Source organism: Osmia bicornis, chromosome 2 (genome assembly GCF_907164935.1).
Source record: "Osmia bicornis bicornis chromosome 2, iOsmBic2.1, whole genome shotgun sequence".
NCBI classification, from domain to species: domain Eukaryota; kingdom Metazoa; phylum Arthropoda; class Insecta; order Hymenoptera; family Megachilidae; genus Osmia; species Osmia bicornis.
In genome coordinates this window covers 5,031,390-5,100,581 of record NC_060217.1, presented here as the reverse complement: position 1 = coordinate 5,100,581, position 69,192 = coordinate 5,031,390, and the positions used below count along the sequence as shown (strand labels likewise).

Genomic DNA, 69,192 nt, shown 5'->3' with positions numbered 1-69,192 from the left:
TTCTCAAAGTTCGTATTCCTAAAATCAAGTCAAAACGAATCTCATAATTAAAATATTCTTCCCCTGACAAAACCACCCTCAAATACGAAACAAAAAAAGGATAGCTTTCGATATGTCACGCAGACTGTTTCTATCTTGGAAAAAATCGCACAAGACCCGTGTAGTCCCTTTTTTCTCATCGGTTTTCCTATTCAACGTAGTCGAGAGAGACAGAGAGAGTTTTATTCACGACGCTCCAGATACTGCAGCCATTTTATATAGATTGCAATGTATTGATCGTCTCCGCCAACAGCCGACATTCTACGTAGTATCAGAATGACAGGCTGGCAGATGGAATCGCAACTTCCCCTTCCCTCTTTTTCCACCAACTGCCACCACGTTCCAACCCCCTTCGATGCTTTGGACTGCCTGCCAACCCCTCGTCTCCGCCTATACCTATGTACACTTTCCTGCTCAGCTACTTACAGACCAAACCTTATCCAGCCTTGTTGTATTCGTACGTGTACATACAAGAGGCACACACATATTGTGGCACGTGTTCCGCTACGTGGTTCGAATATACGTGTGTCACCGGATATGTAAAGAATATGTAAATAACAGGGAGTGGTTAGGTATGTACGCGAGATACATCGTACTTTTTATTTATACTTTTCTTCGACGGACATCAGGATAAATGAATTTGTCGCTGGCAGAGAGTGGACTGCTGGTGGTTGTTGAAAATCGTGACGATAGGAAATCATGAAAATTCGGAGTTTTTCTTAAGAATTGTCGGTTTCGCGTGTACAGGGTGTGTCATAATAAGTGGACATAATTTCAGTGATTATCTTTTTATTACAATAAACACAGTGATAATTAGCGGATATGATGTGAAATTTTCAGAGACGCGATAATGGCGCGATGAAACAGGTATCTCCTCTTCTCTTTATTCTCTCTCTTCGTGTTGGATGAACGTCCAATTTTTTTAATTAAAATCATACGCCACCCACACCTCGTCAAACTTTCCCCGTGAATGGGCTTTATTAAATTAGTTTCGAACTCTGAATAAACAAGCTACAAGATTGTATTGACTGTAGATTGTATCGAGCCTGATATCAATCAGCAAAGAATTCAGAAACAAAATGAGCAGCTGATTTTCTCAAATTTTAATTTTTGCAGTCGTTTGAAATCAATTAACAGAACGTGTTAGAAATCAGATTGTCACTGGATTATTTTCTCTCTGGACAAAAATCTCTTTCTGTTAAAGAACACGCGATAGATTGCACAGGAAAGGCCGCGATAACGTGTTCGCGATCGCGTCCACTTCACCCTGACAAATGATCGTCTTCTTCTGTCACACCCCCGCGGTTCGCACCCCCCTATTATCGAAGCTCTATACTTACACTCTTTTCCTTGTTAAATTATACATTCTTCTCTATCCTGAAAACGAAGGACAATCTATATCCTAAAATATTTCCACCTCGAAGTTTTTTATCTAAACTCAACCACCGTCAGAAAACCCCATTGAACACCGTTCTAGATTGCTTCACTCCATCGCAAATACTCTTTCCCCAAATCCTCTGTTCTACTCCGAGTAACGTTGAATTTCCCCTCCAAGATTATCTCGAAAAACCTCGAGAATGCCTGTCGCTCGATATTAGTTTCTCGATTCGAAACAAGGGTCGCGATGGAGAGAGAGGGTGAACATTCCACGTACAGAAAGATAAAGAAAGGAAGAAGAAAGGTCGTGGAGAAGGAAAGAAAGAAAGCGGGATCTGCTGTTACGTCGAGTTTAAGATAGGGCGGACCTTTCATCCGCAAAAATGCCCCGCGGGACCCGCGTCAACGTTCTGCGAGAAAACTAGCAGCCAGTTGGTCCTTTCGACCCCAGCTTTCTCGCAGCCACCGTGATGCCTGAACGCTTGGACAGGCCACGGAACGACGACAAGGAGCTCTCTCTTGACTAGACGTCACTCAGATTCCAACTTCCCTCCATTCTTCTGCTCGGCCATGATTTATGGTCCCGTTAATGCAACCCGCCGCAAGAATTCGTCAGACCGTAACCGCGGAAATTCGGATTAACCGATCGACTCGGTTGGTAGAAAAAGATTCTTGATATTGTGCGAACATGTCCCCGAGGTACGAGCGTGAAGTTAAAAAAATTTGAAAGCGACTCCGAGGGTGGCAAATTGGTTGGCAGAAAAAAAAAGAAAGAAAAGATAAATAGAGTTATTCGAGTTATGGAATTTATATTCGCGTAACAGGTGTCAATTCCTAGATCATCATCGATCACCTCGATGAAAGAAACAGCTTAATCGGTGCGCGGTTAGAATAATGTTGCACGATACGAGGGCGCAATCGAATCCGCGGGCAGAGGGCATTTTTCAGTAGGGAGAGAAGCAGAGGAAAGGCTAAATTCCGTGAAAGTGGGCGGCATTGCAATTTCTCGTCGGGGATCCAAGACCGCCCACCTGGCTTTCGGCTTCATCTCAATAACATTAGTTCAGTCGTTTAAGCTTCTCCGTTGCCACCGACTTGTATTTTATTCCGAGGCAACCGAGCGCAATTTGTTCACCGCGTTGAATTAGAACCGATTTATATTATCCGCTCAACCGCACAGCGTTATCGAAGCGATTTCATTCGAATAAATATTCTTGCATTTATTTAACCTCCTTGATTTCTGCAATTGAAAATAGTCCATCGAGGAAACTTACAAGTTTTCGTTATTTAATTACACTTGCATTTCAAGCGACATAATCAAGAAATTCGTGAATCGTGTACGATCTTAAGAGAAGGGAAACCACGGTTGACTCTTTTATGGCTTGGCTGAGCCAAGATTCGAAAGGCCATCGAGTTACGAATGCGAATCGATGTATGGAAAAAGGAAATCGACCGACGATCGAGATTATTATTCAAGACCCGATGCCCGGACGTTCCTTCCTCCAGAAGCATTCCACGATACGATGCGCAGGTGATGCCAGTCGAAGACAGCGCCTCTTCGAAGTCGCGCGTGTTCCTCAAACGTCGGAGAAAATGTACAAAGATCGGCGGAAATCGTGCGATTCGCATATTCGTCTAAGCGATCGTCCATCAAATTCCAGAAGGAAATTTCAAGATCGTCGACTGAAATCGTCATCGAGGTCCAAGGAAATTTTGTATAATACATTTTCTTGAAGAAGATGGTGAGGAGATGAAGAGATGGGAAGATACTTAATGAAAGGTAAATTTTGTTTGCTTTTAATGATATTGGTTAGTGGATGTGTAAATTAATTAGAAATCGAAGGAGATTAATTGCTTTCCTCTTACACGTGTATTGGAAAATGAACAAAGAAAAGTTTAATTATTTTGTTGTAATAATATAGTAAGGATATTTTAAGTTTTATTTTTAAACCGGGTTCTAAATTCTTTTCCAACTTACATCCCTACATTTTCATTTAACGAAACATCGCTGCTTACTCATCAGCTCAGTCGAAATTACGTTCCATGCTGATGACTTTCTGTGAATTAATCAATAAATATGCAGCCGGCGTGTTAACACCACGGACATGGGTTGCTCGTAAAATACATGGATGTCTGAAAATACAGACACGCATCCATTGTAGCTTCTTCGTGTATGCGTGTGGTTCGTTCCACGAATTTTTTATCGGTCATAAACTGATCATAATTTCAGGGGAGCCGCATTAATGTATAATACATCCACCGTGCAGTCGCTTCCTTCGGTCGTTCGCGGAAATATGGCGGTGGAAAATTTCATAGTAACTTCTTTTTACTGTATTTCGGGCTAGATTGTTTGTAGCTGAATGGAAAGTTAATAATAATAAGAGAAATTTTATCAAAATTCTAAAATAAAAAAAAATTCCAGCGAATGCAATGCATTCTAATTTTTCAGATTGGAAGATTTGTCTTGGAAATTTACGGAAACGTTCGTAGGAAGACAGAGACAAAGGCTACATCGTCGTCACGGTGTCTCGGAAGTGACGACACGTGGGTAAACTCGGTGAAGACGTATTGCACGTGAGTAGAGGACGACAGGCAGAATGTCGGTTGAGTGGCGTATGATACGAGGATGATGTTACGTCGGTGTGAACGACGCGTCGGCGATTTATTGAGTTAAGTTGTCCCGCGTCTTATCATCCTTCCTGTTTCCGGCTGGTTGCTTCTCCTTCATTTTTTCAACCGAGGAAAATTTTCAATAATTAACACCGTTAGTTGCATTTTCATTTCACGATACTTCATTTCAAGTAGTGATTTTTTACATCATAAAATTTACATTCAAATTAGGAACATCATTTCGAAGTTTTTCTCTTTGCTAGAACTTTTAGCTTTCATACATAATCTAGATTTGTGTTTAGGAGACACGTTTGGACCGCAAAGGGTCCGGATGTGAAGCTGTGCTACCTGCAAAGTTAACTCCTCGCTGGACCATTTATTTTCAAGCACACGTGCTCATTCAGACTGTTTAATTTTACTAAATAACGTGTTTCACCTTCCGAGTAAACAGATGAGTTTCAAAATGACGAAGTAATTAGTTAAATGACGAGTCCTATTAGAATCATCGTATTTAACCGTCTGATCTACTTTAATCGAATCTCAAATTTCTCCTGTTTAAGTTCGTCTTTCTTTTTAACAGAATACCACTCGACTACGTGACCGTTTCCATTTCTCCCATGTTTCTTTATTTTTCCCCGTCCAGGCAAGCGGTTTCAACAAAGATACAGCCGGTTTCACCGCCACCCTCTCATCACTCTCTCTCTCTATTCCCGTAGCCACGTTTTCTCTCCATTCTTCCTTTCCCTCCGCGTTGGTGTCAGGCTCTCCTCCGCGGCTTCAGGAGCGGAGAGACGATCAATACGTCGCTCGAGAACGGAGAAGGAACGAAGGGCTACGTCATTGGGAGACTTTACTGGCCGAACAAGGATAGAACAGGAGGTTCAGGGGGGTTGGTGGTAGGAGGGTGGCGACACGAGCCACAGAGGGGTGGCTGAGGGAAAACGAAGCTTTTCCAGGCGATTCCTCGAGGAGAGTCTGGCCCCGTGCAGATATGCCCGGCTATAAGCGCGAAAAGATGATCAGACGAAGGGTGGCCCCTGCCTCTTACCCTCTCCTCTAACCAGACGACAGGCATTCCACCCCGAGACTGCACGATTCTTGCCGAGCTGACACAATGTCAGGGCTGTAACCGTGGACGATAATGTCCCAACCGAGAGTATTTTTGATTCTTGACGAAGATGAAATTCCCCGTCGTCGTTATTGATTGCTTCATTCGGCATTCTCTCTAACCTTTGGAACTTCTTTGGTACGATAAATCGCGATATTTTCAAATTGACTTCATAGATTTAGTTTCACTCCTTACTACATGTAAAGAAGGTTAATGTTTGGATTAGGGTATGGATATTGAAGACGGGACAGGAAAGTAGATAAAGCTTGTTTGACAGACAAGTGGTCAGAGTAAAGGATATCGCGAACGTCATTGAAATGATGAATTCGTTCCGGGCTCGGACAAATTTCATTCCTTCTCGTATGCAAGATACTCGTGCATGGATCATTATAATATTCGTTGATAATTTAATAATGAACGATGCGATGATGAATTACTTATTGCTACAATTACCCTATCGTTTTTGAACCATTTGATTTGATACGCTAATAAGCGACGACAGGTGATAAGTGGTAAATTAACGAACTCTCAATTATTCGAATATCCGTGTAAATAAAGTTTTATTGTACTTTCATATACAGACAGTATTATCTTTCAACAGCATCCGCTGAAGCTACAATTCATTCACCACACGTCCAAAGAAGAAATGGGCTCGCACGAGGACGCGTGCGTTAAACGCAGGCGGAATAATGCGATATCAATACTCATTTCGCAGGCTCATCTCGGTGGCCCGTGCGCGGCTAGATACGATCCTGTGTGGTGGCATCTCCGTCTAGGGAGTGGGGGTAGGGTGCGCGCGGTCCAATCATCGCAGAATCCGGGGGATGCCCCTGGCTTCGGCCGGGTAGCCGTGGGAGAGACGCCCCACGACTCGACGATTCGCTCGCGCTTCTCGCCGAATGCCTTCTCTGCTCGAGGCCAAAAAGGACAGTCTGCCGGTGCGTTTCGTTTCGAAGGGCGTTGGCCCGTGTTTTCCATGCTTCCGTGTCTTCTGTCTCCTCGGTTCACTGTGATAATTCGAAGCGACTGGACGCGAGTCGCGCGCGAATCGCGCTGCTAGTGGCTCCGTGTGGTGAAGCAGTGAGGGGACCCTGTCCAGCAGCGTGAAACCACGTCTCCACACCTCGAGAAACATACACGCGCATGCATGCGTTACACGTACGCGATCATACACGAGGAAGCATGTGCATGCGGCTCCTCAACGCTCGTTACATCGTGCTTGTGAGTTTATGCATGATTTTCTGTCGCTGATCATAGTGATCCTTCATTTTCTTAAGTAACTACACGTTGATGGCGGTATTTCAGTTGTCTCTCGTTGAAATCGCTTTGGAGAACACCCTATGCACGTGCATGCACTCGTGCACAGATACATACACGCTTAGAATTGTGCTGCTTCATCTGGTTTCACTTTTCTAATCAGATTCTCAGCATGTCGATACTTTGACCCCGATTCCGCGGACGTATCGCGCGCGCGCGCGCACGCACGCCATCATCGCCAGTGGAATTTCGTGAAATCGAGTCGTTTCCGTTTAGAGCTGTGCACTTTCTTAACGGCTTATCCGGTTGCGTTTGCATGCAGTCAATTTGCCCCGCCTGTTGCTCGCACTACCAATGGACGGCGAGTGGCTAACCCAGAAGTCGAGGACGGAATTTATCAATTATCCATCTCACTTAAGTCCTACTTTCACATTCATCACTTTAGGAAAAGTCCCTACTGCTTTTCTACAGTTAGCCAACGACCACGCCAGTCTACATGTAATTTGCTTTTCAGTTTTCCTCGATTAACATCTTTTTCTTGTTTTTAGTTTACAAGGACTGTTCAACACCTTGATATCTGTGTTGCATAATATATCTTGTCATTTAATTGCTTTTTTCTGTATTCATTTAGCTCTGTGCACTCTGCTCGGTGTCGTAAGTTTGGTACTACTGAAGTTGATTGAAGAGGATAAACGACCAATGGCCCTCTATCACAGTACACGCTAATCATCGACGTTTTTGCGAACGTACGACACGATTCAATTAGCAATGGATCCATTTTCATTGGGCGAAGACTTAGAATCCATGTGCGTAAATCACAGAAATGTAATCGTATCGTACACGGTACATCGTATTAATTCACGACTTCCTTTAAACGTATTCCGGATGTGCATGCGAGGTCACGTCCGGTTTTAGTGGTGGTTTTCCGGCGTCACGTACAGTTCACCGGCCTGAACGAAATCTCTAATCCTCGCTGGCTTTATATGGTCACATGCTCGTTATTCATACGTGTCACTGCTCGCTCGATCACTTTGCAATCGCCATACAGTAATTAATTAACGATTAATACCGTTTCTATCGCCTCTATCGGTTCCATTGCTCATGCAACATTTATATTCGGAAATAATCTCTTCCATAATATCGAGTGACGTTTAATGATCGAATGAGTTGCACGATTGAAACAGCATGATTTATTTGGATAAATTGTAACCTTATCTAAATTATTGGTTCGAACGAGATTGAAAATGGCTGCTTCTGTGTTCCAGATATCGTTCTCGGGGAAACAGACTCCAACGAAGGGTTGCATTAGATAGGCACACTCGTGATCTACCCTGTAGATCCGGGCTTTTGTAGCATTGTAAATATCAGAAGCTCGTCTCTACAGGTATCTTACGGATGACATGCCACGCGACTCTAGATTGCAATGCATGTCGGTGCACTCGTTGCAATTATTATGGTGATTATTATGGTGTACCCAGGCTTTTCAAACAATCCCACAGGATATTTTTAGGTCCAAGTCATTGGTCACAGTGTATCTACAGGCAATAAATAAAATATTCGAACAACGAATCCAGCGATGGTTTTCTGATGTATCAGACTTACAAATTGTAATAGAATGGTTGTAATGTCCATAGGCTTCTAGTTGTTATTTATTAAACATTATATTTTAGATGAAAATATCAATATCTATTTATCTTGTATAGTATGATATAATAAAAACATAAATGTATGTTATATTTTATAATATAGATACCTGTAACAAAGTATGTTAGACCTGTCTCATTTATTCTACTCTCATAAATTGTAGTAAATAAAAGTCAAGGATGCAGATATAGATAGAAATTCATCTATTTTTAGCGAGTGGTATGCTAATTTTTCTATTATTCCTCATAATATACGAGTCTTTTAAGGTCGTGTAAACAAATGGCGTTTAGTTCTGTCCTTTTTTTAACCCTATCGGAGAATCTGCGAACTGTGTCGCCATCTTTCTCCATTGGTATAGAGGAAAACTGTAAATCGCTACACGAGAAATACAGATCCCGATATTATCGATCTCGTTCCACCAAAAATTTATAATGGAAAACTGTAAAAACACAATTTTCTAAATTTTATAATGGTAACAATTTATACAGATCTAAATTTTGTTACGTTTCGCAACATGCAATTAAATATTGCAAATATTTTTCGGTACTAAGGAGACACCGATAGATGGCATCGCAGTTTACAAATAGCACTGCCCTTAGAGCCTTAAAGGATAAACATCAGGATTAGAAAAACAGTGTTTAAATTGTTTTCCAGTTCTGAATCTTACTGCTCTACTCCATCTAAATAAATCAATGCCCCTATTATCGCTAGACGCATCATTAGATCATTCAATAAAATCATCAATACCTTCAGAACCATGTCATATTGGTTCACTCTAGAGTGCTAGGTTCCTCAGGAGCTACGATTCTCAACCTTTAAAGCGTTTTATTTAAAAACGCCTGCGATCATTTACGGCTCCCAAATTAGCCGACCTACTTTCCATCGTTTCACCATTATCCTTGTAACAGCAGCTTATCGCGATTCCGAGTACCCGTGTCTCATTTTCAAAGCACACCTCCTCCTGGTAGGGTGGCGGCAAACGCGTTCACGGTCGTCCTGGAAAAAAAAAAAGAATACGAAACACGTTCGAGAAAAGCGACACGATAAGCGGATCCAAGCGTATGAAAGCCAGGGCGCGTTTGATGGTGCGATAGCATGGTGGTACCCGGGGCGACGAGGTATTATATTATTGATCGTCCCTCCTCGAGCTCTGTCCCCATCAGCTGTCGTGATCCCTGGCGTTCTCCTGGTACTACCGAGTTGCACGTTAACCTTTGTACTGACGAAGGAAAAAACGTTTACAAAGTTGCACGTATATCTACCATGAAGCATAGCCTTGCAGGATTAGGTTCTTATTAGTTTTCAATTCAAATTAGCTATTTAACAAGCGTATCATTATTCTGCACTTAAAGTATGTAATTAACTTTATAATTTTGTGGAATACTAGAACTTATGAGAAAGTAGGTATCATGGATGATCCCTCTGGAGGTGAATGTAGGAAACACTGTCATGTTAGAAAGTTAGTATCAAACATCAAATTGTAACGAATCTTTTCTTCTACGTATGTCAAGTTAAAATGATAGAGTGGCATATTTACCTATAATCAAAGGTTCAGTCAAATTCTTTCGTCCCACGCATTCTCATCAAATTCTTCACGACGGTGTTCCTAGTACAAAATGGGCGGAAGGTAGGTAATATCGTCAGGCATTAATCGAGTGATAATGACCGACAGATGAAGAAATATCGTTCTCCAATGACGCGTCACTGGTTCAAGGCGAATCCTCGCCATTATGACGTGTCAGCATCCGGGCTAATCCATGATAACCATTTGTTTGAAATCCAGCAGCGCCTCGGAGCGAAAGGGGTGGAAAGAGGGAAAGAGAAGAGCCGCACAAATCTTCGTTTCGTGGACAAGTTGAAGAGTCTCTTCAAGTACCACCTCCAGCCCCTCGTTCCGCTCCTTTGCTCGTCTTCTTCCGCTTGGTCTGCCAGCCTGTGAACGTAATATCCTGCCTCACCCGTAGCCTCTGGATGCCTCGAACCTTCTAACACGAATCTCTTCGTGTCTCCTTCCCTCAAGTCAGCCTCCAAGAGTAGCAGAGTTCCGACCCGCTGTTCTCCCTTCGCTACTCTCTCTCTCTCTCTCTTCCTAGCTGCTCTTCACGGTGTCACTAATACCGCGAGGATTAATGTTACGCGGCGGAGCTTATGGCCACTATTAATTTCATCGAGAGAACAATATCTTATGTGCCGAGGTATCGGGTGCACGACCGGCTCTGTACCTGGCACACTTCCTGACGATCTAATGCGCGGTTAGCCGGAAAAGAGATCTTATCTTCGTGTCGGGAACTTTGAAACGCGGCTCCACAGCGTGCTTTCAAGAGGCGAGTTCGAATCTTTCTTCGTCTACTTCCGTGGTGCACCCCTTCGAAGAAGACTTTGTCATCGTTAATTGTATCGGAAACTTGACTTCGGTATTTCTGAAGTGGATGCTCGACGCTGGCGTTGTTTCTGCATCACAAAAGGATCGCGCTGCATTGTTTGCGTTCATTATGGTGGTTCCGGAAAGTTTCAGAGGAGCTACAGCGCTGCAGGCTCGCAAAGTTTCCTGGGAAAGGTAAGTAAGAATTTCAAGTATTCTTTGTTTCGAAAGGGGGGAAAACAATTCTGGTAAAGGAAATAACTTGTTCCTTTTGATATTTCGAGAGCATCATAGTTCCTGGTAAGTGTAATACAAAGGTTATTACGTTGAACGATAACATCCGAGAATAGTTGACGGGTTTGACTGACGAGCTCTCAGACGTCGCTGCAGGAGCACGCCATTTGCGGAGGCTCGGCTGATATTTATCTGCAAGTAATTAGAAGTTGGCTTCGAATCACGCACACCGTTTTCGCTACTCTTCCACGCCAACTTTCGCCCCGTTATGCTGTCGATAATAATTGTACGTTTCCCGTCCATTGTCCTTCTGGCACCTTTCTCTTCGGCAATCTCTGACCCTTATTTCCTCAAATTCAAAGTTCCAATTTATCTTCAGATTAATTTGAACTAATTTAACAGAGAAATACTAAAACTTTAGGTGGAGAATCTTGAGTATAAAATTAAAGTTTAGAATATTTTCATCATTCTTCCCAAAGATGTCCATCGCAGATGGGTGTTGGTCGATAGAAAACTCTAGCAGACACGAATCTCGTTAATAGAGTGCGACACGACTTCTTCCATTAACTTTCTAGTCCCGTCACGGCAATTTGCATAGTACCTGCACGTGCGAATAAATCCTCTCGTGCCTGGAACACGACGTTGTTTCGCAGTGACTTATTTATGATCATCCCGCTGCTGGGTACTGGCTAAAGGGTTAACAGCGAAACAATACCACGGTCGACGTTGTTTTGATGCGGTCAGAACCGAGAAGGATCGGTGAAAGGATCCAGAAACCCCTTCTGACGTGTGCCAATTTCCCGTAGGGAAATGTCGATAGGAAATCCTCGTCTTGTCTCTAGACCGGTGGCACTTTCTCTTTGGAAACAAATTGACGATCAACGAGACGACTTTCTTGTTCGACGAGTGACATCGTAACGTCGTAAAATTTTCTCTTTCTTTTTATCTTATGCATATTAATTTTGGTAGATTGTTTTTTTCGTTTAAGTAATATAAATGATGTACCAGCTTGGTGGTTTTATGTTATTGATAAATTATAACGGAATAAAGATTGATATCAACAACTTAGAAATCATATTACTTTATTTCAACTCAAATAAAAAATTACAATCACAAATGTGTCCCCCTATCAATCCATATCCTCCAATGGTGACCATTCTGGCCACAATCGAAACAAGGCTTCCCATATAGAAACAGCCGTTTCCGATTAGCACTATCATCGCCGTGAGGCTGCTCGAGGTTCGGGTTTTTAGTCGGAACGATAACGGTAACCGTGGCCGTTGGTTAGAACAAGCCGTGTAGGTAGCGTGGCTTGGGTGTTCATGATCCGAAGCGCGGCAGCATCCTGGTCCTCCCTTTAGTAGTCTCATACCACTAGCGTATACCCTTACTATGGTACCCCTGGCGGCGCGGTGCTAGCCGTGACACGAGAATGTGATTAATGATCGCAACGAAGAGCTATGCACCGTACACCGCTCTCTCTCTCTTCCTCCCTTTCCCGAGGGCAGCTAGTTCGCCTTCCCGCTACGAGCGTAGTCGATGGATCCTCTCTTCCATGGACGGCCACAACGTTTTCTCTTCTCTTCTACTATCGTTCTCTCTTTCGGCAACCCCTGCTGCTGTTGCTGACGTAGCCGCTGCCGACGTCGCTGCCGCTGCAACCAGGATGCTCTTCTCTGCAATCTGACCGTCTGCCAGCTTTCTTTCGCATTACGATCATTACACAGGCACGCTGATAGTTTTGAGAATCATAATTAATATAAAGAGATTTGCACTTTGTCTTTTTTTTAATTTAGAAGAATTTAAAATCGGAACGTTTAAACTTTGTTCGCGCGCCACTTACATTTATTGAAGCTTTCGACAGATGGCGCTGCGAGATGTAACGTGATACTTTCTTCATTTTTGAGGATTTTCTAATTCCGCAGCATTGTCTATCTATTCATATACTTTCCAGTTTTTTCATGAACTGTTACTTTTATTTTATTTGGACATGAAGTAGGTTAAATTTCCTTTTGGAAGCCAATAAGCTACCTTTCATAGAAGAGCAAGGTACGAGAAGATTTTTGGAGAAGATGCTGTTCAAAAGTTAATTTCCTTTCTGTCAGTTTGGGTGACGGTGGTTGGAGCTTCGTTGGGGAACTTTATAGAGTGCTTTTTATCATTCTTCGTTGATTTTCCTCCTTTTCTTTCCGTTTATAATACGGAATCGACGATAGAGTTTTGTCTGTCGCGTTAAATGAACCTGTCCGCGGCAGGAGTCGCTGGAAATTAAGAAGTCGCAGGAGCAGAGGAAGAAATCAGTCAGTGCCTGTTCCAAGCACGATGACTTTGACTCCATCCACTCTTGCTTGGCCCTTATCTAAATCACTTATCGATATCTTCGCGATCCCGCTTTCCTTCAATATCCGATCCACGTCGATCTTAATAATCGTAGGTTTTTTATTCGAATCGAAGGGGCTTCCAGGCTGTCCCATCAAAATTTCCACCACGCTTATTTTTCAACTTAACGTATCTGCGTTTCCGATATAATATTATATTACATTTTTCAATAAAGTTAAACACTTTTCTTCGAATTTTCTGGCAGAAACCTTCAAGGAGAATTAAGTTCCATCATAGGCGAACTCACATCCATTGATGTTAATTTTAAAAACCTTTGTTCCTAAAACCCAGACGAGACTATTATTGGCACTGGCGTCGTTTTGGCGTCGCTCTAACTTTACTAAAATAATTCATCGAGCGATGGTTCGACAGGATGGCCAGGGTCCAAACATCGAAGACGAACCGAAACGGACAGACTCAGCGAGTACTCCCCGCGGAAATCAAAGAGGGGTCGGTAGCGTTTCGCTGAAATTTCCGGCGTATTGTTGGCGTTCGGCGTTCGTGAATGATCCGTAGCCACCATCAACCCCTTCTGTGATGGAGGAGAGACGAGAAGAGAGCTAGTAGCTGATGGGATATGGGGATGGTGACGCGTCCCTGGCGACGCCACGACGCTGACAGAGTTACGCCACCCTCTTGGCTCCCTCCCTCCATTGACTCTATTTCCGCGTTTTCTCTGACACGCCCAGGATTAAAAGCTTCGTCTGTTTCTGCGAACTTGCGATTTCCCCTGGATTACTCGACGTCGCGTGATAGTCGCCTCGAGTGCAACCGATCACGGACCATGATGAAGAGACTACTATGTATTATGAGAAAGTACAGAGAACTAATAAAAATTAAAACATTGAGCCGTAAACAGTGGTACATATTTGTCTTCTTTCGTTAGGAATTACTTTGTAGTTGATCCTCAAAAGTGTTTCGTTAAAAATGAACATTGTTTTTTTGGATTATTCATGCACACCCGCTTTCTTGGCGATTCTTGTCGTCCATGTTGGCAACACCAGTACCGCCGGCAGCGATGGCTGGCGGGCTGTTCTTAGACCAAGGGGATGAAATACTTGATGATATTAAACATGAATAATGTAACGGCTTGGGGGCGAGGAATAGCGGCTGCGATAAGGTTTTCTAAAATACAACATACGCAAAATCACAACGTAACAGCTGTCGGACGTGTACCACGCGAATTTGAATAAAAAAATATGGAAACTGGTCACATACAGGGCACGTACGTAAAGATATTTTAGCATTTTAATGTATCCTCTACATTTTTGGTTTCTGATAATTTATGAATGATATTTAATTTACCATCCCTTTTATTTACTATTATATCTCTCCCTATGGATTTTGGTTCATTATTTCCAGTTATTTATTATTTTATCTCTCTCCGTGGGTCTCAAAAGGATCACTCTTCCTATTATTTATTAACCTATTCCACTTTATAAGCAATGGCCTACTTTTGTATCCCTGAATCACTTGTAGGTATACATTGCATTCTTTGCATCCCTTGTATTCATTTGCATCCCTTCTGTTCCTTTTAGAAGAGGCATCCCTTGTATCTGCTGCATTCCTTGGATCCATTTGAAATAAATTCCACATGAAAAAAGCGCCCTTTAGCGGGAAAAATGTGTACTAAAGAACGAATAAATTTTGCGCCATCTAGCGGTCAAAATTTGAACTAAATTTTGCAGAAATTTTTTAGTTCAAATGTTTTCCGCTAGGGGGCGCTATTTTTTCGTGCAAATTTTAGTTCAAATTTTAGCCGCCAGGGGGCGCAAAATTCATTCGTTCTTTAGTACAAATTTTCCTCGCTAGAGGGCGCTATTTTTCGTGCAGAATTTAGTTCAAATTTTGGCCGCTAGAGGGCGCAAAATTTATTCGTTCTTTAGTACAAATTTTCGCCGCTAGAGGGCGCTATTTTTCGAGCAGAATTTAGTTCAAATTTTGGCCGCTAGAGGGCGCAAAATATATCCGTTCTTTAGTACAAATTTTCCCCGCTAGAGGGCGCTATTTTTTCGAGCAGAATTTAGTTCAAATTTTGGCCGCTAGAGGGCGCAAAGTTTATTCGTTCTCAAGTACAAATTTTTTCCGTTAGGGGGCGCTTTTTCAAGCAGAATTTAATTTAGATGGATTCAGGGTATGTAACGGATGCAAAGGATACCAGAGATGCAGGGAATGCAAGGGGTGCAATGGACACAAAGGATGTAAGGGGTACAATGAATGGAAGGGATGCATGTTTAATTATTATTATTACAACTTATTTAAATGCCATGTATTATAGTTTAATATTTTTATAAGTTTTATGCGCGAAAGGACTGTATATTTGTATTAATCATTTGTCTTTTATACGATATTGAGAAGTAATTACTGTATTTTAATTATAAATAAAGTTTAATTTTCATGCATATTATGGTTTTAATTTATTAATAATCAAACAGTTATTGAATGGTATACAAATATATAACTGAGAAAAGGACTTCTGTAAATCGGGTAAGTTGCTTTTTTCAAATGATTTATTTACCAAAGCGTATGAAATGAATACAAGTTTGTCAAACAATGATTTTAATAATTTACAGGTCTTGTGCTGATTTTGACTTATTTCTAAAAGAACAGAATCAAAGGAAATGAAAATGATGTCTTGTCAGTTGTCAGTGCGATGTGTGGTAGAAGACTGGCAGAAAGGACTGATGAAACAGGGACGATTGTCATACCAAGTATGCTCTGTACATACACGTAGATCTGGGATGTCTGGGACCCAAAAATTATGACCCCTCGAAAACAAAAGCGTGTCCAGTCTTTTTGAATCTGCAGACACTTTTGGAGCGAAGTTTATTGACAGGAATAACGATGGCCGAGTAAATTGGTCGAAACAAGAGGGCACTGGAAGCGGGGAAAAAAATCAGTGCCGGATGACTCGACAGTTTCTGAGCGAGCCGGAATGACTAAGTGTGAATTCAATTAAGGGTTTGTTTTAAGCATCTATCAGGGCTTGTTTACAGGTTGGCTCATTATTTACGTAACGAGATGAAATTGACAATTCCGCGTTGGCTAATTACTGTTTTCGCCTGCGACAACTGAATTGAATCTAATTGAACTCGACAACTTTAGTTACCATCATTTACAAAAATCACAAAATATCAAATTTCTAGTTTTAATGATACCTTTGTCGGAGCGTCGAATGTCTTAAAGGAACTGACTGTTTCAGCGACTTGTCCATTTCTTCCCAAGTGTGCTGCGGGCCGAATTAATGGTACCATTTCTACAGAAAGTCTGGACGAACGAATTGGATTTCCCATGCGAGGATCACGTTTCTCACGAGCCCTTTTGACCGAGCTCGAGGACCGACCCTTCGATACAATTAAAAGAAGGGTCCGCCCTGAACTATTTGGTCCAGCCTACAGCAACATCCTGCCGCACTCCCTGGCTAGGATTGGATGGAGAAAGGTCCTTTGACATTGGTCCATGGCCAGAAACGAATTCCAGGACCATATTCTAGAGCCATTATTAACACCCTGCTGTTTTCCAGAGGCCGCTTCGTTTTTTTTTTTTTCATGGATATACAATGTAAAAGAATAGTTTCTTCTTTGAAAAAACAAAGTTAACACGTTTTGATGCTATGGAAAATTGAAGATTTAATTATTACCTTGTACCATTATTTGACAGAATATTTATGATATGGTTCGAGGTAATTGTCGGGTATCATTTTGCTATTGAATGAGAACGTGTGAAAATTTCCTAACAGGATTGAGACATTTTTTAACGCTCGCTTCGAAACTGTGGAGAATCGTAGCTCGTGTCCACGACGCGAACGCTTTGTGCACGAGAAGGGCTGTCACAATGGGACGAGAGGATGGCAGGATGGAAAAAAAGAGAGCAGCTGTGAAGAGAGGCTTGAAATGGCGATTCTATGCGCGTCACAAGTTCCTCGGCTATGATCCATCCTGTCTGTTCGTTCGATTTTTCTGTTATTGCCGATGGATTATGTTTTTGTCGAGTGCGATCAAAGGGTGGCTTTAATTCGATCGTTTAAAAATCGTCATGGCTCGTTACTGATCTATAATCGAGCCAAGTGTTGTGGATGAAGTTCGATTAAAGCGATGTTGCTTAATTCACTACACCGTACAATGCAATAATAGGTACTGAAGAAAGGGGAGAAATTAATGTTTTCAGTATTCACACAAAAACGAAACAGTTCTTAGGCGAGAAGATTAGTATTGATTCCCTCTGTTCATTCGGGAAACGGTCCAACAGAATTACAGGATTAATTACGCGCGGAGGGTGTTAATGCCCAATTCGGTGACCGTTGAAGGGGGATACTCGTTTTGGACTAAGGGTGTTACACCGTTGGTCACTTCTCGTCGTCTTCCCGAAGGCCGTTGATAAGACGTGTCATCGAACGGCATACGAAACCGTTTATCTTCCATTGGACACCGCGTAACAGCTTGAAACGATAAATTCAATCGCGTTTCGTTCTGGTTGCTTTTATTTTCACACCATGATCCCCGAAAAATCAACATTTCCTCACCGATGCAAGATAAAAGCGTAGTGGCTCCTCGTGGCGTGGCGTGAAACATGAAAGTCACGTTGTGTCGGTCGTAAACACTGGCTGGTGTAAAATGAAAATAATAAACGAGAGCAGACATGGTGTCGATTAATTGGCTTCCTGACTTCGGCGCAAGGTTCACCGAAGGGTGTCCAGTTTAACATTTGTAATTTCAATTTTAAATTCCAAATTTCCATCTGTTAGCAAGGGTGATCCTCTACCTTTCAGTCATTCCAAGGCGATAAACCCTCATGAATTATTAAACATATCAAAAATTAATTTTTTGACACGAAACTTCGGTTATACTCAGAATTGTCTTATTTAGATCAGATGAAATTAAAGACTTTTGTCTAAATAGAATTTCTAAGTTCCCCATGGATAAAATTGACCCTGCGTGCCGAAAACGAGTTTCTACGCAAGGAATCCTGATCCCTACTCACTGCCAAGGAGAAGACTCATTGCTATTCCGCGAGTAACTCATGCGGGGCATTATGGGTAGTCGCAGTCGGGGCTCTACTAAATTGAAAACAAGATCCGTCACGTTTTCAGGCAAGCAAAAAGAATTTTAATGAATTATAAGGAGCAGGTATGAAGGAGGATTGACAGGCGATCCTGGTGAAATTAAAGGAGCTGCCCACTGACCAGGCTGCCCGCCATTGTGTGGTTGCTTCTTTTTTTCTCTTTTATTCTGCCAGGACACCGCTGCGACGAAAAGGGCTGCTTTTCGATTTTTCACGATAAATTGGTTTTCCTTTGTTGCTCGATAGGAAACAATCTTTCTTTAATACAAGAACGTCGTGTTTTCGATATTCGTTCGTTATGATCCATCCATCCACTTTGCTTTATTCTTCCCTCATTTTTCATACATCCTGTTCAGCTTAGTGTCTTACGTTGGTTTTTAATTAAATCGTTTTAACGTAAGTTGCAAAATGTTCTACCTACACTGTGTCATTAAAACGGATATAACAAATTTACTTTGTTCTTAGCGAAAGGATCAGAAACTGAGATATAAAGTTCCAGAAGGTTGAGTGTGAAGGAAACCCCGTGGACCACAGACGTAACTCTATGAAAGTGGGTATATTCGCGTCGAAAGGGTCGTGCAGTAGGAGAAAAAGGAATTTAATGAATTATAAAGGCTCTAGACGAAGAATGGAGAGGAAAGGGGGTGGAATGAGGTAGAGGAAGGGGATTGGCAGTCGATCCAGCCGGAATTAAAACGGCTGCCCGTCGTCGGCACCGTGGTGCCGATCCGTCCTGGAGGTTTTCTTGCGCCCCAGCTTCGGTTCAACGTATAGAGGAGGGTCCAGGAAAGAGTTCGGAAAGGCAGAAGAAAAAGGAGCTTCGAGACTCGACGTAGGAAGAGAAGGCGAAGTAGAGAAGGAGGGCGAGGAGGTGGAGGTCGAGGCGATGGTACTAGGGGACTTGATGAGAACGGCTGGTGGGGGAGGGTTTCCGAAACAGCTCGCCGCTATCTCGACTGATCCGATCAAGATTAATGAACGTGCGGCTTGCGAGTGGAAGCCTTTGCGCCGCCCAGGCTGCTCATCTTTCTCTGTTCCTCAGCCACCGACTATGTGGCGCTATTGCTCTCGCACCAATTCTTTTTCTTAGCCCGCTCTTGGTCCGCTGATCCACGCAGGGGCAGCGTCTAGCGACAGGTACCGTCGACGAGTTCTCGTAATAGCGCGGTTCGCGGTGGCTGATGGTGCCCCTCTGACTTCTTCGCCAGCTTACCGCTGAATATGGGTTTATACCTCTCTATAAGTGGTTCCAGCTTGGCTCCGCATGTTGATAATTAGAGAGGAAGGTACTTTCTTAAATTTGACGAGACCTACCCATTTGAGAAGGGAGGAACTTGGGAAGGAGGGAGGTCTAGTATTGCTATTCATTTTGATCATCTTTACGGAATGCTAAGGAGGTGGCAAGGATGACGACTTACCACCTGGAAATTGTAGAAATCTTATCGCGAAGCGTCGCAGTTAAAACAAAGGCTTTCAGGAAGACCCTTTCTTAAGGAGGTAGTTTTAAACGGGTTCGATGTGGTTGCACAGTAGCGATCGGGGACACGCGCTGTTGATGCAGCGAGCGAGCGAGCCGGAAAGTTAACACGGGCGGTCGCGTCGATCCTCGGAATTAATTAAAACCATCGGAGCGAGGGGGACGTGTATTTTTATCTGCCCCGCCGGTTTTGGTGACACATCTATCTCGAGAAGTAGCTGGACGCGTAAAAAAGAGAGAAGGTCCGCTACCGCTGTCGGTGCTACTGCTACTCCCTTATCTACCCTGCCAATCCCAATACGTCCACTTGCAACTTTCCTTCTATTGACTACTTGCGTGTCCGTCCCAGCTCGATCCACGGACCCAGGCTACCTCTTCGTCGATCAGTAACACTTCGAACAAATAGTCTCTCGGATATCATTACGATGCTCGTTATGTTACTTATTCGCATTACGAATCTGACACGAATGATCGAGGACATGGTGATTTTTCTGATCGTACAGACCTGCGTCGTCTTCCTCTCCTTTCGTTCCCAACTGACTCTTCATCATTAACTTTCCACAACGTTCGTTATGAAATCTGTTTTAACTTATCTTTGGATTTCTAAATTCAGTTTCATAGTTGGTTTCCAATACTTTGTCTAATTACCAAAACTTACTCCTAATAAGACAATCATTATATTCCTGTTTGAAACCACCTCTAACACCATCATTTTTCTCATTTTTCCGCCGTGACATCGAGCAGAACTCTTGTTTGCCAGGCTATTAGCATCGCGAATGGATCGAACACGTTGACGACGTGTCCGCGATGTCTGCGGGCTTGAATCTAATTTCACCGGCTCCCCCGTCGACGACACGGGGCTCCTGTTATCTTTAGTTACAGCCTAATGTGTATTTGAGACGCGAAACTGCCTCTGGGGGATGTCAGTCAGTCGGAGCGTAGCGAGCGTAAAGTGACGCGATGAGCGAGCACAGGCAGGGTGAAGAGGGATGGCGCGAGAGGGAACGAGATGCTTTGTAATTACGGGGCCTGATAAATGGAGTCGTGACTCGTTAATCCCTTCCAATTACACATAATGGGGGGATCGCACGAATATCCACGCTTCTTCACATAATTTTTGCTATTCTCCAATTCCGGCCGAGTCGCGATCGGTTCACGGATGTTGGACAGGTGTTTCCTGGAGGCAGCTGCTTTTTTACGGTATAAAAGAATCGAAATTTCACGCTGAATTTCGGGGAACGTTGTAATTTGCCCTTTAAAATCACTCATTACGTACTAAAATTAACCTACTCCAATTTCCTTAATAGCATCATGTTTTGAAAACGAAAATGTTATCCAAAGTGACCATCTTAACTAGACAGAAATATTTCTCGAACGCAAAATACTTTCCGGAATACGTTTATCAGATCTACCTGAGAATTCGTGACCCTATTTTCGTGCGACGGCGTTCCACCTACACACCACGTTCCACATTCGTTGCACCAAGACAAATGATCGGTACGCGGGCCCGGTCATTTCGCTCGCATCCGCTTGGCAATCGCGCCCAATCTACAAGCTGTACACTGGACGGTGTACAGTGGGTGGTCAGTGAATTGCTCGTATGGCAAACTTCGGCGACAAACAACGTTGAAATTCGCGCCTCTTCCTTCCCTCCCCGTTTGCTTCTTTGCCCAAGATTTAACGGCTTTCTGACCACACACTTCGCGTTGCGCAACGAACCGCGATCTTACTGATAAATGATTCCGAGGGAAACTGTCAGCGTTGCACTACTTAAGGCGATTACAGTTTCAGGTTCGCGAACGGATGTACTTGCATCGTACGAGTGTCAATCGATTATTCTTATCGCGAACTGGTACCGTTGAAAAATGTTGCGACATTGTTTTCGTTAAAGAAAATTATTTCACCACTTGAAGGCGACGTAAGTTTCAGCAATAACGCGATAAGCCGTTTCATATTTAGTTCTATTAAGATTGTTTTGCTTCGGGGTGGCCAGCCGCCCAGCCTATTTACCTTAATTCATGTCTAACACAATCTATATCCGAGAGTGGCTTGTAAGGGTATTCAGCACCGGAAGACAACGTAGGCCGGTTGGTGCCGTCCATGGATAGCGGAACAGTGTATAGATCTTGCAATTAGCTGCTCTTGTGCTGTTCCTTCCTTCTTGTCCGTCGAGGACCTCGATGTTAATTGTGTCATTTCGCAATGAAATCCTACTATACCACATTCTTCCTAATAAAATCATAATTTCGAACTAATAGAATCTCTTGAATTTATGAGAATATAATTATCTGAGAAACAGCTCCTTGAGGTGATTGTCTGATTAGACGTAAGTAGAATAAGATGAACTTCATCGATTTTATACGGCGCTTCATTTTCTAAACTTCAGACTACTATTTTAGGTAGAAGATTCTTCCCCTAAATTTTCCAAAAATTGAAGCAACCCTAACCTTCACCCTTAGTCAAAGAGAACCCTCATTGCACTTTAGTATATCAATTCTAATTTAAAAACCTAGCACAGTAGCCGCTCGATAATTTTCTGCCACATAATTCCTTCTCTACGTTAAAATATCGCATACCGCGTGGATAACAAGGTTCGTTTCAGAAAATACGAACCGAAAGCACAAGAGGAACCAGGCATGTCTGACTTTCGATCCTAGCTGGTAGCAGATTATCTCGGGCTGTTGGCCGGACTGCTGGTTGCATGGGCGGAGGCAGTGTCGTGCAGACGGCCCCTCATTCGCTTTCCGGGTGCCACCCTTCTTTTCGAGGCTGCTGCGGCATATCCCCAGGCCAGGCTGCGGCAATCACGCACGTGCTCGCGCATGCGCCAATACGGCAACACTACACGCATGGGCGCGTACACACGAATAATATAGGGGGATCTGTGAGGGCCGCGTAGGCGGCGAATGAATGCCAGCTGCCGGGCAACCCTTCTCGCATTAATACTGCAATACTGCATCCGCTCTATGCTTGTAAACTATATGGCAACTATGATATTGTTACACACCGTGGATGAGGGGAGGAGTCGATGACGAATCGATATCCATGAGGTCGTTCGGGGATCAAGTTCAGTTGATACCAGGTGGGGTGGTTTCGATGGATCCCCTAATTGGGTTCAAAGTTTTTGGGATAATTGTGCTTTGAAAATTAACATACTGATTGCCATGATGGTTATCAATGACCACTAACTCGCACTTGCAAGGATTAAAATATATTTCGAGTGTAACTTCCATTTTGTAATTACTTCATAAAAGATGGAAAATTTATTTATTTTGTTTCTTTATTTTTAGCTGCATTAAGTTATTAGGAACTAATATGACGACAAATGTTCCGTGTCTGCTATGTTTATCGGTATGATTCATAGGCAACATTATCTTACTTTATTCCTTTCGCACATTTTCCAGCAATAGGTGTATTCCGTTTCGAAGGGAAATGATTTATTATGCGGACTGCATAACCGGTAAATATATGCACACAACTTTACAGAGGTAATATGGATGAGATACTGTCAACGCCGTCAACTAACAAGTTTACCTCGACTCCGCTGGTTATCGTTTGTTTCCTGCGCGAATGATGTATCGCGCGAAAAAACCGATAAAAATGCGCTAGATAATGAATCCATAATAAGTGAAATATTCATTTTTCATTTTTACCGCGATAACAAAGAGGATAAGAAATGAGTAGAAAATATACGACTCGACAAAGCCATACCGTTTGTTTGTAAGTGACTGGTTAAATTACGAGATGGAAAGTTATATTACGTTAAATGATCCGTGCTGTTTAATTAATGAAAATTGGTTAATTAAGAGAAGGAATTCTATTTTTACAAATATTATCGAGAATATTTTTAAGATAAGGGGATATTGCTTGTTCAGGAAACACGGCGTTATTGTAAATTACGAAACATTTATTTATTGATTTATTTACTTCACGATTGTATTTGATCGATCTCTACGATCAATATAAACATAAGCATCGTAATGTGCCCAAATACGTTCTTATCGTACATGTTATATACATTATCGATAAAGAATATCAAGGAATATAATGTCACACTTAATAGAATGTTCTCGTAACTCGTGCACTTTCTTACTTAAATCCACTAATTACACTAGATCGCAATTTTTCACCTTCACTTTTGTCTCCATCTATTTCGTAATTGAACGTCTCGTTTAAGGTTTCTTACATACCTCTACAATCCTATATTTAATCTGATAAAACATTGTTTTGGTATATCGTCACAGCGACTCTGTGCATTTAATCGTTTGATTGGCTACTCGTCTTTATAGTACAACTTCCGGTATCCAGGCGTACTACCCTTTACATCTAACTCGTTATTGGTCGTTCGTTTATACTTTCTCGAGAAAAATAGACAACATCTCGCAGTATTATTTACAACGTACACGTGACACCAGCGAACGCGATGCATTTCTACACTCCTTTTTCTCAATCGAAAGTCAAATTTTTGCAAAATTTTCGAGAAACTGAAAAGGACCTCCTTGCGCCATGTCTGACCAAAGTAGAAAGCTTCCACTTCGTCTGAGACAATGAATCTACAATCTTAAATCGAAAATTCCGAATTTTTAAACGAATTCTGAGAATTTTCTATTACTTTGAAAACACGATTGAATATTTATCGAAGCTACTGCAAAACGTTCGCCATTATGGTTCCCCCCATTGTCCTTTTCCCTGCGTTTCCTCGCGAAATTGTTCGCGACGGAACGCAAACATCACTGTACATTTCTTTTACAACGAATATTTTCTATTACGAAGGAACAACGAATCGAATAACTCGCTGTTGCTTACGAGAATTTCGGGAACGCCTACCGATGAACTGGTTCGCGATAGTCTTTATCGAATACTTAACGACTCTAGGACCGCACACTTACGTGATAACATACGAAATACGACGCACTTTAATCACATAGCAAATAAGACTTTCTTTACACGACTATATACATACGCGGGTATACAGCTATATATACAGTTTAACGTGTCGTGAAATATTTCTTTGTTTCACGACTCCGTTTCAGACTGGGAAACGTTTCGATTACAGGTGCTGATTACTTATCGGATCACAGCTTTCGACGAACGAAAGGTCGTGGTTACACTTGGAACACTAAAATTTCAGGGATTGTTCTACTTTCGACTGCTCTGAAGCCTGATCGCGTGTAAATAAAATATTTCAGTTATTTCGTCGTTAAAAGAATGATCGGTTATGATTGGCGAACACTATGGAAATATGTAGGTAGGCAAGATTTGGAAAAGTTTGAGGCAAGAAATTTTAGATTGCAACGTACCAGTCAGCAGTGTTTCATGGAACGACAGTTCTTCTCTCACTATCAGCGCTGTTCACAAAGTAACGAGCAGTAATTCACTCCTTTCCACACTATTCCATATGTTTTTTCATCTATAGCAATTACTGGCCATGTCTTTCAGCTTTAAACAGGCTTATTCTCACTTGATGACGCTATAGAATCATCCTCCTCATCGCGTCACCCTCCACTCTTCACCTTAAGTAGGTCCTCGTTGCTTCAACGACTCGGATGCTACCAAGAAAGTATCAGCATCACGAGAAACAGGTAACCAGTACTGTCAGACATCATTTGTTTCACCAGGTCATCGCGATGACTCGACTGTACTTGAAAGAAGAATCAGAGGATGGCGTGAAACTTCATCCTCGTCTTATCCTTTACCCACTCAGGTCACCATTACGGTGAGGACTATTACAATCAAGTTCCAGAGATGGTGTTCCTTGAAGTATGAATCGGTTGTAAAGTTTCAGCGCCAGTAACATAACCATCCAGTAGCACGTAACGGAGAAGATAGAATTGCTACTTCCGGCTAGCACGCTTTTGGACCGGCGTACCATTCATCAAGTAATGGTTCAATCCCATTGGATCTAAAGCTGACGCATCGTGCCAGAGTTCTCCCCGTTTAAGTCTCTATTTCCATACGTTTCGTATAGCCTCGAACTTCGATATCACGAAACAGCATCGACTCTGTTCGTCAGTAGGCAATAACGTTCAGGTCAGCGGAAGCGAAACTCGCGTCTCTGCAGCCCCCCGTTACGTATCCTTGATCAGCTCGTGAATTCCACGGTCGACTGATAGAGTGAGGTTGCCAGGACGGATGTTACAGTGCCGTCAGGCCGTAATCAGACTTTATCGGTGGTGGCGGAATGGGTGCGGAGACCTGTGACAGTCCAGTGGGACTGGTCGCAGGGGCGAGAGGACTGATACTTCCGGAGCCTATGTGTCCCAACGGCCCTCCCGTCGGACCGTCCATTATGCCGCTCACATGGTGATGACTCAGCTGCGCCTGAAGATGGGCCAAGGGATGCGGGTGACCTTGGAAACTCGGGTGGACCACGTTCGTATGCGGAAGAGCCGAGTTCACCACATGCACGTCGGCCATGTCCAAACCTACGCTCGAATCGAGGCTGCTCTCGATGCCGCTCGACGGCGAATTGTTGTTGTTCTTCCTCTGGCTGTTGTTGTTGCCGGTGGTCAGCTTGCTTCTGGTCCCTTGTGCCTTCGATGGTTTCGCCGCGGGTGCCGCTTGTCCATTCGCGTTCTTCCGACGCACGTTCTTCGTGTTGGGCAGCTTGTTGTCCTTCTTCCACTTCATCCGACGGTTCTGGAACCAGATCTTTATCTGCCGCTCGGACAACACCAGGGTATGGGCGATCTCGATCCGTCGCCGTCTCGTCAGGTACCTATTGTAATGGAACTCCTTCTCCAGTTCGAGGATCTGATGCCTCGTGTATGCGGTCCTCTGTCGCTTCGGCTCCATCCCCGGCTGGTAGGAGCCGTTCGCTGCAACAACCAAACAGAAATCGGTGTCGGTTAGTCGAACGGATGAAACGTGGATCGGGATCGAGTCGGTTCTACTGTGCAGCAGAACGTGATTGACCGTGTTAACGATCGCAACCGGGGACGCCATTGGCGACCGTGGCGCCGTCTCTCATGGCGTCGCATCGTGCGTTCACTCAATTGCGCCGGATCGTCGCGTTTAGAGACACAATGACATTTTCATTGCGTAAAGGAATGTGAATAACCTCGGCTCATTTGACACTGAGAGGAGTATGATATAAAGATTGTCTTGGGAGTGAACCTAACAAATTTCTGAGGACATCTGATAGGTCATTCTAAATCGAGAAGATCATTTTCACTCTGGGTTCCGATGGAAAGTTTCACTAGCCAGCCTTCTTTTGATTAATCAGACCATAATAATGAAATCTTACTGTACTATTAATAGAATCATCTTCATACTGTATTATGAAATGTATGAATGCTTCTAGCTTTTAATAAAGATCTTTTCTGTAACACCAGAATACCGTGTAATTATTTTGACCTTGCATGTTTCTATAAAGAAGATTGCGCAGGTATCTGCATTTACCTAGACGTGTATACATCAATAACATGGCATAATTTTCTGCTTAGTATGCGCGAATCGTTCTGTTCGCTCATGTTTCCATAGGCAATGCTTCTATATAGAAATCTAGGTGTCTTACAAACCCCGTGAACGAGCTTTTGAATACAGTTAGCTGGTTTCTTGTGAATCTCGTCAGCGTTGTCGACGATGTGTCTTAAGAAACATTTTCACGCACACGTTTGCTAAAAAAAGAAATGTACCCTTTTTGCTCTCATCTAACGCAAAAGACCAAAAGAAAACATCAAGCGATTGATAAAGTTCAATTTGAACTTGTCTAGAAAAAGCTTGCAATATGTTACTTGGAACATTTGGACTTTGCTACATTAATTTTAAAATTACGAGCAACCAGATGCGAAACAGTTGCTTCAGACAGTCTAAATCAACGCAGCAAATCGAAAGTATAAATATCCAGCAATTAATAATCATATTATCTGCCTATCAAGTTTATAAGCAACGACGACCATGCTCGACGAAATACAAGTTTTACCATCGTGACATGCGTCATTATTTTAAGGCTTACACCATTGTCAATGCTCTCGGAGTAATCGCGGACGGTTCTATGTGTCTCCATCAACGAGCAGCAACTGCAGAATGGCTGATCGGTGATCGTAACAGATAAAGTGGTATGACGCGTACAACCAACATCGCTCTCCTCAAGAAACGCAATAAACAACCGGCTCTACATTTCACAATCGTCAGGCCAATGTTCCAAGGCTGATCTGTTGTTCGAGTAGCCGTCGGTTGTCGAACTTGAACCGGGATTACGGGCAAGCATCTTTCACTGATCGAATGCTTGAGAAAATGAAGATGTTGAATCTAGACAGCTTACATTCTATTCACTTAGTAGATATAAATTCTACATTCTATCGAGAACAAAAGAAATTGATTTTCAAACAACAGAGTACTCTGACTAGACTATTCCTTTAGATATTATTTTAAAAACCAAGGCATCTAATTTTTAAAACTGTCATTATTTTTGCACCGATCTGATACTTTTACAAATTTCATCAAATATCTTTTCGATACTATCCCATTCGCCATTTGCATTTCGCATTTCTCCATTCATCCCTCGAAGCTTCCTGTCGTGGTTTCACTATTCAAAAGTCTAAGGAGATTCGTATCTCGGACTGGCCATCGTATCCAGCTCTGCACTACTACCACTTCATCTTACGACGAAGGTGACACACGAAGAGGAGATTCGTGCATCGATCGGGGTATCGTATCGAGCAACGTCAATCCTCGCGTGGCACTCTAGAAGCGTTCCTTGGTGGTCCAACTGACTCGATAGTGGAAACGTTGGGAGCGAGCTCACTTTAGAATCTGTGCGGACACATTCCATTCCAAAGCTGACCGACGGTCTCGGGAAGCCCCTCCTAGCAGCAACGTCCGGTGACCAAGGCTTCGACATCCAGAGGGAGAGAGATTGCAGTCTCCGACAGGCCGTCGGACATGCATACCAGAGTTTAGAGGCACTGAACGTTCAACTGACATCAAGTTAGGTGATAGACCAATGATTTTTAGAGAAAATTGAAGATACAAGACTCCTCGAAAGAGATAGTATAATATAAGAAGTAACAGAGACGAAAGAAGATGATCACTGATATGTCAGTGGACAAGAAATTAATAGCTAAATCAATGATTTTTGAGAAAATAATAACAGTTTTTAAATGACTTCACTGGAGAACCTAAAAGCTTCTTAACCCTATAGTTACTGAAATTGGTTGCACGCCCATAAGACACCCATGGCAACAAAAAGGTTTAAAAGAAAGCGAAGATTTTAGCAGAACGAACATTATGCTAGTTATAAAGTAGTTGATGTATACCTTTCTTCCCAGAAAAAAGAAACCAGAAGATACACATTATTTATAATGAAAACACTGAAAGACTCCAATTATCGAACGAATATCTATCATGTAACATTAGAAAAATGATATTTAAGAAAAAATGAAGGAAAAAACGGTTGTAACATTAGATTAAAATTGTTTGCCTCTGTGACTTGCAATTCGATATTAGAAGCTTGTTTTTCGCAAACAACGAGACACGCTTCATTGATCGTCGATATTTTTTTGTTACCTGGAAATATGAATTATGATATTCGGCTTTGCGACGATAGTATCCCAGTAGACCGGTCTGAAAAGAGAAATAGTTGCAAGCTGGAATGAACAGCAGTTTCCCCAGTCAAAACCGAATAGAAATTTGAAGCTGCAAAGGCAGCCCAATTCTGTAGGATATTACGTTGCAAAAATTTCCTTTGAAGATTCATAATCCTTCTGCGAAACGCCTGCCGACGTTGTGAAGGGAATGCTGTGTAACTTAGCCCACGCCATTCTTATTGCCGCGTTTTCAACCAATATTATCCTTGGCTTGTGTGTACGCTTAATTACTTACTCGTCGATTGACGCGTAAAATTATTGGTTATCTATATCGACTAGACATAGATCTTGTTAGCAATTTTATACATAATTAAACCGATATGGATGTAAATTACCCTATAATTATTTCAGGTATTTTATGCTGGCGTGAAAACTCATATGTAACATGTAAATTTCGAATTTACTGCGCCTGTAAGTGTTAACACTGACACCTATGTAGTATCTCGTTGTATTTTAATAAGCACCTTGGGCACGAATAAAGTTATAGATAAAATCTGTGCAAAAATCTATGATATCAAGCCTCTTTGAACATCAACTGAGTAATCCTTCAACGTTTTAGTGATAGTGATAATAATCGTGAATAGTAAAGCCTGGAGAAGACTGCAATGTAAGGTTGAAACATTGTAAGAAGAACGATGTGTAGATAAAATATCTACCGCCTTATTGATAAGTTCCGTACGCATATAAATGGCATAAGTTGTGTTAGGATATGATCCTAACCTTAATTACTTAAAGATCTAAGAAACTGATGTATCACAATAACCACCTTCTGATTAATATTGACAAATGTAGTAAAGATGAGAAAAATCTAATTGTGTAAAACAGATCCTCAAGCAATTGCTCGAACGAGGTTAGATGCTTTCATGAAAACGCATCGTTTGAAGCCTAAGGGGAACAGCTATAGTACTTCAGAAGATCACTAAGTGTGTTTAGAAGATCATTCGCACTCTTAATATGAAGATAAATTCCCGGCAATTTGTCCCTGTTCGGTACGCCTTTGGTGTTGTCTTTGAAGTTCCCTGTTTCCACACCAGACATTCGTTACAAGATGAATAATAGGCGACACTAGGCGTAACAGAATTGATGTGGTAAAGGGCAGAGCTTCTAAAATCTCACGCAGGTGATTGGAAGGTGCAACGATAAATTGCAGCTCATCAGTCTTCCTATGCACGGCAACGTGTCGCCTTGCGGACACAATATATTCGTTCCACAGATACACCTTGCAACAATGCGTTTGAACTATTGTTGCACACCCTGCGGTGTGGTGTAACGCTATTTTGGTAATCTATTTGCTGTGGGGAGTTTAGTGCTGGAGATCACGGGTGCATCTGATGATCCACAAAATAGAACTTTTGATCGCGGACAGAAGATTACAGAAAAACTTAAGGACAATACACATATGGAGTTCTATCTAATTAGAAGATCTTCCAGAACCTATAATTACTGAACGACTATGTTCCGTCGGATGGAGACTCTTAACATTATAACCTTCAGCAAGCTAATTATTCTCGAATATTGTAGTACAATCATTTTAATGGATCCAAGACACCCAATTACCAAGTTTCTCTTTCCCACCAAGCTACTCGATCAGAAAAAGGACGCTAAAAGTTTCAACTCACCGACACCGGCAACGTGAATCTTCTTCATCCACGGATAAATCACACGGTCTCCATTTTCCTCGTCTTCTTCCTCATCCTCCATCATACCAGGGGATCCGTCCATCATCTGATCGTCCTCCATGTCATCCTGATCGGATCCGTCGTCCACGTGATGCTGTTGCTGTGACTGCTGCTGACTTTGCTGCTGCTGTTGCTGTTGTTGTTGCGTGTTCTGTATATGCTGCGACTGCTGAGTGGTCGTCGGTTGCTGTTGAAGATCCGGCGAGTTGTCGCGATGCATTTGGCCCGTGTTCGTTGGACTGCACGCGTTGCTATCGTGCGGCGGCTGCTGACTCGGCTGCTGATGATGCTGAAGATTGTCCGGCGGCTGCACGTGATTCTGCATAATGCCAGGTGACAGCGGAGTCGAACCGAGGACAGTGGACGCTGTCACAGGTGGTTGCTGCTGTTGTTGCGGTTGTTGCTGACTCTGCATCGAGGATGGACACGTGAGAGGCGGTTGCTGTGCCTCCGGGGGCATAGCCAACGCACCCACCGCATGATGATGAGGATGCAAACTGGCATGGTGCACGGCGTGCACTTGGTGATGAGGATGATGAGGTCCATAGTAGCCACCGTAACCGGCATAGCCGCCATTCAACTGAACCGCGGACGACGCACCGTACGGGGTAGACGCAGCCTGGTGATGATGCTGGTGGTAGCCATACTGCAGTTGATGAGACTGAGGATGATTCAGGTGATGACCGCCCCCGCTGCCGGGAAAGAAATCCGTCCCGGTGGACGGTATGTAATTGCTTTGGCTGTATTCTTCGCTAGGAGGAAACTTAGGATCCACCATCACCGAGGTCGCGGCCAAATGGTGACTGCCCGCCGCTTGTTGATGTTGATGATGATGATATCCACCGCCGGCGGATGGATTCATCAGGAACGAACTCATTTTCGCGACGATCCTTTGCTTTTCAACACTGTTCCCAGTTACGATATAAATTAAAGTAACACGTACTCCAAACTGATAACAGTCACTGTTCCTTTATAGAGCAGTTCGTCTCTCTAACGCTGTTCCCGAATTAGTTCATAGAGTCTCATAGTTCCATGTTAATATTCATTGTCGGAGCCGTATACACTGCACTGCACTGTGGCCCGTGGCCGACATCCTTCTCTGTTCGCCGGAACAGGGTGAGTTTTTCGTCAGGAGGGGAAAGGGTACGTCGAGGGTACGCAGAAGGCGGAAAAGGGAGAAAGACAGGGGGAGAGAAAACGAGCGAAAAGAGCAAGACCACGGAGAGTAGCAGACTCCCGGTGGACAGCTGCTTATCCTCTCCTCTCCTTCCGCCACTTTTGCGATCTTCCACGAAGCTTCGCGACCTCGTTCACTCCTTCCCGCCCACCGAAGCCCAATTACCATACCACGTGACCGCGGCGCCGACCAATCAGAGCCGTTCCGAGTCCGCGACCATGATGGATAGCACGGCACGCATGCAACACGTGAGTGGCGCCACGAGAACCACTGCGGCAGGTGCACCAACTTCTTTCTTCAGGCCTCCCGCAGATACGCTCACCAATCTATGTACCCGCTCCTTTTCGAATCCCAGTCTCTCCTAATTCTCTTCTAATAGGGCACTGCACATTTTTAGCCTGACGACAATTCTCGTAACCACCGAACAATATTACAAGTACATTCACAGCTTCGAAAAAATGTTCGATCAAATGCTCCTGCAAAATTGTCGCTGCCAAAAAACGAAATAGTTTGGTCACCAAACGCGTGTTCGATTCGGCTGTTCGCACTGCACACTGGTTCGTCGATGCGACTTGTCCCGACGAACGGAATCGCGTCGACCGGCCAAACTGTCAGAGAGCCATGAAAGTGAGCTCGTCCTGCCTCGGCAGAAACTCGTCTGGCAACTCTGTCCTGTTTCCAACTCCCTCCAGGTTCGACGAGGCCGGCTGGCTGGCTTCGAGCCGATGCGGAGAGCCGGGGAACCCCCCTCTCTGTTACTCTCTCGCCAGTCAACCCCACTCCGTGGAAGCACGAGACCAACCCCTGCCACGGAAACCGTGGATCCTGTGCCCTTATGGGGCCATACTCGAGGGTACCTAGAACCGTATAGTCACTCCTACGGATCTCCTTAACCCGCCTCCATCCTTCTGAAATCCATCTTACAGCAGCGTGGTCAATGCTCACCGAAACGACGCGAACGTTATTGAGATCGAACGTCCTCGAGGGGGTAATTGATATTGCCATACTAATTGGAGGGATGTCGCGGCATGACTTTGCGTTTATGCTAGCCAAATTGGAATATATAAGTCAAGTTACGGAACACTTCGGAGCTCACCCTCCTCTCAAATATTCAAATGACCAAAAACGTCCACTTTCTATCTCTTGATCCCATAAACGTAATGTTCGTGGAACGAGGATCGTTATAAATAAAATGAGATGAATGGGAAATGGAAGGCTGGCTAATCATAGCAAAAACTTTCCATTGAAATGAACTCATCCTACTCTGGAACGTTCGCAATGGCTAAGAACTCCTACTTTCTATCACTTGGTTCCACAGACGTTGCTTGCATTCGCGTTTAGATACACTCGTTATGTAAGATTGCTCGATGCGGTTCAAAATGAAAGTAATGGCACGCTGATTCTTCCACCGCGTCTTTATATTAGTGCTCCACAAGTGTCTCGCTGCACTCGGTCAAGTACGTCTACTCGCGATCAGCTGCGCGGAGCGTAGCATATAAAGCGCCGAGTCATTATACAAAGAGCACACTCACGGTGTTTTGCCCTGCCACGACAATGGTGAGCCAAGTCGACAAACGGCACGACCAATCCGTATTTCACTTTTGCTGCGAGTCGCAGCACGTTGTTGGTGTCTGCGAACTGTGTTTCCTGTTTCTTCGAGCCCTTAAATTAAGAACAAAGCCTCGTCCACCATGGTGGAGCGAATAATCATGCGCTATTAAGTGTTCTGCAACGTCATTGTGAAAACTTAGAACTTGGTGAGTGAAGATCGAGCTCCATCATTAATATTCGAATCGTCCAGGCAGTATCGCCAGTTGGGTGCAAGGATGACAGCAAAAGGTGACAATACATCCGACGTTGGATCGAGAAGAACAGCGGCAAGCAACTGGACAGGAAGAAGTGGCAATTCAGGGACCGTCACTCGAACTTTTTCGACCAGGTTTTTCGTTAAGCAAGACACGACCGCGGCTTATTTCTATTTTTCTTAGGACCACTTCATGCCGTTTCTCGTTGAAGCAAAGGAAACGCTCGCGTCGAGTGGAATCTGCGAGGGGGTTGAAGGGGCTTGCGGATGACGCGGACGAGAGCAAAGAGGGTAGCACGGACGTTGTCTCCTCGTTTTGCGACTCGATCTCTCCATCTCTATCACCCTGCACTGCTCGCGAACTTCTCTCTCGCTTTTTCTTTCTCTCCCTGTGGCAACGTCTTCTACCAATGTTTCTTTCTTCGTCTTTCTGCGGAGCTTTCCTCTCCTGTTTCTGCCCGAGTCTTCGCCGCCGCTCTTCTCTTCCGGACGAAACACGATCAATCACTTTTCCCGGTGAGCCAGCATGACACCCTCCTTTTACACCCACAGCCACCCCTGCAGGAGCCGGGAGACCCGTAGTTCGTCAGCGACGATTCCCTCTCGTTTCTTCCACCCACACCCCCTTCCTTTCTTCTTCTTTTTTTCTCTCCCTCTTGTCGCTACCGAACCGATGCGATCTCCCGGATCACGATTATCGCGAGATCGCCCATGAGAGCTTGCAGGGACCCGCCACGTGTTCCATCCAGCTTCTGGGGACCTCGAGTGGACCGGAGACGCTGGCAATCGAGGGTGAAACTTTTGCGATTGTTGTTTGGGATCTGTATGAGTTGTGTGGATTTACTGGAGTGAAACATGGTCGTCCTTACGGTCCAGTGTCTTTAGAGGATCGTTCAGTGTCGGGGATAATGTATTGTTCAGAGTTGGAACTTAATTATATGATACTTGTGTTATGGATATCGATACTAGAAATTCTTTTGTCTTGAAAGAAGACAAGCTTTTCGAAAATTGTACAAAAATTATTTCTTAATATTCGCGTCCGATTTTATCAGTCACGTAGTAAAAGAATCCTTTTCGTCTGAACGATTTCCGGTGAAAACCCGTTTGGTTGCAGTTGCCCGACAAAGTTCGCAGAGTCGAGGAGTCGCACGACTTGGAACACCGAGTTCCGTCGTGATAATGATAAATGAGAAGGCGGTAGTTTACGATTTAATATCAATCCCGTCCGAGCGGCTGCTTATTATCGGCCATTAGTAAAGTTTTAATAACGCAATACGCCGCTTGGCCCGGGGGTGGGACCGTCACGATTTATCATTTTCATCGCTTTATTACCGTGCCGCGCTTTACTTATGGATATTTCGTGGCGCGATCCGAACCTTTTTCGATAATTTTCATTTTCCCGCCATTTCCATTATAGCCCCGAGTCCTTTCTAACGGAGGTTAAACAACATTCAAAGGAGTTTTTAAAACGCCCGAAGCTTCGGGGACCGATCGATCTACCTAATATTCTAAATATTTACGCGATCAGTCTAGGAGATTCGACGCGGTTCGAGTTTCCGAATTTATAAGCGATCCTCGTCTATTTTCGCACGAGTTCCGCGTTGAAGCGTTGGCAGCGGATCGGTCCAGGTCTCGAGAGATTCTATTTCGCTGCTGAGTCACGATCCCGCGTTTGTCGACGTGAAAAGGGGAACCGTGTCCTCCTGGGGACATCCCAGCGCGTACCTCTGAACCCTTAGGTATCGAGGTCGACCTTCGAAAGGATCGCTGTCGCTCTTTGATCCTCCGTTCTCCTTCCGTTGAAAGGGGGGGAAAATACTCGATTCACACAGTAGAACGTGTTACAATGTTCGCTTGTGTTGAACTGTATTCGAAGAAAGGGCTGTTCTAATGTATACTGTTTCATATCGACGAAACCAGTTAAGTAATTGAATAGAAATGAATAGGATCGTAAATGGAACATTAACATGTTACGTGCCGCGTGTAATTGAAAGTTTAAGCGTATTGTGAATAAATACGTTAATAGAGAGGGTAAGCTGGGGTAGTCGATGGAAGATGAAGGTAGGGTGTCACGGCACAAACGATATCCTTTCAAAAAAAAGCAACGATGTAACATCCGTTGATCCATGAGCGTTGAAAACCAACAAACACGAAATGAAACCCCAGAAATCGAGAGGGCTCGTTGAAAGACGCGATGTAACGTTTCTAACAAGAAAACACATGTTTTTACCAGCACGTACAAAGCAGCCCGCGATGACAGCGCGAGGAACGAGCAGACACGTCCTCAAACCCTCGTTGATCCTCGGTCGAGTGAAAGTCACCAGCTGTTCGATCAACGGTAGTAGTCCTTACCCGCGAGGAAAATAAAAAAGAAGTTTGCGCGGTAATTATCGGTATACGAAGATCGTAAGAATGTTAACGCGACCCTTGACCGTTGACCAACGGCCAATTACCACCTGACAACGCGACGTGAAAGCAATTTGCGTGCACCGAGCTGACTGTTCCGGCGACTCGCTCAAAGAAGCAGAACCGGGCGAGAAAAAGCGCGTTTATAGCGGCTTGCGTCGTCACTCGGACGTGGAAGAATGGCCGAGTGAGTCGTAAAAGTGATTCATCACCTTTCGCGGAGTGGTTAGCGACGATCCTCCTTCTCGTGCTCGTGACATCCTTCCTCGTGCAACACTGGAAGCTGCTCGCGTTACCTAAGTTCCGATCTGTTACCATTTCACGGGGAGAGTAGTTGAGGTGACAGAGGATGATGCACAAGGAATCAGTACTCGATATCCTGGAAAAGAATTGAAATACAATTCCAGCAACCATCGCTAGTTAGCCAGCCTTCGAGGAGCAAAGAATTAAAGCAGTCGACCACGTTTAAACGGTTGCGAGGAAACCCTTTGCGAAGGGAGAACCGTGTAAACGTCCCTTGGACGCTGATTACCGCTCGGAGCAGAAGAAAGAAGGAGGTAACTGGGTTAAGGTCAGCCAGTATCCGTGACCTCGACAATTACCATTTCACGCCGTTTCGCCCTCGTCTTCTGGAAGACACTTTGCATGCGGCGAAAACGTCGCCACATTGTTCGAAAAGGGCCCCTCGTGTCGACCTACAAACGTTTTCTTGGTTAATTGCTTTCGAACGACCTTACGGAAGTTTAAATCTTCGCCTCTGGCTCTTCAAGGATCTCTGCGCGATCTTCGTGCTGCGAAGGAGGCGAAGACAGTGCAAGGATGGGGGATGATAATATTCTGCATCGTATTATGCTAATAGGAATTTCTAACACAGAGACACACGAGAATAGAGAAAAAGTCGCGTGCACGAGGAGGGAAAAAGTAAATTGTCCTGGTAGCAGAGGCTGTTGGAAAACTCGTTGTTGTTCCAGGTGGTAAGTGCAAAGGGATGTCCTGGAGGCACGCAGGTTCAGAACGCGGGACAGAGAGGAATAGGAAGAAAAGAGCTGGCAAGATTAATGGATTCACATTGTCGGCATTTTTTCAAGCGTTTTAGGACCACTTTTGAGACCAGGAGAGCGTCTCATTTTTCAAAAAGTCCGTACCCGGGACCCGGGGATAGAAAATCGCAATCGATTCGGCCCGCGCTAATGGTTCCGAATTAAAGCGTGCTCCTCTCGCGCGGACAACTTACACGCGTATCGTCTGACAAATCTCGTAGGCCGTGTTATGTAAGAATGGGTATCGATGGATGCCTCCTGGTAAATACCTTCGAGTTCGAGACACACATGGGAAGGTTCTTGTAATGCACATTGTTCGATTGAATAGCGTGACATTTTAACATTTCAGTGCAAAGGACGAAGGATTCTAAATAGGACTTCGTATGTTTGCTTCGAGCTTAGGATAATCTTCAGGTTTACACCTTTAACAAATAAATTGTTACTTTAAATTATGGAACATTAGGTGCTCGAGAAGATTTCCACGAAAAGGAAATACCTGAAATTTCGAATCACTCCCTGAGGAACACAACAAGCAACAAGATATTTCGCAAAAGCGAAACGGCATAAGAAAAAAGGGAAAGAAACCGGCGGGTTTACAAGCCACAAGGGACCAACAGGCGTCCATTCGCCTGTCGACGAGCACGAGTCGGCCAATTTGTGGTATTTATTGGTAATTTGAAGATTTACAGCAATCAGAGAACGGTATTGCAGGCAAGGACAAGCGTGGAGAGAAGGTGGGAAACACGAGGAAGGCGGAACGGTAAGAAGTTGGCGCCTTGGGACCTTCGGATCCTCCTTCTACCGAAGATAGAAGTTACAGCAGCTGATGAGCCGTAACCGATGAACGCACAATAACCCTCCGTAAGCAGTACCGCTATCTTTCATTCCGTCTTTCGTAGTCGCGGTAGGTGCGCGATCTTTATCTTGCACCGAGGCTCCGATCATGCAACGGAAGTACAGTAAAACCTGGATAAATGCAACCAACATTGGGACCCAGTGGTTGCATTTATCCAAGCGAGGTGTCGAATCTCGGATTACACGCGACGACCAGCCAAGCGTGAACGTAGAAAGAGACAGACAGTGGTGGAAAGAGAGAGGTCCGATGATCAAAGGAAAGAGCCGAAACGTATCGGTGTGACTAATACTAATTGAAGTATAAAACTTTTTTATTTTTGACTTTTTTTTATTGAAACTTTTACTAACGCATCGGTGAAATTTTTCTGATTACAATGGTACCAAACACGATATAGTTTCAATTATAATTACTTGCTAAAATTGATGTTAAAGGTTGGCAAAAAGCAACAGAGATCGACATCAAAACCAGTCGCGGTGTTGGCTCTGGTTTCAAAGGTTTCATTTATCCAAGCACGGTGGCGATTCTGGGCATTTAATGTTGCATTTATCCAAGCAAGGTGTCGATTCTGGGCATTTAATGTTGCATTTATCCAAGCGAGGTGTCGATTCTGGGTATTTAATGTTGCATTATCCAAGCGAGGTGTCGATTCTGCGTCTGTACACATGTTTTCTATTCAGCCGACATGCCGACTCTGTGTCCGTACACATGTTTTGTATTCAGCCGATATCATTTATGTTCAGTTGTGGTGTCAATTCTATGTTGTTTATTCGATTACTATTGTTTATAAATATAATTCAAACTATATCGTGTTTGGTGTCATTTTAATCAGAAAAATCTCACAAATGCGTTAGTAGAAGTTTAATTAAGAAAAAGTTAAAAATAAAAAAGTTTTATCGTTCAATTAGTATTAGTCACATCGATATTACGGTCGGATCATATTACACGGTTTCCTCGCCGAGCGGCTCGGTTCGGCTTAGGGGGATCCCCCCAAGTGGAGGGGATAGCGATGTTGCACTTATCCAAGCATTCTTTCGTTGCATTTATCCAGGTTTTACTGTACTGCACCCGAGCGGATGTGGAGGACATGGTATCACATCGATCAATGAATACACTTTCTTCGGCAAGATATCATTTTGAAAGTAATATTAATAAATCATTGTAAAATTTTATTGTACTGTTGAAAATAATTTTTTAATAAAATATCAACAAAAAAGAATTATCAAATTCTATCATTTGAATCGATCAAAAATGAAGGAAACACCTTTCAATGTAATCATCTTCATGCATCCTATAGAATAAATTATTCCTTGGATCATAAGAACTTTTTCTATTGATATATTTTCCAAGAAACCTGACAAACGAAGAAGAAGAAGTTTGAAACTATCTGAGGAAAGGATCGTCCGGAAGACGTTGAAATTTCTTTGACCCATTTTACCCTTTGGTTCGTGGCTGTCTGCAGAACTTACCACCCGCCGTACGTCTTCTCGCACGAATACTTTCCTCTGTAGAGAAAAAATTCGATTCGCCGGGTAATAAATCAAACGTTGCAACCCTTTGGGTCAGCACGAGCCTCGGGCCATCGAAGCCAGGTCGTGTTCCACGATCTGACTACCGTAGGTACTGTTGCCGAGTATACCGCTGGCTACCGATCATGCCACAATGAGGTCTCGTTCCGGTTGATTATAATTCTCGTTATTTACGAGCTATAAATTATTCAAATTTCGAAGCTATGCTGGAAGAAAGTCCATTTGCCTATCTCTTTGACTTCAACCCTTTCTCTTCCATCTTGTGCTTTCCTTTATCCTTCTGAGAGGGAGGTTCGTTTATCTGACTTATAGATCTGACTGCCGTGAACGAACCTTGATTGCTTTTCGTCAAAGTTACGGTGATTGCATAAATAAATTTTTCAGAAGATAATTTCCCCGATTCTCGAGAAAACTTTTCGTCGAAAACCAACTACGATCCGTCTACTTTTTCCAGAAAGCCAGGCAGGACTTTTTAAAGTTACCACGGGAAAGTTTGATGAGTCTATCGAACGCTATTATTCCAAACCCCATCCTGTCGCCCTACCTCAGCGTTCTTTAATCATTCAAAGTGAATCAATCACCTATCCAAAGGCTTCGAGTTACCCTCCGTTCCCAGAAAACTTCGTTTTCTCGATGTTGAACGACGTTATCGAACGAGAACCATTTCTGAAGGATTCTTCTTTCTTTCTTTTTTGTGACAGTTATGAAAATAGACGGTCAAATGTATAATAAAAAGGGTAGAAACAAGCAAGGGCTTTCGTTATGTATTTCGGTTTGTGTTGTCATGTCCAGCGATGGTCCGAATAATTTTTTGCAAATATAATACGAATCTCGTGGAGATGAACGGCGAGCTGACACGCTGACGAATGATTTTCTAACAGTTCCAAAAGGCTGACCCCGATTCTTACTACAAAGAGCTTTGAAAAGGGCTGAAGTAAGAAATTCGGAGCCATCGTTCTTTCGAGGACAGGAGAAAAGAAGCACTCACCACCGCGTACGTCACTGTGTATAGTTCCAAACTAGAGGTATTATGGTTGAATATTCTGGATATTAACCCCTTGGCAGACAAATTTCCATTATAGTACATTAGTTTGCCAACTAATTTCGTAGAAGAATCGAGAAAATGATATTGAAAAGTAGGAGGATATATTGAATCTTATCCAAGATTGGTTACAAGATCCATCCTGTATTTAATCAAAGTCTGAACTGTTTCTGAACTGGAACTCCGCTTAATCCTCGTTTGCAAATTCTATTCGAGGCAATATCGCATCAGGGCAAAGAAGCTCGTATAAATGCGCATTTTATTAAAAGGGTCCATGCCACGTGAATAAGGGTTTCGTCAGGACGTGTATTCCCTTCCGACCCCTTCGACAACTCAGCTTCGTGCACCCCACGTTCGCGTTGCCTTTGTCTCTCCCACTCGGTATTTCAGTCGATTCCGTTCGAAAGGGAACCAATCAGCGATCCCTCGAAACCCACTTGCACCCTGCAACCCGCAGCCACGCCTGCCAATATAGGGTAGGTACCCTCGTCAGATCGACCCTTTTTACCCGCCTTCCTTTCTTCTTCTCTCCTCTCCTGCTCCCTGGACCCGATTCATTTCGCAAAATGGATTCTTCTCCAGTTGTTTCCATCGGTCCCGTGGGCACTTTGATTTCCACCGAATCTTTGATAACTTTTCTGACCTATTTTTCCAGCTTTCGATTCAGCACCCTTTCCGTGGAAAATTGGATTTTATAAAATTGGATTTTAACGCTCCAACTGTTACAATAGAAATGGCTGTATACATATAGTGAGATACGTTGTAAAAATTAAATATAATTCAAAATGGGTAATTGGAACGTGGTAATTGGTAGTGGTATCTTTTCTTCGGAGACAAATTTTTATGAATGAAAGTTTTTATATTATTTTGTATCCTCTTAATGGATGAGAGGAAGAGGTACAATTCATCATCGGCGCAGTTATAGGTTGCTAAACATTCGAACAGGCTTGCAGAACGTACCGTTATGATTAATATCAAACCGTGTTGCATGATGGCGTTCCCTGATACCGAGTATTCACTGATATTTTATTATTAACCTCGTACACTTTGAACTATATGCTCCTATATTGAGAAACACGTTTTTGAAGTTCCGAAATACACTTTGAATGTAATTAAAATTGTGCTCCAAAAGTTAAGGTCCAAATGAGACTTCCAGAGGTTTAAGAAAAATTGAGAATGTTTTTGAAAAAATGGAGGTTTGAAATAAGGGGTGCAGTTGGAAGGTCGAAGAATCGGTTGATTTTATCGGAACGCCAGGACAAACGAACGTGACGATAGGTGAGGACCACGTGAATGTCTACCGAACGGTCGATGGAGGTACCAGATGAAACGTACGAGTTATAATAATCCGTGATAGCAACGGTGGCGATGTCGAGGAGCGGAGGAGCGGTGGTGCTGTCACAAAGGCATGCGCCACCCACCTCGACCTGGACGCTTACATCGTTAATCAACTGCACCGGGACCCTTAACTTTCCAGGCACCGATCCACAGGTATGGCTTCGCCTCCGCCGAACCCGACAGCGTTGCGCGAACGTCCCTTCAAATAGACCAACGAGACTCCGTTGTCTTGAAATCTCGTCTCTTTCGTAGACGGACATTCTGGCGCGGAGCTATCTTGGAAATGTGTTACTTCAAAGATAAAAATTAAAAAATATCATCTGCAAGATCGATAGAGATTTTTCAAGAAAAAAATGTATTAAGTTAATAATAGTGACATTAATGGGGACAATAAAGGTCACGATCACGAACCAAACAATGCATTATTCATTCACCAGACTATCATGCATTTCATCTCTTATCGTTTGCTACAACATTAATAGCTCACACAGTGCTATTCTTTTTAACATTACGTGACTCTCTGACCAGCATTTGCAGCAATAAAACACGTCAGCTACGAAATAGCTCGAACAATAATAAATTCATCATCCATCTGATCGCGAGGCATACAGCAGTATCAATAAAAAAGAAGAAGAAGCTTAGAAAATCCAGAGAAAAGCATCCCCGGAAAAATGGCGGTGTATTGGTTCCACGACAACCCTGAAGGGGACAACGCGACATGTCGTGCGAGGAGAAAGTTCTCGAATCTATTATTAGCATCTGGAAAAGCCTTCCATGAGGGCACGGAGAAAGAAATCGGCGACCCTAGTTGCCGATGCGCGGTGTCGAGGGTTGAACGAAAGGAAAGTAAAGGAAAAAGGGGGTTGAAGCGGGGTCGAGGAGGACAAGGGTTTCCTTTTCTATCGCTGGCACCCCTCTATGATATTTCCGAATAGTCGGCCGGCGTCTTCGTACGTGGCGGGACACGATGGGTGCCGCGTAGGGTGGCAGGAGATTGGGGGATCAGCGAGTGGGGTAGAAACCACCCCTCCTATTCTACCTATCCTCCTTTCTTTCTCGTTGGAAAGCTTCGAGGTTGGCGTTGCCGAACGAACCGAACGAACCACCGTTGGGAGAGACTGGGAGGAGGTGGAGGAGGGAGAGACGGGGAGAGACCGTGCCGGCGATGCTGCTAGTCAAACCAAAACTCGGCATGATTAATGATCGCGAGAGGCAGAGCGCTGCTTCAAACAACAAACTTTTCCCAAGGAACGCCGAAGAATATAAGAAAAAATATATAAGAAAGAGGGAACTCTCTTTCTTCGCATCCACCCTTCAGACCAACTAATACCCTCCTAGAGCTCTCTTTTCCTTTCCCTCTTCTATTTCTCCTCGCCTCTACCTACGATGTTCGCCGCCGCTCTGACAGCCTTTCATTTCTTTCCTTCGTTCTTTATTTCTTCCCCCCCGACTCTACGCCATCCCTCCCTTTCTTTCTCCTTTCCTTGTCCTATCGTTCGCCACCACGCTCGCGATCTACGTGTACGCTCGAAATAATGCCAAGACGCTCCTGCCAGAGTAACTTCAAATTTCTTCGTCCTATCAAGAGAACTTCGGACCTCTTTGAAATAGAAAACGAATGAAGTGAATGAAGAGAAATTCTTCGAGCCTTGAAAAGTGAAGATCGTTGAAAAACTGACGATACTCGTGTCGATTATTGAGACATGCAGAATTTTATAAGAAGCTAATTGGTAGTATTGTATCGTTCGAGTAATGCAACTGTAACTGACAAGAAGATTGAAGCGTTATGGAAAGCAAAGGCTGCTTGATTTTCTACGGGCAGAAGAAATGCGAAATAAAGAGTGGCTGGAACTCTAGTTTCGCGTTCGTTGATCATAAATCGTGGAAACGTTCTTGTAATCTTAGCGTGTAAGATATCATACGAGGAGAGCTGAAAGTTTTGAAATGTAATATGTCATTTTCAATATTAAAAGATTAGCCCATCGTGAAGTGTGATAACGCGTCTTCTCTGAGTTCTAGACATCTTTATCTTTTTTCTAAAATTGATAATTTCAAAGTTAGGTAATCTCTATCGAAATAGATAAGAACCTTAATCATTTTCAGTCACCAAAATAGCTGGCAGCACGCGTGTTGGCGCACCTGGCGATAAAATTGGATCGGCCAAGTTGGCAGCGTGCGAAGGCAAGCAACGAAGAAGCGTTGATCGTCCGGGTGTTCGGTGGCCGATCAGTGGATCCGTTCGAGTCTAGACTTCAGGATGAATCTGCTGGGTCATCCTTGGTCGGCTGGACGTGCAGCGTGTATAACAGTAACTTTCTCTCTCTCTTTCTCTTTTGTAATCCCCCTGGCGAGGCCGGTTCTTCCGTATTTACGTACGGTCGACCACGTGCACGAACACCGGTCGAATAATAAACACTTATTAGCTGGCTACCATTTGCGGCCGATTCACCTGATGAGCAGCATTCTCAAACGATATCCGGCATTGTGCCGCGAATCAATTGGCGGCTCGCTGGACCTCTCAAGTACAGCCCTTTCGTCGTGTCGGTTCGTCGCCTTCAACAACCTTCGACTCGAGGATGAACAGAGTTGACGAAAGAAGGCGGGACGAATAAGTGTAAATTACGTGTTTGTAACGGTGTAGAATAGTCGGCTTCAATTTATGCATCCTTTCCTGGTAGACATTCCTCTGCTTGCTTCTTCATAAAAATTTATTTAATTATTTATTTATTTATTAAATAAATGTAAATTCACTATTTGTACAATTGAATTTGTAGCTGTAAAATTCTTTATATTTGGTTATTTTAAAAAATATTTTCAATTCAAAAATTCACTGTGTATAATATTATTTCATTTATAAAGATGTTAAGAGAAAATGGTCCCAGATGCAACCTTTGAATATACGATCGACGATGTTCTTTCAGGATGAGTGAAATCTAGCACATGATACTTTTCACCTGGTCTTCAGGATTTCCTGGTCGATCTTTCTTACGGATACATCGTGCAAACACGATCTCTGACTTAGCCTTCGCCCTGCTGAAATGGCAGGGTATTAATCGCTTTGCGTCGGTACCATTTCGAGTCGATTCACCTGATGAGCCTCATTCTTACCTGATAATCGCAACGAACCGACGAGATACGTGCGAAATCTCTTCGCCGTTCGCTGACTCTTTGGCCGTCGGATACTTTGCTCGCGGAATATACCGAAGAAGTTGGTTTCGAGTTGCGTGGACGTGCGCGCACGCCTCACGATGACTAATGACGGGCATCGTAAGTCACTCACAAATTGAATTAAACGCGACGGTAAAACCGTGACGCGGCGCAAACAATCAGCGGCTATTCATTGTCAACGAGCGCCCAACTTGGATCATTGTCTTCCATGGAAATCAGGTGCGATGACCATTTTCTCTAAGTTTTTTGGGACGAGACCTGTGGTCGCATTCTGTCAATTGTAACGCGACGTATTTTTTAATATTTGTAAAAGGATGGCAATAAATAATCTGAAGGAATCCATTTCTAATTCATGCGTTTGATTTTAAACTATCGTGTACTCGGTTTAAACTGAAATGTATGGCTACTTAAATGTTTGACTTGCAACATGAAACGTACAAGGGCTATCGAATGTTTCTACTAAAGGAACGCAGGAAAGCAACTGAATCTATTTTTTCACCGGACATACACGGCTTGTTCCCGTACAGGCACGATGTTACGCTGCCTCTTCTCGATCGATCATATATTAGAAGGTACGAAGTGTTTCAGTACACCTACAATGCCGCGAAGACGGGACGATCCATCGTCAATGAACGTCGGAATTACACGGCTAAATGAGATTCTAGCGGCGGTATCAAAGTGGCAGCAGGTGGTCAGGGCCACGGCCATTTTTCCCCGCAGGATACGGTTTGCTGGCCGGCCGTCCTATGAGTTCACTATCTTTCTTCTCTGCGCGTTGCTAAATCGTGAAACGATCGACGAGAACCAACGAACATCTCCGCCTTTTCTATTTTGACCTCCGGTTCACTCGTTCGTTCCTTATGAAATTTCGTTTTGATCGTCTTCCGACGTCTGATTAATTCTTTACCAGACCACTGAACTGTCGCCTGCTGGCGAGGCAGGCACACAAAATGGCACCCAGTCGAAGAAGCGTCTTTATGGTTTCTAAAGGGATCTCACATCCTTCTAAGAAGTTTGACGCCATTTTACATAAAATTCTAGTCCCTCCGGATGATCGCTAATTATCTTCCCACGTGACTCACTAGCGGTACACTTCTAAAAGCCAGTGGGCTGGGCATCTCTGGTTCCAGCTGCCTAGAAATGGTCACGTAAGACGCTGGAACCATCTTGGCTATTCCATCGTCTTCTATTTTTTCCTTCGGCTCGCCTGGAACCGGCAATTAATTATATTTCCGAGTATTTTTCTGACCTCTGCTTGATGGATTTCACAGAGGAAAAGAATGAAACGCTTGAGAGCATCGCGGCGCGTTGATGCACGCGTGTTAACGTATTTATTTATTCGTTTCCGCTAGTATCCGTTTCATTCCTACGGTTCCAACTTATCTGCGAAAAGCGATGCTCGATTGATTTTCAGATAACGATAATTAAAATCACAATTATACTGAAATTAATACCCGTGTTAAGCGTTTGTTATAAGTTGCAACCGGGTTGATTTTGACAGGGACAAGGATCTAGAGCAAGAAATCACGAGACGAAGGCAAGTAATTGTTCATAAATCAGAAGAATTTCATTAGCAGCACCGTGGCATGCAGGAGCGCATTAAATATTTATGCACTCGTTAGGGAATCCAGTGGATTTCCTGAGTGGCTCCTCCAGTTCTCATTAATCGTGCACCCGAGATCCTCGCTGTACAACCGATGACATTATTCCTCCTGAGTTTCAGCAAATGTTTCAGCGTTACAAAAACGAGTCGAACGAGCTAGTGACTAATGCGCAAACGAACCGAGCGAAGAGATTTATTGGGAAATTTACCACTCGTGACTAAACAACATTCCAGCGGGCTACGAGCTCCATTACCAACTCGCCAAAGAGACATATTTCTCTTTTAAAGCTGCAGATATCTGCCAGGACATACCTTACCGATGTTTAAATCGTTCGGGGTGTATCAATCAAAATCTGTGGAAAAAAGAAATTTTCAAACTTCAAGTCTGCTAAGCATCCATCGTTATTAAATTCCCCAGCCTGGCACTCAGTGCAAATTGAATGAAAAAAAATATAGAATAAATTCATTCTAGAGCCTCGAAACTTACAAATAATCTATTTGCAAATTAGCATCTCATATGGAAGCAACAGGAGCAATAACGAAACTGCATGCGCTCAACTACCGTTCCCCTGTTCTGGCTAGAAAAAAATCGCGAACCGCCATTAACCCGACGGGTATCCACGTCACCGATACCCATCGCTATTAACAGACTTATCAATATTAATATTAAGCAGCTTATTAATATTAACGACCGCGAGACGGGCGAATCGTCGAACCGTTGGAACACGGGAGAATTTATCGAGAAATTGCATCCCCCCGGTGGAACAAGACAGTCTTGGACAGAACGAAATAGATAGGCTCCTCTATGGGGGCAAGCCAGTCATCATTAATATTATAGCACAGCGGCGCTCATCGCGTCAGATCTATGCCGACCTCTTTCTGTCCACGTCCGATACGCGAGATCCATGCGGTGTCCGAAGGCCAGACACATCAAAAGCCACCTTCCTCTACGTTTCTCTACCGATCTCTCTTCTTGCTGAACGTACCACCATCGCTGTGGCTCTATGTCAGGGACGGAGATCGCTGTGATGCACTGTGATACAAACAAACCAGGACGACGAAAGTTTTTAGTTTAAAAATTTCAGTCACCATTACATAAGTCATGACTTACCTGGCATCATCTTTCGACGATTAAAACGACATTTCGTATCGATATCCTGATTTGTTTATCTTCCAATGCATCACGTTACTCGAAGAACCTGCCCCGATGTCCGTCCCTGCTATATATCCTACCAGCATTACTGCACTCATCGTATCTTCTTGATCCGAGGCTTGAATTGATGACTATCTGTCCAAGTGAAAACGAGAGATATCCTCGTATCCGGCCCGAACCACTGGACCAGCCGTCGTCCGCTTGTCCTCTGCAAGGCTGGTGCATAATAATTATGAATTACGGAATATAATTAAGAATGAGCCAACCAGAGACCGGTTCGGTGACGCGTCCCGAGCGAACTGGACCTCCTCCCGGGCTGAGCCTCCGACAGCCGTTGCTTTATTTATTAAACGACCTCTTCTAGTGCTGAAAAGATTAGAAGTGTTGGCGATACGCTTCGTTTTGCTCGCAAGATGCTTGTACGCAAGCGTTGGGTGTCGATTGATGAAGTTTTCTTGAAACGAAAAAGTGGGGAATGTTCTTGGACAGGGGATGAGTTGTAGTTGTTTTTATGTTAAATAAGTTTTTCAATTATATATTGTAGATAGTTGTTGAGTTCTAATAAAATTTACTTCAACTTCCAATCGAAAGTGTTCATCAAACCCTTTGTTCTCCAAAATCTCTGATTTTAAAAATTACAAAACAATGACCAGTTTAGATTTCCATATAAATTCTAAAAAATAGTTCTACAGATACAGTTTCGTACTCACCCTTCAAACAAAATCCACCTCAAAGATGAAATAAAAAAAAATAAAAACCACGAAGAAGGACGACCACTTTAGTAAGAAAAAAAAGAAGCTTCCATCAAAGGAAAACATCTCGGACAGAGCGTTGTGATTCGAATGACAGCTGATCCGGAATTAGAATGACTGGTATCGGACGTGTCTTTGCATAGCTCAACTCCTCCCTCTCCTTTCGGAGGCTGTTGGCGTGTGGCGACGTTTCGAGGATCGTCGGGGGATCCTTGGTGATCGAGGAGGTGCCATCAGTCACCGGCCACGAATCCGACGGGGGTTGCGCTGTTCGCGCGAACGCTCCGTTTAGTTAACCCCATTCGCTTGCTCCGTTAACCGCACGACGTGACGACGCCTAAGCGTCCTGGTAACCGCTGCACCTCGAAAACGATTCCTCCGATGCCTGCTTAGCCTTACATCCTCTTTGTGACGATTTCATTATTGGTACTCGGCGAGTTTGCGTCATTTTTTCATAGAAATGACCATCGCATGTATATACGCAATTGTTATACTCAACACGGGCTGTGAATGACGACTACAAACGGCAGCAATGACGAAAAAGTTAATAGCAGGGGAACGCATGAATGAAGCAAACTGGAACGATTAGCCACGAATAAAATCTTTGAACCGTGTTATTTTAATTCAAGGTACAATCTCGCCGGCTAATGAGTGGTTGGTGTAAAGCTGGAATGTTAATCAGCCAGAATTCATCAATCATTTCTACAAAGAAAATGTAGAACGATGTGATTTACGAAAAGTAATCAGATATGTGTGCGAGTTATAACAAGAAAACGAATAGATATAAATCATAATCAGGTTGTTGCAAGAAGTTGCCGTTAAATAGCATTTCTATCCGTATTTTCTTTATTTTTTCCCTCTTTATTCTTCGAGCGATAGAAGTTACACTTTTTGCGGACTGTTAACGAAGCTTTCAACATTTTTAATTTTGTCTTCTATCTAGAAGATTACAGATGTAGATTTCTTGACTCAATCGATGCAAGAAATGAACACATCATTCTTTCATTTCATCGCCTGAAGAATCTCTAAACGCACCCTAAGATCGATTTCCCACTTACTACGACTGAGACAATGCGAATCGAAATACCTCGGAAAACAAGAACAACGATATGCAAGGTATCGCGAGATTCTTGAGCATGACAGGAAATGAGTGACAAGTATGCAACTGGAGTAAGGCGCAGGACGGTGCAGTATGGAAAGTAGCAAAGCTATTCCTGTGGTTGCTGTTTCCTCTTGGCAGTTACCGACGCCAGTGTGCTCGCCAACCAGCACCCTCTCCCTTGTGTCAGGCATATCATTAATCTTGCTATGTTTTCTCGCGCACTTGGATGTGGATTTAGACTCGAGACTCCGCGAGGATCTCTGGAAACGTAGGTAAACGCGTCCACCGCGACCCCAGAACCGTTTGTCTTCATTCGACGACGCCGATTGAACCTGGCTGCTGCCCTCTCTTCTGCCAACTTCCGCCGGATACGCCAACTTCTTCGTGGCTCGAACTCGGTTTACAGTTTCTTCTCAACGTCTAATCTTCTTGCGATCCCTGAAAAAAGAAAAACGTAGAGATTAATATTGGATCGAATAGGGGTTTGATTCAGGGCATTTTTATACAAGTTCGTTAAAAATTTATCATTTATTTGTGATTTTGTTTAATTCGTTTAATTTCAAATCAGATGCAATTTTAATAAACCCTACCCCTTGCATAAGTATTGCAACAACTTCGCGCCTCTTTCATGTACAGAACCAGAAGCAAAACATACAATTATGCTATTATTCAATGCATAAACACTTTGAACTACACTGCTTGAAATGTCAGTCATTTCGTAGTTACTTTCTTGCAAAGAACGTCTCTTACCTAAGATTAAATCTCTGATCGTTCCGTAATTGGGGCAATTACACAAGGTATTACACAATCAGCACTTTAAAGCAGAATTGATTCTATACAGTACAATATTTCCTATTTTAAATTGCAGTTACTTTCGATAAGTTACGTTTACCATTCCTTCAATAATCAGTTAACGTAATGGGAATAAATTCATATTAAATTTAATAGGTTTGCAACCTTTGTTTGATATTTCCTACCCAAACCTTGTCTAACTCGCAAACTCAATTACCTACTCAAGCCACTTCGAGACTTGACTGAAAGCAGAACACGATTACACCGTTCTCGTAAATCGAGCTTAATGGAGAAACTCGTGCCACGAACGTCCGGTTATGTGTTTTTACCGTTTACCTGACACCGTTGGCTCGCGACTATTTTTTTGCGATTTCGTGTAAATGATGACGTTTTGATGGCAACGATGTTTACAGGTGAGTTAATGACCCGACTGCATGGCTGACTCTAATGAAGGAATTCATGTCGGACGTCAGGAAAGGTGCCCACTTGTACTCGACTGCACGAGCACATCATGGTTAAGGACACTTTAATGGTGTTTACGTATTAACTAATGATCCTCTTTAACTTGTGAATTCTTTGATGAAAGAGTGACTTAGGTTAGGTTCGAGTTAAGGGAGATCCTTTAGAATCAAATTTTTTATTAATATGGATAATTTTCATATTAAAACGAGTCTGATGAAAATTTCAATTAGAACTCATGAAAATTTTTGAACAATTACTAAAAGAACTTCAATTGTATTTTTGGTACAAACTGCTCGAATCAGAATAAAATGATCGAATCAATGTTTCCTCGTTAATCACGACGATACGTGCGTCATGGTACGCTTCATCGGTTTCCAATTAATTTCCTTTTTTGCACTCTGCTCTGAATTGTAGATTTTCCACTAGGAACTCTGTTTTTTTCAATCCTTTCATTGATCAGCTAATCCGTGTCGTGATTACAAGCTGCAATTAGATACTCACACATCACCAATCAGCTAATGATTTGCGTTGATCATCATCAGTGATAAGGCTGTTCTGCGATAAGCGAGCAAATAAAATATGCTTCAATTAAGCAACAATTACACTTCGGTAGCACTGTAATCATCTTGAGTTTTAATGATCAATGATCGTAAATTATACTAACGGCTTGTATAATAAAATGCATACAAACTATCTTGTAGATTGTAGTAAAAGATAATTTCTTTGTGAAAGAGGTAAATGAAAGAGAAATAAGCAACTTTAGTTATCGTGTTATTTGAAAAGAGGTCAATCATTGAGTATAAAAGGATTGTCGAGGATCGAAGAGTGTTCTATTCAATTCTCAGGTATGCTCCTATCAACTTGGGTTAATTCAATCATCAATTTAATTAAATTAACAGTATTCTATTCTAACTTATATTAATCGTGGATGGACAGTCATTTATTTCTATGTGTTATTGTTACATGGTAAAATTATCTCTTAATTCAAAATTCATTTTTGAAAGTAAATAAAAATTGCTAGAATAAACCAAAAATACAGAGATGTCATACACCATCACACCACCCATCTCATTTTTATTCATCACATTAATGCAAAGTTAATCACTGACAAGCTTAGATTTTTAATTTTCCATTCCATGGAAAAATTCTGTATTTCAAAACAATATTTACGAAGGAGGTTTCATGTCTGTCTTTATAAAAGCGTGCAATCATGTAAAACGTTCTTTTTCCGATTGGAATCATTATGAAATACATTGGCTTTTTTCCCTTTTTCTTTTTCTCTCTGCTCGATTGGCGCACGCGCGAGAAATGGGCAGGCTACTTGAACGGTAATTACAGCCGTGTATGCACTTCATTAGCACTTACCAGCCGTTGCGTAACGAGCGGCGTGTCATTTTAATGTGAACACGATCAAAGATTAATGAACGCGTAGCGGCTGTTACAGAGGGATTCAAGAAAACGCAGCAAAGCTACGTTCAGTATCTTGTGATCGACCGTGAATAAGAGGATAAGGTGTCGAATTAAAAAAGATGAGATGTCTATCTAACCGTTCGCTTATTCTTCCATCACGAATCGCCGTTCTTTGTCGTCATCTTGGAAAATACAATCCGCTTATGCTTCTCTTCGGGGATTCTTCAAGATACTACTTACATATTAATTTTTTTTCATGAAATTCCAAATGGTAGACTGCGGATTACAAATATCAAATTAATTAAATTTTTAGATGCTTTGTATCGATGGGTTGAGGATTTTGAAGGGTCTTCGTATATAATGGAAATGAAAAATTTGAAAATTTAGGATTTAAAATTAATGTAACACGCTTAATTGATACGCTTAATAACTAATTTAAACTTAACGAACATTTACAATTAAAGGATTATTAGTTTACAATTTACGAATTTTGAAGCTATCTGTACAGGCTGCACCAGGAATGTGCACTCTAATGCAGCGTGTGTAATAGGTGCAATATATTGTTGATAGATGATTATTATCCTTTTAGAAATTCTACATACAAATCAATATAAAATGAAGATGATCGAAGAAATAGGGGTTGAAGACACTTGAAAGGCTCAAATAGATCACTATAGTCCATTCAACGAGACAATTTCGCAAATGCATATAAATTCACGTGCTCGAAACAGGCTCGACTTACTGTATACAGACCTCGACCGAAGCGTTTGAAGAACTGGAAAGAAATACTGACTCGTCTCATTAGACGGACTATAGACACGTAGCCAATTAATTTGAACCTATACTAACAGAAATTTATTGCAAGTATCGTGTCATTTACTTTGCACTATGATTAATGAATTTTTTAACGACCTTCAGTATCCTTACCACCATCTTTCTCCCTTGACCCCATTCAACTATCATTTTTTAAATTTCTTACAATGTAAATGTTCGATTTTCCTAAGTTACCGTTTCTATCTGTATCTTCATCTTCTCTTTTGTTTGACGATAGAACAGGTATTGAAACGCCAGTACAATTGTTGAAGATTATCGCGATATCATTGAAAAATGTCATGGGAAACGATTAGCACATAGTTTAGAGACCACACCGTAGCTCTGTATGCACCACACAAACCTCTCTAGAACCGAATTTGTCGCCTCTTATCAAACAAATTCGGATCTACAGGGTAGATGTAGAGCATTAACTGGGCCTTCTCCTATCGGCACGTTGATTTCACAACGCATAACATTTCAGAGAATTTTCAGTTGTCTATGATTTTGAATAACATACGTGCCGCTTTTAACTTCTTCGTTGGCCCAGTATGCTATCGACGGTGTCCAACCTTCTCGTCATCATTTGGTCCATCTAAAAATATTCTCTAATTAGTATCTTATTATTTTTATTTTAATTAAAGCTTAATGATTTAAAAACGAAAATTCATAATTTTGGTATTTGATTGATGCCACAATTATAAGGTAGTCCCGAATTTAATAGAAACACTTCGAGCATCCTTATTCCCGTTCCAAGAAGCAGAATGTTTCTCAAAGGATCCGATAAACAGTTAAAATTGCCGCTCTCGCTAGCCCAGATCGAGAGTAGCCGAAGTGCAGAGTCATTTGAAAATAGAACGATTGTGTCGAGTCATTGCCTCAACGAACAGGGTTGCATCTATTTCTGCAAAGCGTGCCACGAAACGAATTCCATTAGTTGAGTAAAGAAATTTACTTCAAACACCGCATGAGTATAAATGAAATTTGGAAATTAAAAATTTGATGCTTAAACCATTTCAACAAATGATGCAAAAATCATTTATTCTTAAACGATTTCAGAAATTGAATTATCTAAAAATTTCATCCTCTTACGATTATCAAAATTAATATAAAAGACCCTAAAGTTTCTCCTAAAACATCAATACCAAAAGTCATCAAGATTCGTTGGTTGGAGTTGGTGATTTCGATACACTGTTAAAGATAAATCCTGTTATGTCACTTGGCACACTTCCAGGACGTATATCGTGTCTGGTTATCTTAGCGACAATAATCATATTACACCTGCACTATCGATAGTGATTGATGCTCGTCCCTGGGATCGAAAGCACCTGAGCGTTAACGGCTCACGGATGACACAGCTGAATGTAGCAAGGTCGTGTTCTTCTTCATCCTCTTTCTCCTCTTATTCCGTAGCGGTACAGCTTCTTTTATTTGAGCGTGTCGATGTACCTTCCATTTCCAGGTTACTTGGTCATCGGCGTTCCTTGTTTATCTGAAATCATCGATGGTCACGGATCATTTCGTAATCTTAAAAGTAAACACAATTAAAACCTCTTTTATTCCATCTAATTAGGGGGAATAATTTATGAATATCCAATATTTTACTATGAATTTCGTGATTACCTGAAGCGTCAGAGAACATCGGAAAGGGCCATTTGTCAGATTAAGTTTGTCTGTTTATATTGAAACTTTGAAGAGGGAGGAACACTGTGGACTGTCAAAATATTTTACCTCGGATTATTTTGTTCAGGGAATTGAAACAGATAGGACAACGATAGGCTCCCAAATTCCTCGAGCTTCGAGCAGTGGGTTAATCCTCTTAGAATCCTCTCCTTCCGCTTGCCAATCCGGGATTAACTTGAATTAGGCGGGTACTGGTTTCTACAATCAAAACAAGTCAATGTTAGTATCTTGTTTAGATATCGATATTGTTAATCCCCTTGTGTGTTAAATAAAATAAAGTTCAGTATAACATATCGAAGAATGTGAAAGGGTTGAAAACGTAAGAGGTAATTCATGTTCCAAAGGAGGAAATAAATCGAGTAATTTGAGATTGAAAATTAACGAGCTGTCGAAAATTTGTCAGAAACCTTAATCCTTCGAAACGTGACTTCGAGAATGACGTTCGAAACGAATCCTCAAGGGTGCATATTTGCGAGCAGGTAGTCATTGATTTGTATCCTTGAAGAGCCAGTAACCTCCCTCTTGGGACTAATAAACCAACATGAATTACCACTATGAATCTTAAAACCCTCTCTAGATATACAAAAGAAAATTTTCCACCCCACTATCATTTTAGTAGAAGCACCGTTGTATATTTCGTACAGCCACGAAAGTTAATACTTTCAGCACGAATGGTGCTATGGTAATGCTTTAATTAACATTTTACAATCTCCTTATATCGCTGACAAATCGAAAAATTTGTCACTGAGTTTTCACTCGGTCCTTAAAATGAAGGCAGATTTTACAAACGACGCGTCACTAGTTTCCACAGAAAAATATCTCCCACCACGAAGCATCCCGCGTGCAGAGGGCGTGCTAATCCTGGAACCCTCGTGTTCCGATAGGTGGAGCGAGGTCGGTGGTTGCTCGAGTTTCTCAACGTCTCCTATCGACCCGATTTCACCCTCTGCTCGCCGTAACTGCCTACGCGTCTGCACCCCGACGCTATTATCCTCGTCCCCTTATTCGCATAATTTTCCGTATTAGAACTGTTGCTCCCGAAACCATCGAAACTTTTCTCGCTCGAAGCAGAACTAAGTTTGACTACGGAATAATGGAACTTGCACGAACGATGATATACTCGCCGTCGCTAATTCCCTGGAAAATGTTGCTCGTTGAACTGAAACGGAGGGTATGATAAAATAATTTGTGTATTTATGGCAACGGGTGCTGAAACTTCTCGATGATAATCGGATTTTGAAAAATCATTTTCTTAACTAGAAAATGATGAAAAATTTACATACCCTTAATACAACGGTGCTTCAATGAAATTTTTGAAAACTTTGATTTAATATACTGCATACCTGAATTTTCCATATTTCCAGTTTTCCACGTGAGATTAAATTTGTACCTGAAATCAAAATATGTTAGATGGAATTCGATCTTACAGTTTTGTTTTTTATTAATTACATACCAATTATTTGTTTCAGCACTCTTTCTGTCACGTTGATTACCTGAAAACGAACGTTTTCTGATGAGCAAATGGATTGGATGTAAGCAAGCAATTGAGAATTGGCTTCATTTGGAGTGTCATAATATGCACAAATGAAATATAGTGTACCGTGTAAGCGACGATAAGAGCAGCCGAGTCAGCATCAATCAACCCCTTCGTCGCGAGAGTCCCTCTTTGAACAATCGACATCCGCACTCTACCCCTGTTGAAAAGCAAATCGATCGTGAAATAATTATTTGGCACGTATAAAATTTCAGAAAATAAAATACGATTAAAAATGATTTCAATGTTTTATCATTTTAAATAACACACACCATCAAATCCACCAAATTCACAAGTATTTCAATACACTTTCCTTCAATTCGAAAACAAAAGAAAAATTAAATCACCACCATAACAATGCTACACACCTTCAAACATCATCAGACATCATCACCCTCGTGCATTCCAAGCGTGTAAATCACGATCCCCGAAAAAGCTCCAAAAAGACAAAGCTGTCGATGCTGCAACCACCGTGGAAGTCACTTTCGTACAAATCCCAGCCGATAGTTATAGCGTTGGTTCGAAATCGAGAAGAGATAAGACCCGGGTGTTAGTCGAATCCTCCCGAGGAACACAAAGAGGAACACACACCGGCTGGTCTGATGGCTGGACGGGACGTCATGGCTGAACCGACGAATAAACCAATAAACGGCGCAACCATCTGCTTGCCAGCCGGCACATCTCTGTCCTCTCCCCGTCTCCTCGGTTTCACGGCCTTCTGTCCTCTCCATTCTTCTTCTTCCCTCCTGTTGTTTCTATCTTTCTCTCTCCTGTTTCCCCTCGGCACCACCATCTTCGCCAACAGCACTAGCAGCACACCATTTTATGTGATCCTGAAATGAAATCCACGCGAGGGCTCAGCATCCGTGGGGAACTCCCGTTGCTTTTATTCCACGACAATGAGTCCCATCCACCCAATGTTCATTGGCTTTCCCTTTCTTTCTATCCCCTTTATCGAAATTCCACTTTTTCCTCGAGTTAGATAGAATTTCCACCGATAAGGGTGAAAATCTTTCGCTACTGACTCGATCCCCCCGAAGGAGAGGGAACCGTGTGGGGTGGCCAAGGTGAAATCGAGAGGGTGACTCACGTAACGGTTGACGATGAACGGAAGAGGGATTTTTGCTGCCTCGAAGATATGGAATAGAGGGTTGGTGATGGTTGGTGGAAAGATTTTTATGTTGAGAAGATAGGGGTGCTCTTTTTCAAAATTGTAAATCGAAAAGTGAGCACGAAAGAAGAAAGTTTTGTGTTCGAGAAGAGGAAGAGAGTGCAATTTCGAGAATTTGAAAGTTCCTAGCAAACTGGCCAGTGAATCGAAGGTCGATTGACCGCCATTATTCTTTGCCTATTAGCTCCAAAGGTCCACGATACCTGCTTCGAAGGCAGGCGAGGAAAAAGTTGAACAATAGTATACACCGAGCATCCCTGCTATATTGCCGTAATAAAACTACTCTGGTGCTGTGTCCGTAAAACCGGACGTGCAATTCCGAGAAGATTTTTAGCGGCCCCGTTAACTTTGCATTTTCAACGGGAAGAGCAACGAGGAGGCTCGTTGTCTCTAACTGCCTCTAATCGCCAGTTGCCGACCATCTTGATGTTTGCAGGAAATGATAAAACATCAGGAACCAAAGACCGTACTAAACATCAAGTACCATTATAGACAATTTAATAATTTCTCTGCTGAAAATAAAAAACTATACAATTTTTGTATTTTGGAAATTGTAGAAATTCTTGCATTAGAATTAAATGTATTAATTAACGGTGTTTGCGGTATCATCGCGGGACTTCATTAGATTATCTTAAAAGGACCAATTAAATTTTTTTCCGAGTGTGGTTAAAAAAAACAGTTCCAACACTGGTGTGGTCGAATTAGCGTGTAGTTTATAACATCGTACTGCATCGGTGTCAGTGGTGGGAAACGACTTGTGTCCATATGGCAAACTATAAAAGAGCAACGAGACCTCGTTGCGTCTCCCATGGTCGAATTGCGGCGCGTGACGTCACTTCTCGCGGAAACGTGTTAATTTACGATCGCGACACTCTAATTTCTTGATATCAAGCGCCGTGAAATTGCGCGGAAACAACGGGAATTCGTCATTGGGAGTAGCGGAATAAAATCTATTTCACTCGCTGTCAACGAAATTCCATTTTGATTTCACTCTGCTGATTAAATTAAAATTTCTCTGAATACCGCAGTGAAATGGTCGGATGAAGGAAAAGGTTTTATAAAATTTCTTAGTATTTAGATACTTATGGTTAGTGAATAGAGTTATCGCATATCGGAAGGGCAAATATTCAACAAGTAAACGCGATGATAGGTTGTGAATGATGCGTTTAATATCTAAAAATCGCGGTCCGTGTATTGTGTGGACAACATCGATCATCGGAAGCTTCGTCGCGTCATGCCCGGCTCTTGTTCGTTCGGGTGTCGATTCAACAGACCTGTCGGTGTGTTTTAACTAATAACAAGCTTGCGAGACACTTAACATGATGTAGTGCACCAGCATGGAAAATAAAATGACAATATTTGCAGGGATAACGCTACTGTTTGTACACAAGTACTTTCAATTTTTTTAAACATCTTAGATCACAAAATTCTAAGTCTAATAAATAAATATTCATAACGCTAAAGAGATTGCATTTGGAACAAATTTCAAAGATAACTTCAATCATAAAATGGTAGATTTCGAAATTTCTCTTGTTACAGTCAGAAAGCCACAATATAAATTAAATTCAATCATGAGGAAATAATGATCAAGTTTGCCAATAAATTAAGAAACTTTACCAGAGGGGACTATAAATGAAAATCAAGGATTAATCGAGCCAGGACGAAGTTGAAGCATCGAGTGGGACGTACCAGCAAGTTTAGGGATCGAAAGACTAGACGTGGAATGTGGGCCGAGTGAGTCCTTGATTGGAGTTATAGCCGGTTTGCCCTCGTGCACACACGTTCACTGAATATTGTCGTCTTCCTGAACGGATTCGAAAGCAACTTGCTAAATGGATCCACGTAGAACGTGACCAACTCGTAACGGAAGCATACTCCAAAGAACACAACAGTGAACTTCAACGAGGAACCATCTCAGATAAGGTTCTGTTACAGAGGGAATATTGAGCTCCTGGAATTTTAATGAATGTACAGATAACCTTAAACCTTACATGTGGAAAAAAATCTTAAATACATTTGCAATGAATGGAGCGAGGGAATGTAGCATCAGAGGAAGAGATAAGAAGATAGAGCTCAAGTGTTTATTCCTGTTTGATTCTTTTTTATCAAAACATTAAATTTATACTGCAGTGAATTAACAATGGTGGTCATGTGAGCCCCGATGCAACGAATAACTTGAAGTGGGTACCTAGTTCCATATATTTCTATTAGAAATTTTTTATGTCCTGCATTCTTTGAATATTTTCATCTAGACTTAGGTTTCCAAAATCACAATTTATGTAGCAAATTTTAAATATTAAAACCTAAATGGGTACCCAGATTGTCCACACAAGTACGTTAACAGAATGTTATCGTTTACCTATGAAAATCGTTCCCGAGTTGAAAGGAATATCACATCTGAAGAAAGTCGATCGATTTGGACAAGGATGTCTCCTTGGTCACTTTTTGTGAAATGAAGCTAAAGCAAAGTGTGCCGACGAAGGGCACCGTACAAATCGATCGATGTCCCGCCAGATTCCGAGACGTTGGCCGAAACGGACGAAAAATTCACCACCGTCGGCGCCACTGGGAAACTTCTTATGACCCGCTTCAAAACAGAAACCTAATCACCAACCTGTCCACGATCTAATGACGTCGATTTTGCTTCGCTCGAATCACGAGGTTATTCCCCTTTTGCAAGAACATGCAATTTCGAGCCTAATGTCAGTCGAATTTGTTATGGTGGACGTTAAATCGTGGACAATTTTGAGGTTTGGAATGCGGTTTTGATGCGCGAAGCTTGTAAAAATGTTGAGGTGTATCTAATTTGCGTGAAATTTGATCAAACACTGATTTATAATAAGAAAGATGTCAAGCGGTCATTAATTTGCTTTCGTACTTAATAAATTATGACCTTAAATTGTAATTGGAACTTGTAATACGAGAAAGAGGTATTTACTGGGTCACCATTGTTGCTTTGGAAATTGAACAAATGATGAAATATAAAAATCTACATGAATTTAAATTTTACGAAGTAGTCGTGAAATAAATGAGTTAAAACTATCAATAAGAAATCACCACGAATAAGTCTACGCCATTGCAAATACTCACTGTAGCGAAAGATATCAGTTGCTCGCAAATATTTGGGGGTGCATCGACGGAACGTTGCTAGACATCCCCGACAAAGCTTTCACCACCCCCTTGACACAAGATGGTAGCAATGGATTCCCGGCGAGTCTGCGCTCTGAGGGTTGAAAACGCATGCATTGACACCAACGCAGATAATTCAACCCCCATATCTCGGAATCATTCTACGACTTAATAAACGTAACATACTTGGTAACATTAAGAAATTTAACATAACAATCGTGCATCGTCACAATCTCCAAATAGGAAAGTCCTTTCCAAATATCACTTTTCACTCTGAATTAAAACGAAACAATCTTTTACAACCCCGTCACCCATTTTGCGTTTGAATTAATACACAAGGGTATAAGATACTCCACTTGTCAAATCTTTTGTATCAATCACTTCGTTCAACTTTTAAAACAAATCACTGGAATGTTAAAATAATTCAAAATTTAATAAAGATGTTTGAAACAGCACAATGGAGATCGAACACAGTGTTTTTGGAAAATCCAACGGGTCACGCACAAGCGCCATGGGACGATGGATGTTCGAGTCTGCGTGGTAGAAGATGGGAACACAGTGGATCGACGCTGGGCGTCGCCATCGAGGGGTTGAAACCAGGGTGGTTGGTATTTCGATGGTTGGAGAGGGGTGAATCGTTGGCGCGTACAGCGGAGCGGACAGTGGCGTGTCCGTTCGGCTCCACGGAGTCGTGCAGACTGTTCCATGGTCCGGCCTCGTCCCTCCTCGGGCCAAGAACAGTCATTAACATAAATTGTCTTCGGTGACAGTTATTTCCACTACTCTTCGCTCCACTCTACCGAAATAATATTAGGCTGCCGCTAAAGTTCTATCCTCTGGTAGGGTAGAAACTTCATTTTTGAAAGTGACTTTTAATTGAAATTAATGTACCTTAAATTGAATTTTGCACTAATTTAGATCTAAAAGAAGGATACAAATTTTATCAATTTTTTAATTTTTACAAAATTATAATGAACAGAAATATAGTTAACAATAATGAAATATCAAAGACCATACTGAAATAAGAGAAACTATTACTTGATGAAGCGTGGCATTTATTTTAATGCCATCTGCATTCTGATCAATTGCAGCACCCAGATTGCGGCATGTTAGTACGTACTATTTATATTCCGCATTCCTTGTACATACCAGTAACTTGTCCGTGATATTGACCATGACCTTGAGTCTGTCGACTTATTCGGATAGACAGCCTTCAGAGATTGCATAGTCACGAATAGTATTCCAGTCATTGATCATGGACGCGAGATATTCCGTCCTGATAACCGATATGCCTTGGGTCTCTTGGGCACACAGATGTCGACCTCTTTGTCGATTTTCTTTTCTATCATGATGATTTCTAACTTAATTAATACAATTTTCACATCTGAAACTTCTATATAGTTCATCTGTAACTTCTATATAGTTCTTCATTTCATATAGTATTCAGGACTTAAAGTAAAATAAGTGGTGAAGACAGATTTATAGTTTTGAAAATTTATATTAATATGACTATGACTAAGATTTCATAATTAAAAAGAAAAAAATTTAATTTAGGGATGATTTTTTAAAAACTACTGTTACTAGCTATAGAGCATTTGCGATTTTATCAACTGAAGATAGTATAGGGATTGACTTTTTCTGTAAGGAAATTACTGGCAGAAGATATATTTTTTCAATTTGTAGAAACAAAACTTTCAGAAACTACTATTACTAGCTGTTGAGCATTTGCGATTTTATCAACTGAAGATAGTATAGGGATTGACTTTTTCTGTACGGAAATTACTGGCAGAAGATATATTTTTTCAATTTGTGGAAACAAATCATGAACTGTAGTATCGACGTTTGCATCACGAAACGGTTTCCACCCCTACCAGTAGATGGATGATTTAAATGGATCAATTTTGTACGGTATGTAGCGCGAAGTTTTCAATTCTTCGCTTTTTAAAATTTGAATATTAAAGCTCAATAATTATACCAAGGTAAAATTATCAATTTTGCTAATTTCTAATACATTAGAAATGCCTGTACATTTTATTACTTTCGTAAATATTAAAATTATAGTTTGACTTTATGTTATCCATATAATTTACTTAAAGTTTCATCTTGACCAATTATTCTCAAATTGTAATTAAAAATATTTCATTTAATTCAGTGAACCTTGGTTACTCATCTAATATTCCTACGCCAATGTGGCACGTCCAGGTGGTCGTAGGTCACCCGTAGCCGACTCCACCCTTCGTATGGTAGGCTTAACCAGAAAGACCCACCTATCGTCCGCATCAACCCCCACTTCCTCTTGACATAATTTGATTCATGATGGCTGTACAACGACCACGACGCCATCTTATAGCATACTCTAGAAATCGTTGAAAACCTTCATCGCTGGATATTGTAGACTGTAGATCTTGAAGAAACAGACATCTACCATTGGTTACAATGCACCTGTCAGATTGGTTGCCATTGTTTTATCGTAGATGGCAGAATTTTCGTTTCTACAAGATTAAAAGCTTTTGAAAATAAACTCCAATTTTCTTACTCGAATTTACTCTTTCAAATTTTATTTTAGTGTAAAAATATTTGAAGAATCTGCAATAATTTATATAATTTATTCTGAATTTTAGAACCAAAATTAAAATTTTATCTTTGTACGTTCATTATTTTGAAATCCTCCGCTATTTCCCTCACCTATAATTCCAGTACCATCCTTTTGTCAATTGTATTTTAAACATTCGTATACGAGGTGTCTCGTGTCGCAAGTCGAAGCGTTACGCAATCTCATAACAAGGCTCGTCGACCTAAACGCGCGCACGTGTCACATCACGTTTTCAGTTTTCCTGACACCCACGGCTTTTGCCGGCTGAAGTCTTACCTCTCTGCTCCCATGGGGCTAGTATTCTAGAACATGTAACTGACACTGGTCAGAGGAGAAGCATGCTTTCTTCCTCATTGAAGCTGACGCTGACTGAATCCGTAAGGCAGACGAAACGTTCCTCTTTGAATTCCATCGGTGTAAATTTAGAAAAATTAAATATTGAGTCTATGAATAATAAATATACTTGATAATGCTCTTCAATGTCCTATCTAAGATGAATCGCATAACAACATTGCAACTATAAAAAAATTAAAATCGATTAGACTGAAGACAAGGAAAGGAGTCATTTAGATTCGTTGCCAAGATTCCTAGAAGAAACGGCGACAAGAAGCAAGAAGAGTGTGACAAGTTTCGTGGTAGACGTAGACAGCAACGACCACAATAGGAGTCGGCGTTGACGCTTCGATAACTTGCGAATCAATATAGCGAGGGTTTCTTAGAAAAATGACGATAGAATGGACGCGGTTGTTTGCGACCCCCGCATCTCTTTCTCTCCTTCTTCTTCCTCGCGTTTCGAAGCTGCTGCCAAATCTCGGCCCGTCACCGAGCCGCGTGATTGATATCTACTTCGTCTCTACCACGGTCCTTCCTCCCTTTATCCGACCGATTGCCACCGTAGCCGACGGAAAACTATTCCGTTCACGCTTTTGTTTTAAAATGAACGCTTGTCTTCCCTTGGTCGATAAATGTTCGCGACCTCGGAACTGTGTCTTCGAATTACTTTACAGCCTGTCTCCGAAGAAGATGTGTTATACTCGGAAGATCAATGTTCAAAGCAAAAAGGAAATTGTTACTCGTGGTCCTAATCCCATAGAATGGCCTCGATCTCTAGATCGTTCACGGCAATAAAGGGTCATAGAGCGATTCGCAGCAATGAGGCTTTTACCGAATCGTTGCATGCCAAGCTAAGAGCAAGAAGCATCGACCGCGTCATGGAACACCAGTACACCAGCACCGGTGCAACCCTTCAGCAGCTGCAACGACGTCGACGGGTTAGGTGAGCAAGCGATGGAGTAAGAGAAGCGAGTTCTGTGGCCGTCACGTCGGAGTGACGAGTGCCCCGTTGCACCCCCGACACCTTGCCAGCCCGTCAAGCGGGCCAACAACCCAACGTCACCCAGCGCCACCTACAACCACTCAACAGAGGGCCCTCCAGGTTCTCCGGAACCGCGGTGTGTTACCTCCTCTCCCTTCCGCCCTCGCCGTTCACTCTTTGCTTCTCGTCTCGTCCCGTCTCTTCGTTCGCTGTTCGTTCCTTCAGCCACGGCCGACTAGTAGTCGAGGAATTCGAGTTACTATAAATCTCCCTTGACGGGCGCGATGCCAGAACGCTGAAGGGTGGGGGAGACGTGGGTTGCGGAGGACTACGAGCAACGAGGTGATGGTGGCTGGTGGGATGGGGTGGTAGGAAGGATGGGAACGCGCTTCAGCCACACCAGGAATTGTAATAGTTTTGCTCGCAGAGTTAACGCAGTCTGCGGGAAAAGAACCACCCCGCGAGGAATAGAAAGAACTCGAAGGCTCTACGACGATGGGGGTTGCTTCTGCAACCCCGTCTCTGTCACGCGGTCGGACCGCGCTTTGTCCGGCTCCCTTGAATCCTCCCACGTGGACACCTCGGAATGATTTTTGTAAAGAAGTCCTTGAACGAATTTCATTTTCGGAAAGATTGAAGTGATCTTGCTCCTTTTCGGACGTTCCTTCGGGATCGACAGAACCAGTGTAGCCTTAAATTTTCTACTGACAAGGAGGATGAAAATTTGAAAACGTTTTCAATGAGTCGAATCGATTTCCGTTGACCGTGAAACTGGGGGTCATTTGAAGAAAGGATAAAAGTTTCAGAAATCCTTTCGCTTTTGTATAGTTATTGGTTCAGATGGGTTTGCACGACCTTGTCGCAAATGTCGAGTAAAAGAGTTCTGGTCATAAATTAAAACGAATCGGCAGACTCCTTGAAAATTATTTCGCGTAATTAGCTGGGCTAATGAGAGAACAAGAAGTGTTAAAGTTTCTACTCTTCCTCCTGATTAAACTAAATTTGTTCAAAATTGTTAAAAATATGATGGATCTACACAATTTCATAGAATGGTAATAACTTTTAAGTGCTCTTTTGTCCTCGTTGCTTCGTGAGTAACGACGTAAAAAGGGTAGGGGTTAGATTCAACGGGAACTTAAATTTCCATCGGCAAATGGCAACTTTTATCGACGTAACATCGGTAAATTAAAGGTGGTGCTCGCGATTCACGACGGGGTCATTAGGAGATAGACGCGGAGCGGTAGTCGAATCACGACCACCTTATCGGTACCTTAAATCGCGGCCAAAGAAAACAAGTCCTTCTTCAATTCAACTTACTTGATGAACCGACGACCTGGCCGCTGGGTTCACGTGCAACGACGACTCGGTCGACACCTGGAAACTTTTCGCCCCTTCTCCATGGATTGCTACTTTCAGTCTCATCGGTTCGCAATTCTGCCTTAACGGTGCGATACTGCAGAGTAGTTAACTGTCGAGGGTTGGGAAGGTAGTTAACCTTCTAGTAAGGTTGTCTAAATTTCGTCAAGAAATTCTTATCATTCTGTTCTCTTATTTCAGTATTTAAATTTCCAGATACTGTATTAGAAATAAAAATAAAATAAAGTTTTTCGTTACTTTTCTAATTTACTTTTATATGCATAAAAGCGACTAAGTGGGAAAATAAATAAGGAACAAACTTTGGAAAGACAATAAAGTGGAGAACCGATAGATCGGAATGGACGGTGGGTAAAACGCGGTTGTAAATCGAATTCGCAGCGGTACCGTTATTCGAGCCGATGTTACGGAACGGTACTTTTCTCGAAAACAGAGTGGCTGGTCTGTATAGCCGTGGTCGAGAGCATAAATCAATTAAATTATAAATTACTATACAGAAGTTGAGCAAAACGACCACCTGTTGAAGACAGGACGAGGAAGGTAGGACGAAAGGGAACAGAGTGGGGGATGCTATCTCGTAAATTCTCTGCTCCTACCTCGCTTGTATCCATGTGTAGAAGTGTTTACTACTTACTTCCTCTCTTCTTTCATCGTGATCTCCTCCTAGAAAGTTATTTACGAGCCCTCTATTGTTGCCTTCCCTACCAGTGAACCGCTAATTGGCCTTGTTACATTCGTCACAATTAGTTTAATATAATCAATTTTCTTATAAAAATCTTGTGTCCAGAATAAACTTGAAATGAAAAGAAACATTCCAAATCCTATTTTCTTGTACATATAGATGAATAAATTAATTTTTATAACATTATTGAGATACCAAAATTCACAGAACAAATTTTTCTAAACGATAAAATCAAAACCTGGAGCAACTTTCCTAAAAATGTAAACAGAATCGTTTTGTCTGATCGGTTCAGTGTTGCTCACCGGGCATCCCAACAATTTGCAGTTTTCGAAAAGGGGTTCGTTTATGTTTAAGCTTTGACGCGGATTTGGTAGATAAGCGTATAATTGGGAATGCGAAGAAAGTAGTAGGTAGGGACATTGAGAGCTGCCAGGGATGATTAATTCTCGCCTGGAAAGTGCCGGAGACCCTTTGGAACTCGCTTGTAGCGCCCCTTTCTGCCCCCATTCCACCATCGACCCAAACCTCCCACCCTCGGCCGTTCGTTGCTCGCGAAGCCAGCCAAGACAACCCTCCTTCTCCAACCCTCTTACGAGAGCCGCTCTTACCTACCGGCAGACTTTCTCGTTTCGTTTGTTCTCGGGCCGTGTCATTCGTTATTACATCGTAGAAACTCGCGGATATTTGGAATTCCAAGTGACGTCTAAAGGCCGCCACGTTGCCTTTAACCGCTAACCCAGCTTCTTACCACCGCGGCTTCTTTGTCTGTCTCGACTTTCTCCCCTCTTTTCGCCATTATTGTCAGTCGTTCTCTCATGTCCACGGTGGTTTTGTTACGATTTCTTTTTTGGGGAGGGAGTTGGAAGGGAATTCTGATCTTTAGTGGTTTTAAATATTTGCCGAAGAAACTTCTTTCTTTTTTTTAACAATCCGCTAAATAAAATATTTAAAACGTCAAACCTACGGGAACTCGCTGTTCAAGTTCCTGGAAACGTCAAAGTGGACACACCTCTTGTCGAACGCAGACGTACCTTCAGGGGACGATGCTTGTCCGAGCATACATCTGTTCCTCTGAGGAATTGCACGACGGTCAGGCACCATGGTTTTTCCCGATGATGTCAGAATTTTTCCTCCGTTACTCTCGAGTCTCGGGGAAGAGTAGACAGACGGGGAAGGTTTCTCTCGTGTGTCTGCGAGCCGTCAGCGAAGCGGGTCCGCGCGTCTCGCGGGGAGTGCTCGCGATATCGCAGCTATTTGCATAAGGCTATCGTCTTTCCTTTGTTGCGGGCTCGCCTCCCACGTACGTGGCGAGGCTGTCACTCAGCTCTCAGACCTCTCTTCTCGGCCTTCGTTCGCATCAGCTGCGGATCAGAGCCTCCTCTCTATCTACCTCGACGTTTCTCTTTTCTTTTTATTCTTCCACTACCTCTCTGTCTTTCCTGTTCCCCTTCGTCCCCCAAGTCTCGATGCTCACCGTTCAGCTCGTCTTCGCTCGTTCGATTTCAAACCTCCCCACAGAACAGAGCCCAACGTACACCCTGTCTTCGCTACCTTGCCTGCATTCCTGCATACAATTACACGGGGCTGCGCTTATGCATTTCGTGCGTAACGTTCCTGCTCGATCTCCTCGATTTCCAGAAGCGGAATCGATAGGCTCTGAGTTGGAGTTATTTGAAAAAGTTTCTCATTCTGATTCGCCTCCTTTTATCAGCGGTTAAAGAAAAATGAAAACCAGACACCGGTATCTTTAAAAGAAACAAACGTACGTGCTGTTCAACGGAAGTGAAGTGTCTCGGTTACGACACGCGGTTCGTATCGGTCTGGAATGATATTAAAATTTTCAAATAAATTCAACCGGTGGGCCACCGGCGTCGCGTGTACCGATCACTATCGCGGTTCGCTGGCAAATTGGGTAACTCGGTCAAACGCCTCGGATCCGGCCAGGATTTACATACAAATTGAAGTCGCGCGAAGAACATCGATCGCAAATATGGTAATGCAGTGCAATGCCATCGATGAGTTCGGAAAACGTGCCTGGCAAATTGAATCACACTCGACGAGGCTTGTGTAGCTTCGTTCATTCTTGAACACTCGTCCTGAAGGTGGTTTTACTGTTAGGAGGTGAATCAAATTATTTCTTACCTTCCTGTTTGTTTTACAAAATCAACTTTCTCTGTGTGCACAAATACTGACGGTATGTTTCAAGCTTTCCTCGCTCTACTGTGTCAGTAATGATAACAGATTATTTCAATCAACATCGTTGCAAAGTTACGTAGATATCAACCGATTCTCACACTATTGCAGTGCTAATGTGAAAACAATTCTCTTATCATTTCGTATTTTCCATGTAACTTCGTAATAAAGCATTCACCAGTCTATTTTTATACGATGCCGTTTGATCGTTTCTACTGGTTGAACATAATAGCAGAAGATAGCTGAGAGAAGCTCGGGTC

The 69,192-nt window shown here is 42.5% G+C and overlaps 1 protein-coding gene and 1 long non-coding RNA gene across 2 annotated transcripts; both read right to left on the bottom strand.

Moving 5' to 3' along the window:
- Positions 1–23,480: 23,480 nt before the first annotated feature.
- On the bottom strand, positions 23,481–32,645 carry LOC114878993 (homeotic protein deformed). Its single transcript, XM_029193437.2, has 2 exons — positions 30,758–32,645; positions 23,481–26,366 (listed from the first exon to the last, which is right to left on the bottom strand). Exons 1-2 carry the CDS (start codon positions 31,692–31,694, stop codon positions 25,684–25,686), a joined length of 1,620 nt encoding a protein of 539 aa, XP_029049270.1. The 5' UTR covers positions 31,695–32,645; the 3' UTR covers positions 23,481–25,683.
- A 16,908-nt stretch (positions 32,646–49,553) lies between these two features.
- Positions 49,554–61,425, bottom strand: LOC114879090. The gene is made up of 9 exons (XR_003789852.2): positions 60,737–61,425; positions 56,844–57,308; positions 56,542–56,635; positions 56,395–56,434; positions 56,285–56,331; positions 54,990–55,139; positions 54,540–54,750; positions 53,779–53,853; positions 49,554–50,222 (listed from the first exon to the last, which is right to left on the bottom strand). It is a non-coding gene; the product is annotated as an uncharacterized LOC114879090 (long non-coding RNA).
- Between the last annotated feature and the right edge of the window lie 7,767 nt (positions 61,426–69,192).

What these genes read in the sequence shown, in the direction of transcription:
- LOC114878993 (XM_029193437.2), bottom strand. Translation starts at nt 31,694, where the DNA reads ATGAGTTCGTTCCTGATGAATCCATCCGCCGGCGGTGGATATCATCAT. An exon ending in GATTCACGTTGCCGGTGTCG is followed by an intron (nt 26,367 to 30,757) that starts GTGAGTTGAAAC and finishes TGGTTGTTGCAG; the next exon opens with CGAACGGCTCCTACCAGCCG.